At 41.9% G+C, this 72,089-nt stretch overlaps 1 protein-coding gene across 2 annotated transcripts; it reads right to left on the bottom strand.

Annotated features, from left to right (window-relative positions):
- Positions 1 to 32,201: 32,201 nt before the first annotated feature.
- On the bottom strand, positions 32,202 to 71,244 carry FECH (ferrochelatase). Of its 2 annotated transcripts, none has more exons than XM_060761314.2 (11): positions 70,962 to 71,244; positions 64,106 to 64,223; positions 62,439 to 62,558; positions 60,017 to 60,165; positions 54,399 to 54,533; positions 54,092 to 54,198; positions 52,380 to 52,478; positions 45,257 to 45,364; positions 43,035 to 43,199; positions 40,898 to 40,957; positions 32,202 to 35,723 (listed from the first exon to the last, which is right to left on the bottom strand). In XM_060761314.2, exons 1-11 carry the CDS (start codon positions 71,023 to 71,025, stop codon positions 35,589 to 35,591), a joined length of 1,260 nt encoding a protein of 419 aa, XP_060617297.1. In that variant the 5' UTR covers positions 71,026 to 71,244; the 3' UTR covers positions 32,202 to 35,588. The 2 variants fall into 2 exon arrangements, with proteins under 2 accessions (XP_060617297.1, XP_060617299.1); XM_060761316.2 differs by lacking the exon at positions 70,962 to 71,244 and adding an exon at positions 70,481 to 70,564.
- Between the last annotated feature and the right edge of the window lie 845 nt (positions 71,245 to 72,089).

Below are 72,089 nucleotides of genomic sequence, written 5' to 3'. Positions count from 1 at the left end.
ACTGGAGTTGAAGACAATGGCCAAATGCCCTTGCAATCTAAGGTATAATTTTATTTATTTATCGTGTCAGGAGCAAATTGAGAATACAGTTATAATGCATTTAAAAAACCACAAACAAAGTTTAAAACTTGGCATTATACTACATTTCCTTTGACCAGAAGCTGGCCATTTGGAGTGCCTCTGGTGTCACTATGAGAAGGTCACTCCATTGTGCATGTGCTGGGGCTCAGACTGCAATGTAGTAGGTAGTCTGTGGTTTGCTCTTCTCCACACTCGTATGTCGCGGACTCCACTTTGTAGCCCCTTTTCTTAAAGTTGGCTCTGCATCTCGTGGTCCCAGAATCCAGTCTGTTCAGTGCCTTCCAAGTCACCCAGTCTTCTGTGTGCCCAGGAGAGAGTCTCTCATCTGGTATCAGTAAGACATCTCACCATGCTAAAACAGTAGATTTGGCTCTTAATGAGACATGCCGCATTATCATGGAGTGTCTGTGCCCTACACCACTGGAGAAATTACACTGTTTAGCCGGTATTGCACCACTTGACATCTGCCAGGAAGTAGCAACCAATAGTGAAAGGACCAAGGCAGTGACATATCCAGCTCATCCCTTGTTTGGATATCAGCCAGCACGTCAATGACTTAAATCAAAAAATAGTTTTCTAAGGTCTACAGAGACACTCGCTGGAACACGTCAGCAAGCAGGAGTCCAAAAGTGGCAGGCTCAAACCCAGAACCTCAACCAATGGCTGATACCAAATGAGAGACTCCCCCCTGGGCACACAGAAGACTGGGCGACTTGGAAGGCACTGAACAGACTGCACTCTGGCACCATGCAGAGCAAGTCTTAAGAAATGGGGCCACAAAGTGGAATCCATGACATGCGAGTGTGGAGAATAGCAAACTACTGACCACCTACTGCATTGCAACCTGAGCCCTGCCACATGCACAGTGGAGGACCTTCTCACAGCAACACCAGAGGCACTCCAAGTGGCCAGATACTGGTCAAAGGACATTTAATCAACTACCAAGCTTGCAAATTTTGTGTTTTGTCTGTTTGTTTGTTTGTTTTGTTCTGTTAGAAATGTAATACAATTGTCTGGTTGTCCCTGACACAATAAATAAATAAATCTGGTATCAGTCACTGATTGAGGTTCTGGGTTTTAGCCTGCCACTTTTGGACTCTCGCTTGCTGAGAGGTTCCTGCAAGTATCTCTGCAGATCTTAGGAAGCTATTTCTTGATTTAAGATGTTGGCGTGCTGGCTGATATTCAAACAGAGGATGGGCCGCAGATGTCAATGTCTTGGTCCTTTCATTATTGGTTGCTACTTCCCGGCGATGTCAGGTGGTGTGATATTGCCTAAACAGTGTAATTTCTCCAGTGGTGTAGGCCATAGACATCCTGTGATAATGGCTCTTAATATCTCATTAAGAGCCACTCCACTGTTTTAACATGGGGAGATATTTTCCACACTGGGCATCCATATTCAGCAGCAGAGTAGCACCGCACAAGGGCAGATGTCTTCACTGTGTCTGGTTGTGATCCCCAGGTTGTGTCAGTCAGCTTTTGTATGATATTATTTCTAGCACCCACTTTTTGCTTGATATTTAAGAAGTGCTTCTTATAATTTAGAGCACGGTCCAGAGTAACTTCCAGGTACTTTGGTGTGCTGCAATGCTCCAGCGATATAATAGCTAAGGTATAATGAATTCAGTAAGTATAGCTTCATATTTCTCATACCCCCTCATCTTTCCTTGTTCTGGAGGAAAAATATGGGAATTCTTTGATCAATGTTTTCTGTGGATTTTCATTTTTATAGAATTAAAAGCAGTTTTCAGTGGGAAAGATTTTTTTTCAGTTTAGAAACAAGCCTAAAATGCAGAAGTCAGCATATAGCAGATTGCCACTCTGGAGAGACTAGGATTCGATTCTCCACTCAACTATGGAAATCCATTCAGTGATCTTTCGTGAGTCACAAACTCTCAGCTTCACAAGTCAGAAACTGCATGAAGGTATACGACAATAGTCAAACCCTAGTAAAGTATTTATTTATTTATTTCCTTCACTTGTATACTGCTTTTCTCACCCCAGGGGGGACTTAAATGGATTTCCAACATATTTATGGTAAAATCAAATGCCTCAGATTCATATGAAATCTAACATAAAACGACAATATCATATAACTATCGATTAGATCATAAAGCGTAACAACATTAAAACATTAAAATGTGTAGTTAAAAACATATTAATATAAACGTTAATCCATAATCCAAAATCATAGTCCAAGGCCATCCCAAATATCAAATATCAATTGCACATAATTCCTGATCATTCCTTGTATTGCTTACTGCCCAAAGGCTTGGTCCCATAGCCAAGTTTTTACTTTTTCTCTAAAGGCCAGGATGGAGAGCACTGATCTAATTTCGTTGGGGAAGGAGGAACCACCACTGAGAAGGCCCTGTCTCTCGTCCCCACCAGTCGCACCTACAAGGGAGGTGGGACCAAGAGCAGGGTCTCCCCAGATGATCTTAACCTCCAAGATGGTTCATAGAGAGATATATGTTCTGACAGGTTAGCTGGGCCAGAACAGTTTAAGGCTTTGTAAGCTACAGCCAGCACTTTGAATTATGCTCATAAACAGACTGGCAGAGAGTGAAGCTAGTGTAACAGGGAGGTTGTGTGCTCCCTGTACCCCACTCCAGTGAACAGTCTGGCTGCTGCCCGTTGGACCACTTGAAGCTTCCAAACAGTCTTCACAGGCAACCCCACGTAGAGCGCGTTGCAGTAGTCTATTCAGGATGTAACCAGAGCATGGACTACTATGACCAAATCTGACTTCCCTAGGTATGGCCACAACTTGCACCCAAACTTTAATTGTGCAAAAGCTTGCACCCAAGCTTTAACTGTGCAAAAGCAGGTTTCGGCCACCACCGAAACCTGGGGTTTCAGTCTCAGCAATGAATCCAAGAGAACTCCCAAGCTGTGAGCCTGTGTTGCAGCTTGAGAGGTTATATCCCAGTTATAGTTTCTATGATTTATTTATGCAAAAGATGAAAGTGAGAGAGGAATAACAGGGAGGCAGGGGGAGAAGATTATTGCAGCAAGAAGATAGAGCATATAAGGAAACAGAACGAAAGCAAGAAAAAGGTGGGAAGGGGGCAAGGAAGGGGAGAAGACAGATGTGCCTAGAATAATTCAAGCTTATTTATTTATTTATTTATTTATTATTTTATCCCACCTTTTTCCAGATATAAGAACTCAAGGCAGCTAACAATAAATATAAAACCATGCTAATAAACATTTTAAAAACAATTTATGATATTAAGACCATTAAACATTAAAAATATAAAAATATATAAAAAGGCTATACTCACCTTAATATCCCAATCACACCATGTTCTCCATTTATAAATGCCTGATGGCTGTGAACATGGATGGGCCACCTTGGCCTCTCCAGGGAGGGAGAGGCAGAGTGTGGAAGCAGCTCATTTATTAGCATCTAATGATGTAGGGAAAATGGGAGACGAGCCAAGAGTTGCAGAAGGGGGAGAAATAGAAATAGGATAAGATGGAGAAAGGGCAAGGGAGGATGTGGTGGGTGGGTGATTGAGAAAGCAGAAAAGGGAAGAGAAGAATTAGAATCAAGAGTTTGGAATTGGGTACCTAAGCAAAGGTGAAAAGGTGGGGTGCCCCATGCTTTTAGCTCAGCTTACTGCAAACCATGTTTTCCTTCGATCAAGGAGGGAGATTGAACTGTGACCTCAACTATTCAGGAAGAGGGAATATTCAACCATTTAGGTCATGGTGAGAAGGGTGGGAACAGGACTGGGGAAGTTAATAAGATAGGAAAGACCACAAAACAGCAATCCTATAATGCCTCATTCAATTATGCCTGAGCCCTGGTGCTGACCAGGATTTTAGAAACACAGAGAGGGAAAGGAGCAAGGGGAAGAGGTGACCAAGAGGAGTCCCGGGGGGGTTACTGCAGCCACACTGAGGCAGCTGGTCGCAGGCAAGGTCAACATCACAGAGTTAGAAACAAGCATCTTTCCTTTTCAAGGCTGTTTCTCTGAGATTTTAGAGGAGAGGGGCCAGGCCCCAAGATCTCAGGGCTTTATATATGCAGAACAACAGAAGCATCTTCAAGAAATGAGAATTTCTGAGGCACAACATTCATCTAGCTCTGGTTTCCTACTGCAAAAGATTTTCAGAGTCACAACTGGCTCTTAATGAAACATGCCACATTATCACAGGATGTCTACATCCTACACCACTGGAGAAATTATACTATTTAGCCAGTATTGCACCACCTGACATCCACCGGGAAGTAGCAGCCAATAATGAAAGGACCAAGGCAGTGATATATCCGGCCCATCTTCTGTTCGGATATCAGCCAGCATGCGAACACCTCAAATCAAGAAATAATTTTCTAAGATCTACAGAGATACTCACAGGAACACCTCAGCAAGCAAGAGTCCAAAAGTGGCAGGCTCAAACCCAGAACCTCAATCAATGGATGATACCAAATGAGAGCCCCCCCCCCCCTCCTGGGCACACAGAAAACTGGGTGACTTGGAAGGCGCTGAACAGACTGCGCTCTGGCACCACGAGATGCAGAGCCAACCTTAAGAAATGGGGCTACAAAGTGGAGTCCATGACATGCGAGTGTGGAGAAGAGCAAACCACAGACCACCTATTACAATGCAGTCTGAGCCCTGACACAGGCACAATGGAGTACCTTCTTATAGCAACACCAGAGGCACTCCAAGTTGCCAGCTTCTAGTCAAAGGACGTTTAATATAATGCCACAATTTAAAAACTTTGTGTTCTTTAAATACATTACAACTGTACCCTCAGTTTACTTCTGATACGATCAATAAATTACAATATATGTTAATTGGAACAAGAATGTTACATGCACAAAACTGGAAAAACACAAGAATACCAACAGCAGAAGAGTGGGTTACAAAAGTTTTTTGTCTGGTAGGAATGTACAACAGTTTGCTTTTGTCTATGATAACTGGGAAGGATTTTCTCCCCTCCTTCCTTTGAACTCAGTAAAGTCAGGATGAAGAGTGAAAGTGAAAGGCGGAGGAGAAGGAGAGAGAAACTGGGATGTTTTAAAAGCAGCTCAAGACATGGAATGACAGAAGATTAACCAGAACTGTCCTTACCAAATCAGGACACTTAACTTGGAGGCTATGCAAGAGTACTTATATTACATTGGCACATGAAGCAGAAATCCCATAAGCATCTCCCCCCAGTTCTGGCAGTAAAAGTATAGAAATAGCAAAGTATATTCACAAGAATTTGCTGCCCTTTCCTAGCCCCCAAAATCTAGTGCCAGAGGAAACCATCTTTCTGTCCCTAAAGATAGAACAAGCCTACTTGAGGTGATTACTCGGGTCTATGCTTTGGGGACATAACACACTATATTTATTTATTTTTTCTGTATAATTTTGGCACCCTACTCTCCTGCCAATGTTTCAATATTTCTTATGAAAGAAATAAAATGGATTTATAATCTCTTTCCAGCTGTTCTTTCACAAACATATAGGAAGTACAAATTGACCAGCTCTGGGGATGGCAAATATAATTTTCACTAACACCAACAGGAATCATGAGGCAAAAAGCCTCCATCCATCATACAGAAAACGCCTTTTCCTCTTGGCTGGCAAACATCAATTTTGAAAAAGCCTTCTCCAGACAAAAATTACATTTCTGTCATACTGTTGTTTCTATCAGTTTAAGGTCATGACATTTATACTCCATTCCCCATTAACATTTTACATTCAGTACCAGCCAGATTAACTTCACTTTGTGCAATCAGTCTATTCCTATGACCTTGCCCTGGTCTTTCTGCTTCTTGACCCAACAAGATCTTGCATGATTATTTCAAGTTTAACTGCACAGAGGAAGAGAGAGAAAGAGAGAGAGGGATGCAAACAAAGAACAACTTTGACCTTGAAGGAAAAAGAAACAACCACACCTGCCATAAACACCTAGACTGAAATATGTATTCCAAAGTGTGATCAGCTCTTTCAAAGTGCTAGGATATTGTTTTTATTGATTTATTTACCACACAATTCTTCAAAAGGTAAGGATGTGTATTCCATGCAAATGCAGGAAAATGCAGAATATTGTATCCAGAATCTTAGAGATAGGGTGATTTTTTAAAAGAAAATATCTAGTCCATATTGTCAAGTATGTTGGAAACTAGGCTTCCCAACCAACTAGTACTTTATTTATTTATTTACTGTATTTATATCCCACCCTTCTCACCTCAAAGGGGACTCAGAGTGGCCTTACAAGTGGCAGTAATTTGATGCAATGTCAACAGACATATAACAAAATACACATATACATGAAAACAAAAATTAAAAAGCAATATAAACATTAAAATGCTGTATTAAAATCACACAATTTGAAGGCATAGTTAAAAGCCATTTCAGTCGTTATTGCACACAATTTCACTTCACTTATTGCACTGCACTATTGGCCAAAGGCTTGGTCCCAGAGCCATGTTTTTACTTTCTTTCTGAAGGTAAGAAGGGAGAGGGCTGACCTGATTTTTCTTGGGAGGGAGTTCCATAGCTGAGGGGCCACTACTGAGAAGGCCTTGTCTCTTATCCCTACCAACCATACCTGTGAAGGAGGTGGGACTGAGAGCAGGGCCTCCCCAGATTATCTTAACCTCCAAGATGGTTCATAGAGTGAGGTGCGTTTGGACAGATAAGCTGGGCCAGAACTGTTTAGAGCTTTATGGGATAAAGCCAGCACTTTGAATTTTTCAGTAGCAGATGGACAACCAGTGGAGCTGATGTTATAGGAGAGTTGTATGCTTCCTGTACACTGCTCCAGTGAGCAATCTGGCTGCCGCCTGTTGGACCACTTTAAGCTTTCGAACAGTTTTCAAAGACAACCCCATGTAGAGTGTGTTGCAGTAGTCTATTTTGAATGTAACAAGAGCTTGGACCACCGTGGCCAAGTCTGGCTTGGGGTTCCAGTCTCAGTGATGAACCCAGGAGAACTCCCAAGCTGTGAACCTGTGTCTTCAGGGGGAGTGTAACCCTGTCCAGCATAGGCTGTAACCCTATGCCCTGTTCAGCCTTGCAACTGACCAGGAGTACCTCTGTCTTGTCTGGATTCAATTTCAATTTGTTCACCCTCATCCAGATTGTCACAGCTGCCAAGCACTGGTTCAGGACCTGAACAACCTCCTTAGCAGTAGGTGGAAAGGAGTGATAGAGTTGAATGTCATCTGCACACGGATGACATCAAAATCCAGAACTCTGGAGATCTCTCCCAGCAGCTTCATTTTACGAATTGGAGCAGTAGAAAGTAAACATGTTCTGCCAAATCTTTTATCTGATATGGAGTATTTTCAAATTTATTAATTATTTCATTTAATTGTGTTTCATTGGTATGGTGGCAGGAGAGGTGTCTTGTAAGTGTGTCTACTTTGTAGAAAATGTGCAAAGCAAGAAAATGGCCAAGCAGAAGTGAATGGCAGATTCACTATAAGCTAAGGAGTCTTTGATGTGTGAATAGAATAAATGCTAGAATCCTATCTGGGCAAAGTCTGCAGAAGAATTTTCAACACCAAGCAATGATGCCTCCATTGGGGTAGTTGCCTTCTGGTCTAATGCCAGTAGCCATAATGCATTATATAATTTGTGTCAGGCCCTTTGATTCTCATATCCCATTACAAGAACCTACCTCTCTCTCCTCCATCTCCTCTTCGGCATAAAAGCTACAAGAAAACCAGAGTACGTGGTACGTAGCAATCTGAGGAAAAGAGGCGGATGGCCTTGGTGTTTTGGTCTATATAAAGCCCTCCCAAATGACTCCCGGGTCCATCTCTTGTCAAGGCATTAATGGCAGGAAGCCATAATATATTAAAATAGTAGATTAAAACAAACAAGAGCCGTTTGGATCAGATTACACATCACTTTCCTCACATCTGACAACAGCCCGAAATCCGAGGCAGTAAAAGACAATCGTCGGCCGTAATGGCCTAATAACTCTGTGCTAAAAGTACTTGTGGGATTAAACCGCTACCAGCTCAGCATAGCCTTCAGGATACATCGGGAGCCTTAAAATCCACAGCGGTATACTCAAGAGCATTACCGCGTAAGTGCTCATTTCAGACTTCCTGCACAGTGCAAGCATGCACACTTAAGAGACGTAATTAGGCCTCAATTGCGGGTGATGTTCACACATTGTGGATCATCCTTAAAAATGACAAGGGAGGGACCGGGAGGGAAGGGGGATGAATGACCTACAGGGCCCCAAAAGGCACATTAGGCATCTCCTTCCATTATGTTTCCACAGTGGGAAAATTGCCACTTTAGCACAAGAGCTCCTTTTGCTTGTGCTAAGGCAACCGATGAGCAGGAACAGGGCACTTCTCACACATCCGTGTATATTACCTCACTACATAGAACATTTTAAAAGGTGGTATCCTTAGGCATTTTTTTCCTGCTTCACATAAACTGGGTGGGTTTTCTCTGCTGGAAACAGAGAAAAATAGATTGGCCGTCCTTTGTTTGGGAGGGTCCGTGGCTCAATGAGACAAGGCAGCCCCATGCGCTTTCAGGGAAAAGGCTCCCAACCAAAGCTGCAAGGAGAGTCAAGCAAATAATGGCTGACTCTGCCACTGCTTCATTTCCTATTTTGACCTCATCTACCAGATTTTTTTTTTATAAATCTTTTTATATAGTACTTCTACACATATTTCAGGCATACTTGTACACCATTTGATGTTGTACATATACTTTTGCAAACAATTCCTCCAAATGTAAATGGTTTTACTTGATTTTATTTGTGTTGATATTTATTTATTTATTTCATTGTTTGTTTATTGGACTTCTTCGCATTTCTCCCAGACTAGGATTTTCTTCCAAACCAAGGTTCTGTGACAGGGCAGGATATAGTATAATATTTACCCTATTATAATGAATTTCTGTGCTTGATTTGCCATGATTTTCATTTTCAATTTTATGAGAACTCTCCCTTTATATGCATTTCAAAGGAATGGAAATTGTATCACAATACTAGAAACAGGGTAAATATTGATATCATTAGTTGAAAGTGGAATAGGGGTTAAATGATAGCTTCCAGCATCCCCTGGCCAGCATAGTCCCTGCCTGAGATGTAAACCAAAAATGAAAGGTTCCTGCCTCATACCGATGCATATGTTGGACTGCAACAATTTATTTATTTACTGTATTTGTACCCTGCCCTTCCCACCCCAAAGGGGACACAGAGTGACCTTACAATAAGCAACAATTAGATACCTTATCAAACAAGCAATAATAGAAATAAACATATACATTAAAAGCATACAATTAAAAAGCAATATAAACATTAAAATGAATTATTAAAACCACACAATTGGTAATTGTAATCAAGGTCGTTCCAGTCATGATTGCACATATTCCCTCTTCTCTTATTGCACTGCACTTCTACCCAAAGGCTTGGTCCCAGAGCCATGTCTTCAATTCCTTTCTAAAGGTCAGGTGGGAGGGGGCTGACCTGATTTCACTTGGGAGGGAGTTCCCTAGCCAAGGGGTTACTGCTGAGAAGGCCCTGTCTCTCATCCTCACTAACCACACCTGCAAAGGAGGTGGGATGGAAAGCAGGGCTTTCCTAGACAATCTTATTGGGAAATACGTTCAGACAGATAAGCTGGGCCAGAACCATTTAGGGCTTTATAGGTGAAAGACAGCACTTGAAATTGTGCTCGGTAGCAGACGGGCAGCCAGTAACCCAACGGGGGGGGGGGGGGGGTGGTTGTATGCTCCCTGTACGCCGCTCCAGTGAGCAACCTGGCTGTCACCAGTTGGACCACGTGGAGCTTCCGAACAGTCTTAAATGACAACTCCATTTAGAGCATGTTGCAATAGTCTATTTGGTATGTAACATGAGTGTGTACCACTCTGTCCAAGTCTGGCTTTTCAAGGTATGGCGCAACTAGCACACACGTTTTAATTGTGCAAAAGCTCCCCTGGCCACCACCAAAACCTGAGGTTCCAGTCTCAGTGATGAATCCAGGATAACTTCCAAGAAGTGAACCTGTGTCTTCAGGGGGAGTGTAACTCCATCCAGCACAGGCTGCAACCTTGTCTGGCCTTATGACTTACCAGGAGTACCTTCGTCTTCTCTGGATTCAATTTCTATTTGTTCACCCTCATCCAGATTGTTACAGCTGCCAAGCACTGGTTAAGGACCTGATCTGCCTCCTTAGCGGTAGGTGGAAAGGAGTGATAGAGTTGAACATCATCTGCATACAGATGGCATAATGTTAAACAACATGGGGGACAGTACTGAACCTTGTGAGACCCCACAGTTCAAAGATGGGGACAGACATCTATTCTTCTTCTTTCTAAGCTATTGTCCCAATGGAGGAATTAGCATTGTGACTGTCATTTCCACAGGCCTTTGTTTTGGGCATCCTCAGGTCTCAGGTTGGCAGCATGCATGTCTTCATTGATAGTGTTCATCCACCTTTTCTTTGGCTGGCCACGTGGTCGTCGCCCTGCAATCTCCAAATGTAGTGCTGTTTGTGCTGCTGAGGTTGGTTCTCTTCTCATGACATGACTGTACCCCCCTTAGTCTTGATTCCTGCATTTTCTTGCTAATTGCTTTCATTCCTAGTCTTTGATGGATGTCATCATTTGGCACATGGTCAAGAAGTGTCAAGCCAAGTGCTCACCTCAGCATTTTCATTTCCATTGTGTTAAGGGCTTGGCCATGTTTCTTTGTCGCTGGCCAGCACTCTGCTCCGTAGAGGGCTACTGGCAAACAACTGTAGTGTAGATCTTAGCCTTGAGTTGTTCAAGCATTTTTGAGTCACACAGAACCACACAGAGGACAAACTTCTAATATTGGTGGAATTTTTATTAGAAGAGTGTCATTTTATGGAGAAAGAGTGTATAAATTATTGAGCATGAAAAATTGAGAAAATAAAAATCAACAGGCAGACAGTTTGGTACTGTAGATATCGTAGATTTGCTGTGTAGTCAGCATTTAGTGATGGGGGGATTCTAGTGGATGTAGAAATAGTATTTTTAGTAAGAAAATTTATTTTTACTGTTCTTGTTTTTGTATTTCTTCTTATAGTTTATATTCTTCTTTTTGTATTTTTGTAGGTTTGATCTTAGTTTTTCTGAATGACAATTATCTATTTTTAAAAACCCAAATACTGTGCTCCAAAGCTGCCCCACTGCAGTATAGGAGTATTCTCTGAGCATTTTGGTGTCCAGGCTGCTGCTAGGGGTAATGCCACCACCTCCATTGTTTTGCCAAGTAAAAGCAACTCTCTTAAAGAGGCTTTCTTGTGATGTTGCTTGTGGTAAGATGATGATGATGATGATGATGATGATGATGATGATGATGATAACAACAACAATAATAATCAACAACAATAATAATCAACAACAACAACAATAATAAACTTGTACGCCAGATGCATCTGTACCTTGTGAAGTCTGATCTGACCACGGTGGTCCACGCCTTAGTTACTTCTAGACTGGCCACTGCAGTGCACTCCATTTGGGGCTGCCCTTGAAGATGGCCCAGAAACTTCAGTAGGTCCAACGATCAGCAGCCAGACTGCTAACAGGAGGAAATTACAGGAAGCGGTCTACCCCCTGGTTAAGGAACTCCATTGGTAGCCATTCATTTTCCGGTCCCAATTCAAGGTGCAGGTTATCACCTACAAAGCCCCGAACAGTTTGGGACCTGCCTACCCTTGTGACTGCATTTCCTTTTATAATCCTGCATGATCTCTTCGATCCTTGGGGGAGACCATCCTCTCGCTCCCACCTCTATCACAAGTGCAACTTATGGGGATGAGGGAAAGAGCCTTCTCCATTGTGGCCCCTCAGCTTAGGAACTGTAGCTTCCTGAAGTAAATTCCAGTTCCTTGTGTGCCAGATTAACAGCTGAAAGCAACACTTTTGCTGCATACATCATGTGGACTCCTCACAGAACTCACAATATGAGTCTACTTTATTTGACCCATATAAACATGACCTTGGTTAACATGTTGGTTTGGAAATGTAAAAACCACAATTTCATATTTTTTAAAAGAACTAAACAAAATTTCCCCATCACTGCTATTGATCTGGAGCAGGCTCCATTAAATAAAATAGGGCTTTCATGTGAACCAAGCAGATATTCTAGGCATAGAGCCTGCACTCATAAGGGAAGAGCCTTCAGACTCAAGTGTTTGTTCTGAGTATCACTTTACGGGTGGAGAATGTAAGAAATACAAATTATGGTCCTTCCCTTAGCAGTAGGAGAATCAACAGTAGGGCTTGCAATATAGTACCCGCTTTCATTTAGATGAACACCCAGTATGACTTTCAAAAAAAGAGAAATATAAGATTAGAGAGACAGCAATAATTACAATCAACATTAGAGTCTTACCAGCCTATATCAAAATAGATATTGATCGAAATTCTATTATGTAGTAGAGAAGAGCCTCCGGTAGCACAATGGGTTAAACCTTTGTGTTGGCAGGACTGCTGACCAAAAAGGTCGGCTGTTGGAATCCGGGGAGTGAGCTCCCGTCTGTCAGCTCCAGCTTCTCATGTGAGGACATGAGAAAGACCTCCCACAGGATGGTAAAACATCCAGCGTCCCCTTGCAGACAGACAATTCTCTCACACCAGAAGCAACTTGCAGTTTCTCAAGTCACTCCTGACATGAAAAAAATGTAGTCAAGAGTAGATCCATTCAATCAATTGTTGAATGATGAATCAATATACAGGCAAATTTGGTTGATTCAGTGAGCATACTCTAGTTGGGACTAACAGGTCACTGATTTATTATTATTATTATTATTATTATTATTTTAAAACAAGAGGAACATAGAGCATTTCCCCAATGAAGCTTTGGTACCATCACTGAGAAAGCTGTGTCTCTTGTATTTGCTTAACCACTTGCACTGGCAGCATAAAGAGTATCAGAGACTCTACAGCGCAAATTAAAGTTTAGAAGCCTGGTGTATGAGCAGGCAGTCCCTGAAGTAACGAAGCCCTGCAGATTTCAAGGCCAAGACTGGAGCTTTCAAGTGGGTCTTGAAACAAAGAGATATCCAGTGAAGTGTGCACAATTGCAAAACAATAGGCACCCATTATCAAGCAAAAGCCCGCCTGTCTTATTTTGAGAAGTGGTAGATTTTGAGCTATTTTTAAAGGCATACAAAATGTACTTCCATCTGATGATACAAAAAGTTCTGAATTGTTGCATTTTTCGCTTTCTGAAAGGAACTCCTAAATCCAGTTGTCATTCTCTACCAAAACAAGCCCACTTGAACACCAGGGAACGTGCTAATTCAACACTTGATTGAATGGGCTTGCTCTAGTTGGATTTCTATCTGACTTGGGAACCATGTGGCTACCCATATGGTATTGGAAAAGTCCCTTCATTCTAAGCTGCAACTCCCATTGGTTGTGCTGTCTAGGGCTGCTGGGAGTTGCAGTCCAATAGCATCTTAAATGTCACATGATTATCACCCCTGGTTTCGGTCTTACCTTCCTTTCTATGCGCCAACTCCACTGGCTACCGATTTGCTACCGGGCTCAATTCAAAGTGCTGGCGTTGGCCTTTAAAGCCCTAAACGGTTCCGGCCCAAGCTACCTATCCGACCGCATCTCTGCCTATGAACCCACCAGGACTTTGAGATCTTCCGGGGAGGCCCTGCTCTCGATCCCGCCTGCTTCTCAAGCACGGCTGGCGGGGACGAGAGATAGGGCCTTCTCGGTAGTGGCTCCTCGGCTGTGGAATGCCCTTCCTACGGACATTAGACTAGCACCATCTCTAATGGTATTCCACAGGAAAGTGAAGACCTGGCTATTTGAGCAGGCGTTCGAATAATTAGTGCAATGATTGGTTAATGAACATTGGAACGGAATAATGGATGATGAATCTGGATCATGTTTTTGATGATGAGATGATAGTGAATAGTGAATGGTTATTGTAGTAATTGTTTATATTAATTATGTAATATGGTAGGTTGTTAACTGTAGCATTGAATTTTTGCTGTTCTTATTTGTTGTGAACCGCTGTGAGTCGCCTTCGGGCTGAGAACGGCGGTAAATAAGTAAAGTAAAGTAAATAAATAAATAAATAAATATGCTACAAAGAACTAGTCCACTCAGCATTCATGGAACATTTTCATATTGAGAAGCAACTCAGAGCCACCTCTGTGCAAAAAATGTTGTTTGGCTCCATTGTTGGAGGCAGCAGTGTATTGGTTAATGCAAACATTAGTCATGGGAGATCCCCTAAGTCATGCCCTCAGGGAGAATGTACAAATGCACGTAGCTGTGCTGTTCCATGAGCCCTTTCACATCATCATCATCATCATCATCATCATCATCATCATCATCATTATTTGAAACACAACAAGATGAGTCCACAGCAAACAAGATCACTCTGCTGGCTGTTGCATTGGATCACACGTCAGACACTTCCCAAGTGTCTAGGACTGTGTGATGTATCAGCGAATAATGCGTGCAGATCCCAGTAAGGTGGCCTTTTGTAGATGGTAATTTTGTCAGCGCTGATTGTGTTTAAGTGCAGGCCAAGGTCTTTAGGCACTGCACTCAGTGTGCTGATCACCATTGGGACCACCTTGACTGGCTTGTGCCAGAGTCTTTGCAGTTCGATCTTTAAATCCTCATATCGTGTCAGATTTTCCAGTTGTTTCTCTTCAATCCTGCTGTCACCTGGGATTGCAACATCGATAATCCATACTTTGTTTTTTAACACGATTGTGAAGTCAGGAGTATTATGCTCCAGAACTCTGTCTGAATTCGGAAGTCCCAGAGGAGTTTGACGTGTTCATTTTCTGTAACTTTTTCAGGCTTGTGATCCCACCAGTTCTTTGTCACAAGCAGATGGTTTTTGTGTCACAGGTTCCAATGAATCATCTGAGCAATGATGTTGTGCCTCTGCTTGTAGTCTGTGCAATCTTCTTGCAGCAGCTGAGGATGTGATATATTGTTTCATCTGCTTCCTTGCAGAATCTACATTTGGGGTCCATTGTCGACTTTTCAATTTTGGCTTTGATGGCATTTATTCTAATGGCTTGTTCTTGGGCTGTCTATTATTATTATTATTATTAAAAGGTAAAGGTTTTCCCCTGACATGAAGTCTAGTCGTGTCCAACTCGGGTGATTGGTGCTCATCTCCATTTCTAAGGCAAAGAGCCGGCAAAGAGTCATTGTCCTCCCTGGCATCTCTTATAAGCACACCAGTGGGAATTTACACTCTATCAAGGTGATGTAGGAACTCAATGTATTAAGGAATCTCCGTTGGTGCAATGGGTTAAACCCTTGTGATGGTAGGACTGAAGACCGACTGATCACAGATTTGAATTAGGTAAGAGCGTGGATGAGCTCCCTCTGTCAGCTCCAGCTCCCCATGCGGTGACATTAGAGAAGCTTTCAACAAGGATGGAGAAACATCGAAATATCCGGGCAATGTCCCCTGGGCAACATCCTTGCAGATGGCCAATTCTCTCACACTAGAAGCGACTTGCAGTTTCTCAAGTCGCTCCTGACACACAAAAAGTCAATGTATTTCATTTTTAAAGAATAGTACCATTTGATCTTCTAGGAGTTGATGAATGTTCATGTTTATCACTCCATCACTGATGCCATTAGCTATGTTCAAATGAAAATTTCCCTCAGTTTCCCTCATTTATCAATGGCACTTGATGCTTAGTCAAACTTGTCAATTTTGGTTGAGGGGTGGAGTGGGGAGGAGAGTCAGCTAATCAATGCATTTCTCTCTATGTGTATTTATGCATGTATACACACATCTGTCTCCTCACCTTTTTTGTTATAAGGACAAATCACTCTGAAGTATCAATTCAGTGCTGAGTGTTGACATGCCAGTTTCAGAAAAGAGTCAAAGGCAATTGCAGTGGAGAAAATTATTATAATAACAGCCAAGACCTTCTCCCAACATAGCTTCCTCCATGTGTTGATCTACACTCCAATTACGCCCAATCAGTCCATCAATGGTTATGCTAATGAGGGTGATGCCCATTGTAGTCTAACACATTTGGGCCTGCTGAACTGAAGAAGTTGCCATACAGCACACCACAAAAAGAAATGGCTGGACAATAAAACAAAATCCACAAAAAACTTTATCAGTCAACTTAAATGCACAAAATCCACCCTGGACAAGTATCTGTAAGCTCTACAAATGCAGGCAACACTCCATCCACCTCTCATTTTCTCTTCCAGCTGTGACACATTGGGAGTGCATATGCTCATCAAGCAATGGTGTGTATATGTGTGTATCTTCCAAAGCCCTTCTGGCAGAGCATTTTGTGCACTATCATGACTGTCAGGGGATATTGTTTGAGGAGAGATTTCTATTTATAATGGCTCTTTTCAGACACGGCTGTGCACTTGCTGCTCTTAAGCTTTCCGCTCCACTCGAGTATTTTGCTTTTCTGCTGTTGTATAAGGTTTTTCGGACCTCTGGGAAGTGTAAATGTGTCTCCTCACTCATCTCTGAAGTCTTGGCATAAATCAACAGAAGTGAAATTTTTGTAACATAGATGTTTTTTTGTTGTTATTATTTAATAGGAAAATAACAAGACACTTCCACTTGTATTCTATTGGAGGGCTTCCTTGTTTCCATAAATGGCTCTGGGAGCAAAAGGATGTACGGCCCTTCAAAGCATCCTCTCCATTAAATGTTTTCTGAGAACCCGGCTCTCTTCACTTTTTGGGAGTTATTTGTTTTGCTGTGCCTCCAGTTGCCACAACCAACCAGCTGGAAAATATAAGTATCCCCTTTCTCCAAACAGACTTTCTTACATCTTAGGCAGTGTTTCTCAACCTTCCTAATGCTGCGACCCCTCGACACAGTTCCTCATGTTGTGGTGACCCCCAACCATAACATTATTTTTGTTGCTACTTTAGAACTGCAATTTTGCTACTGTTATGAATCGTAATGTAAATACCTGATATGCAGGATGGATTTTCATTCACTGAGCCAAATTTGGCACAAATACCCGATATGCCCAAATTTGAATACTGGTGGGGTTTGCAGGCAGAATTGATTTTGTCATTTGGGAGTTGTAGTGCTGGGATTTATAGCTACCCTACAATCAAAGAGCATTCTGAACCCCTTAATACAGTTCCTCATATTGTGGTGAACCTGAACCATAAAATTATTTTCGTTAGATTCATATTTTTGTTAGATGGAACTGAACCAACCTTGGCACATAGAACTCCCATGACCAACAGAAAATACTGGAAGGATTTAGTGGGCATTGACCTTGAATTTTGGAGTTGTAGTTCACCTACATCCAGAGAGCACTGTGGATTCAAACAATGATGGATCTGGACCAAACTTGTCATGAATACTTAATATGCCCAAACTCCAAATACTGTTGGAGTTTGGGGGAAATAGACCTTGGCATTTGGGATTGTAGTTGCTGGGATTTATAGTTCACCTACAATCATTCTGAATTCTGAACCCCACCAAGAATAGAATTGGGCCAAACTTCCCACACAGAAACCCTATGAGCAATTGAAAATACTGTGTTTTCTGATGGTCTTTGGTGACCCCTCTGACACCCCCTCATGACCACACTAGGGGTCCTGACCCCTAGGTTGATAAATGCTGATCTAAGGTGATCTAACTGTGGTGATCAATATTACTATTGCCAACATCTTCTTTTGACAGCTATGAAAAACACACTGTTATTACTAATTCAGTATTTTTCAAATATCCGTTTTAAGCCCATTACAAGTCTAACTTCTCTTTGCTCCTATTCCCCTTTCTTCTTTTTCTTCCTTTGTCACAACTCTGTAAATTTTGCTGCCTGAGGCTGACCAGAATGTAGCCAAGTGAAGTTGCAGTTTGACAGCAAAGTCAAATTATTTTGACACATGAGGCAGAAAATCCCACAAGGAAAATCCACATCCAAGGTAGCAAAGCTATAATAAAAACATAGTAAATGACTAACAATTTGTCGGCTTTTCAAGCCATCTCAAAATTTCTACTAAAAGTATTTGCTTCACTCTGTCAAATGTTACTTCTGGCCCTGTTCTTCAACCTATTTTCTCTTCTATCTATTTTCTTTTCTCCTTCTTTTTCATTTCTGCATTATTAGTAAAGCAAGTAAGTCTTAAAAGAGCAGTCAGACATGTCTAACTATTAAATACCATAATATCTTGCATCAGGAAGGGATTATATATATGGGTTAACTGCCTAAAGATAGAAAGAAAAAAAGGACCTAAAGGACCAGTTGGTTACCTGGGAGAACCAAGAGAAAAAATGGCCAGATTGCAAAGTGTTTCTTTGCTAATAAACTCAACAAACACAGAAGTGTCCAGAGGTTGCCATGAGTAGGACATATCAAGTCAGTGTTAAATTAAGAAATACCTAGTTGGCATTTTACTTCTGTCCCCATGCACAAAAGGCTTTAGTTAATTCACTTTCTTTCAGACCACTTCCTATTGCAATAAAGACATAGTGCTCACCTACCTTACAGGTTCGTCATTCAGATCACTGAGATCCAGATCTAAATGTTATATTGTTTGTACATATTCATGAACAATTGTGCAGTTTTGCCACATTTTATCTCGTATAGGGCTGCTGTTATGTTCTTGTGTAGCTGAGTAGCCAAACTATATGTTAAATATGGGGGGGGGGGGGAATCCTCCTACACCACCTTCTGAGTTCACCCCTAGAAGAAGTGATGAAGCCATTGTAAAACAGTGTCTCCAAGTTCCATCCCAGCAAGGCAATTGTATTAAAAGCCATTACAAGATTTAATACAACCCAAAGGGACACACTCCACCTGTCTAGTTCCAGGTGTAGGTCATCTACCAAGGTGACCAAAGCCATCTCCATCCCATAACCAGGCATGAAATGTATCTTGATTGTCCACTTCATCCAGAAGCCCCTGGAGCTGAAAGGTTATCACATACTCCAGAACTTTGCCTAAAATGGAAAGTTAGAGACTGACCAATTATTTTCTGGAATGGTGGGATCTAAGAATGGCTTTTAAAGTGATGGATTTATAACAGCCTCCCTTGAGCAAGCTGATTCTCTGTCATTAATATGTCCAACTATAGTGAGGATCCAAAGTGGAAATTGGGTTTGTTTACATCTGTAGTTCATTCATACTAATAATCCTTGAGCTGGGCTTCCTAGCAGATGGTACATCAGTTCTGAAGGAGCTCTACTGGCTGCCTACTATCATCCAAGCCCAACTAAATTTGCTTTAATCTTTCAAAGCCTTAACTACCTTGGGATCTAAATATCTGCCAAATCTCTGGTCTCTATACTAGCTGTCCATGTCTCAGGGCATGTACTTCAGGCATCTCAAATATAGTTTTGGTTCTACTTTTCCCCAAGTCAGGAGAGATTTGAAAAAGTCACTTCTGGTGTGAGAGAATTGGCTGTCTGGACATTGCCCAGGAGACACCCGGATGTTTTCCTATCAGAAGCTGGAGCTATCAGATGGGAGCTTACCCCAATCCCTGGATTTGTACTGCTGACCTTTCAGTCAGCAGTTCAGCCAGCACAAAGGTTGAACCCATTGCGCCACCAAGGGCTCCTACAACAGTGATATTGACACTGTCATTGTCTGCATTTTGACACCAGCTCAAGCTTTTTGTTTTGTTTACTCAGATTGCCTCATTTTCATCTGATCTCTTGGAGCCCTGGTGGTGCAGTGCATTAAACCCCTGTGCCGGCAAGACTGAAGACCGACAGGTCACAGGTTCAAATCCGGGGAGAGGTGGATGAGCTCCCTCTATCAGCTCCAGCTCCTCATTCGGGGACATGAGAGAAGCCTCCCACAAGGATGATAAAAACATCAAAATTCATCTGGGCGTCCCCTGGGCAACATCCTTGCAGAAAGCCAATTCTCTCCTACCAGAAATGACTTGCAGTTTCTCAAGTCGCTCCTGACACTACAAAAAAAATAAATCTGATATCTTTGTTGCCTTTTCTGGTTTGATGATGATTAGGTGCTTTTCAAGCTTTTCACACAGTATTTTATTTTCACAATATTTGTATATCATCCTAATATCTAAAGAAGGGTCACTTAAGTACATTAAATGCATTTGTATCATGTGAGTATATGTTGCTTGCATGTAGGAAAGCTGAACAGTGTGCGGATTTCAAACACAACTTGGGCGAGGCGTAGAAACAGCACACGATTCTGCAAAAGTTCATTATTGCAGAAAAATCACCAAAGCACTCTGGCACCTGAAAGATTAATAAATTTAACGTGGCTAAGACCAACCAATTTATTAGGCACCTGCCAAAGTGCTCTCTGGCCTGCAAATTTATATGTCACAATGCATTTGTTAGATGTGACTGTCCTACAGGGTTCATTTAGGTTTTTATGTTGTGGGAGTTAAATTTCTTCTCTCTTTCCTATGCTTGTCTTAGAACAAAAATTCAACGCTGGTACAGAGACCCATGTCCCTTTACTTCTGATCACATCCTGAATTTCCAGATGCTCCTGAATGTACAAACCCCGAGTAAATTATTTTTAGAAGTGTGAACCATACCAAAATGTTGTACTGTCGGCTATAAAGATATAAAGAGCATGCTAGGGAGGAAGTGAACCTTTGGGCTTCCCAAACATATGAGCCGGGGCCCAAGGCCCAGGAGCCATTCTTAATTACAATGCTCTTGTGGGCACGGCTTCCCCTCATACATTATCCTTTTCTTCCACCTCGTGCAAATCACATGATCCAGCCTTAAACTCTTCTCCTCTGAGAACAATGGGAATGACACCCTCGGTGCCTTTGCCTTCTTCAGTGGCCTCATGACCTCTTGGCCTCGGCGGTTCAAAGGTCAGCTCAGGCAGCAGGCAGGCAGTTTTTGATGTAACCTCTGAACTCTGGAGGATAAAAGACTGCGGAGCCCGGAGAGACGATCCATCTCTGCGCGGCCACAATGAAGAATGTCATTCAATCAGAGCCCAGCGCACACAAATTAAATGACACTTTCCCGGCACTCTGTCCTGAATCTAAATTCACCCTGTGTGTTAGGGACACAGAGGGGGAATATGAAGGGAAGGAAAAACCATAACGGAAACAATCCTGCAAAGCAAACAAACAAACAGTTGTGTCTGCAACAGCAGCGGCTATTTTTGTAACTGACAGATCTAATGGATGCATGACCAATGGCTTGTTGCAATCCCAGGGAAAAGAGAAGCTATCTGTTTTGCCTGTTTGATCCATCCTGTCAAATGATTGAACATCGATGGTGTTTTAAGTCAGCAGATGAATCCAACTGTTCACAAAGATCTTACAAAAACTTTTGGAACAAAAAGATTTTCCTCAAGATGATTTCAAAAGGATACGCAAGTAGCCCCTTTGTTCCAGCAAAACCACAAAGGACCTCTAAGACTAACAGGTTTATTTTCACACACATTTCCATGGACTGCAGATTCAGTTTTGGGAAGTCAGACTTGGCCACAGTGTTCCACGCTCTGGTTACATCCTGTATAGACTACTGCAACGCACTCTACGTGGGTTTGCCTTTGAAGACTGCTTGGAAGCTTCAAATAGTCCAACGAGAGGCAGCCAGGTTAATAACTGGGGCAGCATACAGGGAGCACACAACTCCCATGTTACGCCAGCTCCACTGGCTGCCAGTTTGCTACCAGACACAATTCAAAGTGCTGGCTTTGGCCTATAAAATCCTAAACAGCCCTGGCCTGATTTACCTGTCCGAATGCATCTCCCCCTATGAACCATCATGGAGATTAAGATCCTCCAGGGAGGCCCTGCTCTCCATCCCACCATTGCTACAGGCGAAACTGGTGGGGTCGAGAGACAGGGCCTTCTCAGTGATTGCCCACCGCCTATGGAACTCCCTTCCTGGTGAGATCAAATCAGCCCCCTCCCTCCTGTCCTTCAGAAGGATGATAAAAAACTTGGCTGTGGGACCAAACAAGTGCAATAAGGCAGCAATAGGAAACTTTACCAGGCCAATTTAGATTTGACACAGATCACCAAGATCATTTTAAACAGTGTATTTTAATATTGATATAAATGTTTTAAATGTTTATATATATTCATATGAATTCTTGTCCCGGCATTGAATGTTTGCCGTATATATGCTGTGCTCCACCCTGAGTCCCCTTCATAGTGAGAAAGGCAGAATATAAATGTTTAAAATAAATAAATAAATTTGGTTCCTCAGAAAGGGGAAAATTCAAGATGCTGAAGAAAGGATAGCAGGGTGAAGATGCCTGTCTGGTTTGAACCAATGAGACCTTCACTTTCTGGTAGGAAATTCAGTTACATGGCTTATCTTTTTATTTTCAGCACCACGGAGAGGTGCCATCAAGAATCAGGAGGCATCAGGGTCTTTATAGCTTGTGGGTCTGTGGGATATCTTAAGTCACGGACAAATCCACAGCCAATTCACCTTTGGTGTCAAAGAAGGAGTGGAAAGAATTACTGCTCAGAACAGTCAGGCCTTCAATGTCCAGAAGGGTCCAACAATTCACCCATCCCTGCAAGGAAAGGCTAACGCTTTGTGGCATTTTGATTTAGCAAAAAAAAAAGACAACCAAAGGGAAACGTGCCTCCTTAATTGGCATGACAGAAGGGCAGTGAAAGAGCCATGACACAGTGAAGCCTCTCTGCTGAAGCTGGTTGACAGGACTGACTGCCTCCTCCTCCTCCTCCTCCCCAATGTGGCGGATGGCTTTTTTGTGAGTATGGTGGAGAGACAGCAAGCCAACAGCACAATCTAGTGTATGCTTATATCTTTAAAGCATGTACATGCCCTCTAACTGTCTGTTTTTGATGGTACGGCCTCAATTAATCCATAGTCATCCTACTTTTTCACTTGCTTTTTAAACAATCCCAATTTCTCTCCCCGCCTCTCACTTTTTCCCTTTGTCCTCTGTTTGCATCAGTTCCTACAAACCAAACTTAAAATACAAAGGTTGCTTACACCCTGTTAAATCAGCAGAGAAAAGAGAAGGGGAGCAGGCAAAAAATGGCCCTTTACTATAGGCCATTATGTTTTATATTTTTTAATATATTTAATGTTGGTTTAAACTTTAATTTAAGTGTATTTTAATTGTATATTGTGGTTAAGGCATTGAATTTTTGCCTATCTGTAAGCTGCCTTGAGTCCCCTTTGGGGTAGAAAAAGGCAGGATATAAATATAGTAAATAAATAAATAAATAAATAAATAATAAATAAGATTCAAGAAAAAGCAACCTGCTGTGGCATCTCCTAGTTTGCATGTCATATTACAGGTATGCCTCAGTTAAAATATAAATGTGTTCTTGGGCATTACATCGACAAAGAATTTGATACCAGAGATCAAAATAATATGGAATAATATGGAATAAATATAGATAGGTTTCAACACCATGGAAACAGATTTCAGCAAATTTATATTCAAAACCAAGATTATGCAAATGTGAAATGAAACAATCAGGTTAGATAAGCCTGTCTGTGCATCCTTCTCTAAAGGATACCAACAACCATCACACTGGTCTCCTGCAGAGGGAAATGGCAAGAGTCCACCTTTCTCACAAAACCTTTCAAGGCTTCATCCATGCTATCTGAAGGCTTTGATTGCTGTATCTCTTCCTGAAACTTTCCAAGGGAAAGATTTGGAATCAACTATGTAACTCAAGAGGCACAACGTATTTCCTGTTGTTTCTGTTTCTGGCAGCCTTATTCTTCCAACCATTTTCCTTCCACATTTGGTCATCTTTCTTATTCCAAGAAGTTTCCCTTTTCTGTTGATCCTTCAGGAAAGTCTGCTCTTCTCCATGCAGAAAGTATTCGTCCTCATCAATGAATCAAAGTGTAGACAAGGACGCCTCATACAATTTTACATTTTCATAGAATCATAGAGCTGAAAGAGACCTCATGGGCCATCCAGTCCAACCAGGGGCGGCTCAACCTATTACGCAAAGTAAGCATTTGCAGTATAGTTGATTTTGCCCAGGGGCGCTCTTGAGGAGTAGCATGACTTCCCTGGATCTAGATACTATACTCCTATTTATGTAGGCCAAAATCCCATTGGCTTTTATATCTGCAGCATCACATTGTTGGCTCTTCCAGTAGGGCAGCAAGTTCACCTTTGTTGAAAGAGCAGACTTCTGTGTCCTTCATCAATCAAACAGACAGTGCATAAGTGTTGCAGGTCACTACAGAATCTCCTTCATTGTCTATAGAGTATTCTCACTTTGGATCTCCTGAAATTCTCCTATTAAACACCTATGCAAAATTTCAATTTACTCACTCCTGCTTTGTAGGCTCTCTACTCATGAACTCCACCTGTCGGCTGCTAGCTCCATCTGTGGTCAAGTTATTGACATACTTCCTTCATGAAGCAACCTCTCCCTACTTCACCAGATGTTGTAATAGGTATCATATATCCAAATATGCAGCTTGAAATATGCTTCCAAACAACTCTGCCAAGAGAGCTCATGCCTAAACAAACAAAGGTCTACAAGTGAACTTCCAAACAGTATATCCAAGCAGAATTCAGAAGCAGTTGCCCATGAGCATATCTGAATGGCATTTTGCAACAACTATTCTATAGCTTAGCTACAGCAATGTTTTCCCTTTTCAGTGGAAAATGATTAGTGTCTTTAGCATGAGGGCATCCTATAGGACATTTAATTGATAATAATAACAGTAGAATAACTCAGCCAAAAACCTAAATACTCCTGATGAACAATTTGATGTGATCTGAAGTGCAGGAAGTGGTTCCCTACTGCATTTCCAAAATAGCACTCAAAAATCTTGGAAGATAAAGAGCATATACCACACAACCAACTAGCTATTGTATTAGCAGACTTGAAGAAACCTTTGGAAAGACCTCTATGTAATGATTCAACTGAATGGACACAAACCAAGGGCAGCAAGAGGCAAAGCTGACACAATCATGCATCTCCCTCCTGCCTAGAAAATAACAGAGTCAGCTACATCACATTGATATGACTTATGGTTGCCAACAAGCCTGAAAAATGCCTGGCCCCTTCTTACGTCTTTCGATAGCAATGTTGCTGTGCAGGAATTATCAGACATTTTTGACAGCACTACTTAATCCCTGTGCACCATCCTGTTCTGAAATATACAGAAAGCAAGAGCTGATGAAAAGTCTGGCAGTTGTAGTCACAGTCTCTTGAACACTGACCTCAGATTTAGTCTGCATGTAAGTTTATTAAAAGGGTTTATACACCCCTTCGTTGCTGGGGTGTTAAAACAGGTCTGGCACATTTTTCTCAGAAGCCAGCATTTCTCTACCTGGGGAGTCGGGACCCTAAGGGGATCACAGGTGGGTGTCACAGAGGTCACCAAAGACCATCAGAAAACACAGTATTTGCTGTTGGTCTTGGAGGTTCTGTGTGGGACGTTTGGCCCAGTTCTATCATTGGTGGGGTTCAGAATGCTCTTTGATTGTAAGTGAACTATAAATCCCAGCAACCACAACTCCCAAATGCCAAGGTCTATTTTTCCCAAACTCCACCAGTGTTCACATTTGGACATATTGAGTATTCACGCCAAGTTTGGTCCAGATCCATCATTATTTGAGTCCACAGTACTCTCTGGAGGTAGATGAACTACAACTCCAAAACTCAAGGCCAAACCCTTCGAGTCCACAGTGCTCTCTAGATGTAGGTGAACTACAACTCCAAAACTCAAGGTCAATGCTCACCAAACCCTTCCAGTATTTCTGTTGGTCATGGGAGTTCTGTGTGCCAAATTTGGTTCAGAATGTTCTTTGATTGTAGGTGACCTATAAATCCCAGCAACTTCAACTCCCAAATTAGAAAATCAATCTCCCCAAACCCCACCAGCATTCAGATTTGGACATATTGGGTATTTGTGCCAAATCTGATTCAGTGAATGAAAATACATCCTGCATATCAGATATTTACATTATGATTCATAACAGTAGCAGAATTGCAGTTATGAAGCAGCAACAAAAATAATTTTACGGGTGGGGGTCACCACAACATGAAGAACTGCATTAAGGGTTTGCGGTATTAGGAAGGTTGAGAAACACTGTCATAAACCAAAATAAGAAAGAGAGAAGGACTGGGTTGCCTTCAAGAGAATAGTTAATTGGACAAACCCAACTATAACAGCACAGATACTCTGAGTACAAATTAGCATGGCTTTCTATGTGCATGTAGAAAGACACATAACCATTCTGGCAGGACTAGGATCAGGAATGGTATCTTTGCAGCCCACCATAACATTGGATTCCCTGTTAGTCGGTGAACGTGGCTATTAAGAAATTATCACCCATAACGTCTTGAACTCATCCTCAATCCCAATGCCTTTCTTTTCTACATAAATAAGCGCACACAGGCACGCACACATACACACCACAGATCAGTAATGAGAGCTCACTAATGGATTGGCTTAAGTATAGAACAACATCCCATCACTGTTCCAGAAAATAATCAATCAAGCACTTAATTTTAAACGTAAAAACTAAGCTGCCTAGAGACTGTTAATAGATAACCAAATAAATTAACAGTTGTGGGTGGGTTTTCATTTGAGACAAGGTCAAATTGCTTGCTCTCACTTCCCGCCTGCCCCCTCCCTCCGTTCTCCTCTTTTAAAAGCTCTCTGTTAATGTTGTCCTTGGGCCTGAGCAGATTTTTGATAAGAGGATGAGAAATTGTGTAAGGCAATCGTGTTCAAAGGGTTCCGCACAAGCTAGCCAGGGGTTCCTAAACAAGAAATGATCAGACTGGCTCCGCTGGAAACAGCTTTTCTGTCCCTCACCATGAAAACTCTTCTGAGTAGCTATTGATGATTCGGAAGGCCTTGTCTTCTTTGCTTCTGCACACGGCTTTTACAATGGAGATAAAAATATGAGGGTTACCCAAATGTTTGATTGCAATTTCTATCTTTCCTTGCCACTGACTATGCTGCTTAACTACTATGATAGTGCTGATTGGTGGCAAGTATTTTGAATTAACTGTAAAGCCTAAAATATACCCTGTACTCTTCTGCAAAGAAGTTGCTCCCAACACATAAGAAGCAGAATAGAAAAATGTCAAACATGTTAAATAGTAGAAATTTATTTATCGTATCAGAAGCGAATTGGGGATACAGTTGTAGTGTACTTAAAAACACAAACAAAGGTAAAAACTTGGCATTATACGAAATGTCCTTTGACCAGTAGTTGGCCACTTGAAATGCCTCTGATGTTGCTGTAAGAAGGTTCTACATTGTGCATGTGGTAGGGCTCAGACTGCATTGTATTAGGTAGTCTGTGGTTTGCTGTTCTCCACACTCGCATGTCATGGACTTCACTTTGTAGCCTCATTTCTTAAGGTACCAGAGTCTGTTCAGCACCTTCCAAGTTGCCCAGTCTTCTGTGTGCCCAGGAGAGAGTCTCTCATTCAGTATCAGTCATGGATTGACGTTCTGGGTTTTAACCTGCCACTTTTGGACTCTTGCTTGCTGAGGTGTTCCTGTAAGTATCTTTGTAGATCTCAGAAAGCTATTGATTGGTTTAAAGCATTGGTGTGCTGGTTGATCCAGAGGATGAGCAAGAGATGTCACTGCCATTATTGGCTGCTACTTGCCAGCATATGTCAGGTGGTACGATACCAGCTAAACAATATAATTTCTCCAGTGGTGTAGGATGTAGACATCCTGTAATAATGTGGCATGCATTATGGAAATGAGTATCATGATAAAAGTTTTATGATGATTATTATGCATATCTGCTGAGGAACTGCTGAATAATAAAATAATAACAATTGTTATTGTTGTTGTTGTTGTTGTTGTTGTTGTTAACCTTTGCAGTTCACTCTTCCCCCAAAAAGGTCAAGGTGATATGAATATTACGATTACTCTTACAGTCCACTTTTCCTTCAAGGCCAGGGTGATAGGAATATTTCTGTCTCCCCGATTCATTTTTTTAAATATATCTGCATTGTAACATTTTTAAGAAAGAAAAACACTACATTGTACCAACACATAACACATACAATATACACAAAATATCCTAGAAAAAACAATAACAAAAGGGAAAAAACATCAATAGGTTCCCCAAATTGTCTGAAGACTTCTCTAGTGATCAGAACAGATAATTTGTCAATTTCTGCCATTTTAAATATTGTTAATATATAATGTTCCATTGCTGATGTCTCCACTTTTTTCCATTCCTGGGCATGTAACCATTTTGCTGCCCAAATAATATAACACTATAATTCAGGCCCATAATGTGTTCATTGATCAACCCTAATAAAAACAGCTTAGGTATTTACTGTAACCTAATTTTGAAGATTTCTTGGACCAACAACTATATCTGTCTCCAATATTTCTTTGCTTTTATCTGTTCATCTTTATAATAAACTTCTGATCATACTGAGCGTTAACTAGCCCATTTGCAGAACGAAATATTTCAACCTGGGATGCTGTAGCATCAATACAGGCAATATCCATGTTACGAGCATCATAGGTTCTGTAGGCTTGTTCTTAAGTTGAATGTGTATGTAAGTTGGAACAGGTGTGTGTGTACACACACACACACATACACACAAGAGCTTTGGATAGTATAAGGAAGAGTTAACACCCCTGTGGTGTTTGTTTTGCTGTCTGTGTTCTTGTTCAGAAGATTTCACCTCACTTTCTGCCCCTGTGATAATTGGATTTTGAAAAAACTGGCTTGTTGTGAAAACAAAGATCAGTGATAAAGCTTCAGTGGAGACACTTTTTCCCCATAACTCTTTCAGGATGAATTTCCCTTCCGAGTAGTAGATTTCTCTCACTTCCTGTCACACATTCGTTCTTAATTATGAGTTAGTTGTAACTCAGGGACTGACTGTACAAGACTATTAATATAAACCTCCTTCAATCACATTCATTCCAGATATGCTATGCTTTTTTGCTAGTTCAGACAAACTGGAGTTAGAAATTTAATGCCTTGGAGAGCCCAATTTTGGCAAAATGAAGAACTAAAGGAACAAAAGTTTACCTATATATTGGGAAGAGATTCCTGATGGTATGAAATGTTTGCTCATGGAATAATCTGCTCTGTAAACTGGATGGCCATCTGTCATGATTTCTCTAGTTCTAACTCAGCAAAGGATGGGCTGGATGTCTTCAGAGGTCCACTGTAATTGTATGATTACAATTGTATGATTCAATGTAGGATGTGGTTCAGTGTTATCAGATACAGGGCCTTTTAAGTAGCAGCACACCATTTGCAGAGCACTCTCCCCAGAATGTTACCAATTTTGTAGTGCCAGCTAAAGACCTTTTATTCACCCAAGAATTCAAAGAACTTCAGTGCATCTTTGCACCTTTTAACCAAGTTGTATATGCTAGAATGTTTATTTTTCTACTCTTACTTATATCTTGATCTTATATTCTGCTTCAACAGCCATTGTTTTGATCTTTTTTCTTCTTTCAATTTATTTTTAAATGTTTACTTTGCACACACTTCAAATGTGCCTGAATTAAGAGAATTGATAAATGATCCAACATCAGACTCCTACCTACCTCCTTTGACTGATGTATTTGGAATAAAATTCAGAGAAGCATTAAGGAAATCTGGTCAGTAAAACTGGGGACACAAACTAAATTCCCCAGCCATCCCTTCCTAAGAGAGGAAGGATGTTGAGCTAAGCTGAGATCAAATTGCATCACCTCCTACCACCTTATCTCCTTGCATGGAAATATTCTGCAAAGACAAAAATGATTTGGGCAGGAAAATTTATACTGAGCCCCTTGCCTTTCCCATCTCTTTCAAATGCAAATAGAAACAATTAATGTTGTTATACCAATGCTGTTGAAAGGATGCCAGCTAAAAGCCGCAGAAGAAAGTCTGCAAACGAATTGTATGCTCCCGGCTAATCTAAAACCACCAGCTCGGCTAGAAGCTAGAAAATTAATTGTTATCTGCATTATGGACTAATAGCAAAAAGTAAACCAAACAGGTTGGAGTAATTATCTCACTTGAGGTTAAGGATACATAAACATTGAATTTTAAATACCCCCTGCTACCATGGGATAAAACAAGATGCCTCATAATTAATGCCGGCTAATTCTGCCTCCTTTCTTTGGAACAAAGATAAAAAGCCAATCAATTTTTATAGCCATTATAACATTCCCACAAAACTCAGACATCAATTTTCAAGTCTAAACTGATTCACCAGCCAAGCAGGGTGTTTGCAACGTCTTTGGGAGATTGTGATTTTGTGTTCTGCCAATGGTCAACGCCTCCTTTTATGTCACTGTCTTGTTATACAAGTACAGAAGTTTGATTCCACTGCCATGGCGGTACCCTAGGGCATATTTGGATTGGTAATTTGAGGGGTCAGCAGAGTTCTCTGGAAAAGAGATCTACTTATCTCACCAACCTACAAAACCAATAATTCTACAGATGGAATCAGTTCAAGTCATATCATTCCACTTTAATTGTGCAATAATATACTTTATTTATATTCCGCTTTATCTCCCCGAGGGGGCTCTGCATGGATTAGAGTACACACATATATAAGCAAACATTTAATGCCTTTTATACAGTGAACAATGGCATATAATACATAAACACAGGCAAAGGTTTCCCTTTCTATCTCCGGCATCTGGAGGTGATGGTCAACTCTGGCCACGGGGAGGTGCTCTTGTTCCATTTTTCCATGCCTAGGAGCCTGATGTCCAGACCAGTAGTTTCCAACCTTTGGACCTCCAGGTGTTTTGGATAACAGCTCCCATGATTCCTAACAGCTAGCTGGTAAGCTGACTGGGATTTCTGGAAGTTGAAGTCCAAAACACCTGGAGGCCCAAAGGCTGAGAATCACTGCCGTAGACCCTCCTGGTTGTGTTTTGTCAGCATGGCTGCATGGGCACCTCTTCCCTTCCCACCAAGGTGTTACCTACAGATCCACTCACATTGCATGTTTTTTAACTGCTAGGTTGGCAGAAGCTAGGGTTAACAGCGGGAGCTCATCCCAAACCATGGCTTTGAATTACTAACCTTCTGGTCAGCAAGTTTTTCTGCAGTTAGCGGTTTAACTCGCTGTGCTACTGCATGTAATGTGAGAGATCTTTGTGGCATTCATGGATTCATTTTAAGGAATGAGATCTCAGCACCTGTCTCTCAAAAATGGCACTTATCATTATCTGCTTTGTGTCCTATGCTAGGGAAAAAAGGAAGATCTATTCTGCACATATTCTGGGGTCTCCTGACATGGTCTACATTCTCCATCTGCTGATCCTGTTTGACATCCTAGTCTATTCACCTATCTTCTCCAGTAACAGACAAAAGTGAGGAGTAGAAGGCATAGCTTCCATCACTTGGCTTACACCATATAGTCGAGGTTCCAGATAAAGAAAAGGATAGGGATGAGTGAACAGGTAATGAAAAGAGAAAGTGATGAACTTCTTCAGGAATGAAGGGCTCCTAAGAACATTTTGGCCAAGTTCCATCTCTCATCACTCCCTACAATCTAAAATTAGAACTCATGGGAACTCAGCAATCATTAAATATCTATGGGGACCAGCATTAGTAGTTGTATGAAGTCACCCTTGTCACAGACAATACAACTTTGGAAAGGAGTTGGTTGGGTATTACTGGACAGAATCCATTTGCCAAAATGAAAGTATCACAATGATGTTTATAATTTTTATATAGCACTTGAAACATCTAAATCTCTTTGCAGACATGATACTCAGTAATGTGTATAAGTCCGGGCCAGATGAACTGCATCCAAAAGTACTAAAAGCACTTTGTACTAAAATGTAATCTCTGATAGTATTTAAAAATTCTTTGGAGGACAAAAGATGTTCAAGCAGAGTGGAGGAGTGCGAATGTTGTCCCCGTCTTCAAGAAGAGCAAAAAAGAGGGTCTAAAAACTACCAATTTTATTTATTTCTTTAGTGTGACTCGCCCAAAGCCGCCCAAATTTCGAGTGACCTGAGGATTTGAACCTTGAGCCTTCAGAGTCCTATTCCAACACTCAAACTATGCTGGCTGTTCTAAAGCAAACTGCATTTGACCAAAGAACAGAAAGGCTGCATAAAACTCCTACCCATCCTCCTCCCCTACCCTCCACCCCCCCCCCCCGAATTTAAGAGATTTGCAATTTACTTGCTGCCAATGACAAGAGGTACAAGCTTGCCAGAAACCGTCTCATGCATTCAGTATGAGTTTAAAACATACACACACGAGAAGAATCTAATAGATCATTTGGGGTTTTAATTGACAACATGAATTAAATCCAGATCAATTTGCATTCATAGAAATCCCACAAAAACCACAGTAGCTTGACAGCTGGAAAGAGATAAGCAGATCTATAAAGCAGCTCTGAAGTACAACCTTGTATCTCACTTGTTCAAAGAGAAGGAAGCCCTTAGCAAGATGGTTAAGGATCTATGCAGAAGCCCCATGCTGCATCGAAGTGACAAATGTCAGTTACAGCCGCAGTTGACATCAAGGGTTCAATTTCTTTAGGAACTTCAATCGGTGTACAAACTGTACATGTGGTTGTTCATGCTGGAATGTCAAATGAATACAGAGTGCCCTCCAGATTCGCTGAGTCTTTGAATCTCTAGGTCAGTGGTTCTCAACCTGTGGGTCTCCAGATGTTTTGGTCTTCAACTCTCAGAAATCTTAACAGCTGGTAAATTGGTTGGGATTTCTGGGAGTTGTAGGCCAAAACACCTGGGGACCCACAGGTTGAGAACCACTGCTCTAGTTACTCCAGTGGGACTCCATGGTCAACCTGTTCCTGAAGATGATCACAGACTCTTCCCACATTAGGCATTTGTAGGTGTTCTCTCCAGGAATCTCTAGGTCACCACTGGTGGAAGAGGTCTATAGAGCCACCTCCGAAGAACTAGAGATGGCTATAGAGTCACACTGGAAAAGCTACAGATTCCAAGATAGAACCTATTCATTACATCAATGCATGATCAAATCCACAAAAGTCTGGAGGGCCAAAAGTATTTTTAATTCTTTCAGTCACAAAAGCTCTTAAAGAATTGCAGAAAATATCCACATTCACCAGCAAATCTTGAAGCTGAATGTTGGAATGGCAAGCTAGCTCCTTCCTATTAATCCAACAATGAAACAAGCTCTCATAACCAACAATATCCCTCACTGGATTTTCTAAAAAACACAAGAACCAATGGACAGGAAAGATTCCTAGTTTAACAACTGTCTGTAAATGATTTTTGAAAATTGGAATAGTCATGACAATCTCTTAAGTGAAGCCTGAATTTCCCAGCTCCAGTTGCAAAGAGATGAAACCCATCCTTATGAGATACATAAATACTTTCAGGTTAATGCTAGTTCAAGTAGTAGAAGCGGTGTGTAAACACCAATGGTTGTAAACACAATAATGGAGAATGTGGATTTGCCACAATCTCCAAACTCTATGCATCATCTTCAAGTAAAGCTGGAGAAAGTGCACAAATGAATAATTGCATATCACACTTGGCACAAACTCTACACATTTCCCCCCTGGAGACAATGGATATTTTCTGGGCAACATACCATTACAGAGACTACACACATTAAACAGGCAATATAAAACATGTATTTTACTGATTTGCACTCTTCAAATATCCATACAGATTGGGCAATGGGAAGATTACCAATCAATGTTGTTGATTTGCACATCCATCTATACTCTTGTGTATGAAAGAGAACAACCATTAGGATGAATTTAAGTATATGTGTGTATGTGTGTTTTGGATTGTGCTGTGACCTGCCTTGAGCCATGGGGAGTGGCAGGTAAGAAATAAAAGTATTATTATTATTATTTGATACACAAGATTAGTACACAGCAAACAAGATCACTATGCTGGCTTTTATATTCGATCTGTGTGATGTATCAGCAAATAAGGTGTGCAGATCTGAATAGGGTGGCTTTTTGCAACTGACAGATGGTAATTTTGTCAGCGCTGATTGTTTTTAAGTGCAGGCCTAGGACTTTAGGCACTGCACCCAGTGTGCTGGTCACCACTGGGACCACCTTTATTGGCTTGTGTCAGTCTTTGCAGTTTTATTATTATCATCATCAACAACAACAACCAGTTAATTTATATGGGCTAAAACAGATGCACATGGAAGTTTCCTATGAAGAGATCACCAATAGAACTTCACTCTCAGAAGACTCTCATTAGAATGTCAACTGAAACTAGTCTCAGCATCAGATACAATATGGATGGAAACACTGATCCTTCAGATGCTTTGGACTACAATGACCATGATGCTTTATTGGTTGGAGTTTCTCAACATAGAAGCTGACCCATCAAGATGCACACTAACAAGGTTCTCAATGGCGGACAGACTTCCATGTTGGTGGGACGAGTCTCTTCTGGGCTTTAGTCCAAGGTGCTGGATTTATCTTGAAGATAGATATTTACAAATCAAATTTAAAAACCAGCCAAATTAGATTCACCACCCTACCACAGCCATAGAGCAGTGGTTCCCAAACTGTGTTCTGGGGAACCTTAGAGTTCCACAAAAACACTTAAAATACTTCACAGATTATTTTTAAATAACAGCGTAGATTCACCAGCCTACCACAACCAACACTCCAGACCTCATATAATAACTGGCATTGAGACATAAAATTGAAATTTCTAGGAGAAAATTAAATTCAGGCCAAGTAATAAATGTAGTTTGGAGTCTATTGCCCAAGTGGTAACGTTCTGCTAAACTCACATATATTCTGCACTGGGGGAAAGAAAAGGACCCAACAAAAAGAAATCTAAATGTAAAATGGGTTATGTTTCTTGCTTTCTTTTAATGGCATCGGTTGATCATTAACCCCCCATTTGAAAACAAAACAACAACAGCAGAAGCACTCTGGTCAGTGCACCAACTACAGAGCCCAGGGTGTTTAAACAATATGGAACAACAAGAATAGTAGTCTCGCACTTGGAACAACTGACATGAATTTTTTTAATGGCAAGTGCATATTAAAGAGAGGTTGGGGGGGGGGGGGGAGAACATTTTTTGGACTATAGCTCCCCAAATGTGGGTGCTGATGTCCAAAAAAGCATCCCCTCCCCACAGTTTCGATATTAAGATCTCTCTGCAAAGACATCTGGATTACGATCCTCAGATCAAAACCTCTGGAGTTATCCTTTTAGAAATACATCAAACCAGTCCAAAGGAGGCATCAATTCCTGCAAGCCAAAACCCTCTAGCCGGTTATTTGGCTCAGCGATATTTCCAGAACTTACATCTTCACATGCAGTTCACGGTAAACAATCTGGATCAGGTGCATTATAATATTTGAGCACCTGTTGCTTCTTTGATGCCAGGGAGAACCAGTTTGGTAGGAAGACAAGTTTTGTCAGCAACTCAAAGAAAGAAGCCCTTGAAATGTTACTTCCCTTCCAATGCAATATCCACCAATAAGGGGAAGGAAGAAGAAAATTGAAAATGTTTCATATCCACCCCTCTTTCACCCTGGCAAACCCATCCCTCTTTTGCCAAGCTTGGGACCCACTCCACAAAGGAAGCAACATGTCTTATGTGAAGAGCAAAAGAAAAAAGAAAGGGAGACTTTGCAGAATCTCTGGCAAATTATCCCTCTCCAAATGGCCCTTCACAACTCTTGACTGGTAAAGAACGACTTTGTCTTTCGGCAGGTGGGATTGACACAAAGCGGGCAACTCAGGGTCAGCTGTTTGGAACATAGTTCGTTTGACTGGAGATGCGAGAAGACCAACTCTGCCAAGGCCTGAAAAACCAACAGATGTTCAAATTAAAGATACTTGGAATAAAGAGCTGCAAAAGCATAATTCAGATGTGAAGCTATGTCAAAGTGTAGCCCTGGCATGGATTTTTTCAACTACTAATGAGATGAATCTACCCTAGCTGGTGCTACCCAAAAGGCATGTACACACACAGCCCTGTGCCTTATCTATCAGATCTATATATATGTGTGTATACACAAACATGCACACACACAATGAATGTAAAAAATAGTTCAGCACAAGTTTTTATGGATGTAAACCCACTTCTTCAGATGCTGTGTAACGGAAAACAAAAAAGGTTTAAGTTAAGCTAAGTTTATCACTACTCAAACAAGGAAGTACTCACAAAAAAAAACTTTGAAACTCTTGTACAAGTTCTTTTATAGGATGTGAATTTTGGGTCAATCTTTGCTTGAGAATTCGGAATCTTTAACATCAGAAAACCCAGTGGGAGAAAACTCAAAGCAAATAATCAAAGAAGTGTGAATAGGATATTGGTTGCTACAAGTTGTTTCTGATTTATTTACTTACTTACTTACTTAATTTGTATACCACCCATCTCACCCCAAAGGGGACTCAGAGCAGACTCAAAGGCAGGCAAAAATTCAATGCCATAAAATATACATACAGTAAAATAAATGTATACATTAAAACAAGAAATTAAAAATACATATACACATTAAACATTAAAGCAATTATTTAAAACCATGAGGTCCAAACTCTTAATTCCAGTCATCATTGAATGGATCTGTATTTACTTATTGCACGGAATGATTATTGGTCCCATTAGTTTTTTCCTGAAGGTCAGGAGGGAGGGAGCCAATCTAATTTCTATGGGGAGAGAGTTACATAGCCGAGGGGCCACCACTAAGAAGGCCCTGTCGCTCATTCCCACCAGTCCCACCTGCGAAGGAGGTGGGACTGAGAGCAGGGCCTCTCCAGACAATAAAGGGTTCAATCTCCAAGGTGGTTCGTAGAGGGAGATGTGTTCTGATAGGCAAGCTGGATTGGAACTCACTACCTCTGAGGATGCTTCCCATAGATGCAGGCAAAACGTCAGGAGAGAATGCCTCTAGACCATGGCCATATAGCCCAAAAAAACCTACAACAACCCACTGGATTGGAACTGTTTAGGGCTTTATAGGCTAAAGCCAGTACTTTGCAGACTGGTAGCCAGTGGAGCAGATGTAACGGGGGGGGGGGGGGGGGGTGCTCCCTGTGCCCCGTTCCAATGAGTAACCTGGTTGCCACTCACTGGACTATTTGAAGCTTCTGAACAGTCTTCAAAGGCAACTCCACATAGAACACGTTGCAGTAATCTATTCTCGATGTAACAAGAGCATGGATCACTGTGGCCAAGTCGGACTTTTCAAGGTACAGGCGCAACTGGCACACAAGTTTTAATTGTGCGAAACTTCTCCTGTCCACCATCAAAATCTGGGGCTCCGGGTTCAGTAATTGGGTCCAGGATCACTCCCAAGCTCCTAACTTGTGTCTTCAGAGGAAGTGTAGCCCCATCCAGCACAGGCTGTAACCCTATACCCTGTTTGGCCTTCTGACTGACCAGGAGTACCTCTGACTTGTCTGGATTCAATTTCAATTTGTTTGCCCTCATCCAGACCATCACAGCTGCCAAGCACCAGTTCAGGACCTGGACAGCCTCCTTAGCAGCAGGTGGAAAGGAGTGACAGAGTGATAGCTTTGCCTTATGGTGACCCTAAGGCAAAGCTATATGCAATATAATGCAATAGAGCAGTGATTCTCAACCTGGGGGTCGGGGCCCCGGGGGGGGGGGTGTCACCAGAGAGTGTCAGAGGGGTCGCCAAAGACCATCAGAAAACATAGTATTATGTTAGTCATGGGGGTTCTGTGTGGGAATTTTGGTCCAATTTAATTGTTGGTGGGGTTCAGAATGCTCTTTGAGTGTAGGTGAACTATAAACCCCAGCAACTAAAACTCACAAATGTCAAGGTCTATTTTCCCCAAACTCCACCAATATTCACATTTGGGCATACTGAGTATTCATGTCAAGTTTGGTCCAGATCCATCATTGTTTGAGTCCACAGTGATCTCTGGATGTAAGTGAACTACAACTCCAAACTCAAGGTCAATACCCACCAAACCCTTCCTGTATTTTCTGTAGGTCATGGTAGTTTTGTGTGCCAAGTTTGGTTCAATTCTGTCATTGCTGGAGTTCAGAATGCTCTTTGATTGTAGGTGAACTCTAAATCCCAGCAACTACAACTCCCAAATGACAAAATCAATACCCCCCCCCCCCCCCCCCCAATCCTACTACTATTCAAATTTGGACATATCGGGTATTTGTGCCAAATTTGGTTGAGTGAATGGAAATACATCCTACTTGTCAGATAATTGCATTACAATTAATAACAGGGGCAAAATTACAGTTATGAAGTAGCAAAATAATGTTATGATTGGGGGTCACCACAACATGAGGAAATGTATTAAGGGGTCACGGCATTGGGAAGGTTGAGAAACACTGCAATAGAGTATCGCTACAATGCCTTATGCAAGTAAATATGTATGGGAGATACTTCCTCCTTAGATTTTCTGCTGCTGCTTTGCTTGTTTGGAGGCCCGCCCTTGTTCCTGTTTGGCAATCTTTTAACCAAGCCAGCATGTTCAGAACTTGGCTGCAGAATGCCAGTTCAATAGCAGAATAAAAAACAGGGAAATAACTTCTGTGCATCCTCTCAGAGGTACAGCTTTCATTTTAAGTATTGTTATTTCATTGCATTTTATCCTTTTAAAAAATCATCTCTGTAACATAATTGCTGAGGGACATGCTGCCGTAATTCTAAAAGCCGGATGATTGACCGACTGGCTTAAATCCAGCTGCTAGCCTCAATATGGATAGGCCCCCACTGCATCAATTGCTACATGGTTAAGTTAACACTTATGTAAATAGCCATGATTCAGTAAGTCTACTCTGAAGGAATAAAGGCCCCTGAATCAGCTGATATTCAACATAAAAGAAGCTGCAGAAAAAGCAGCTCCTTTGAATCAAGGAGGAGAAATTAGGTACAGGAAATGTAAAAGAAAGTGGTGGCAAAAAAAATACATAATTGTAATTCGAAATATATTTTTAAATTGTTTACTCAAAAATTAATGCTCTCCTCAGCTGGAACCACAGATACAGATACTGTTGTGACTCAGATGGGGTCTCAGAGTGACTCTGACGAGGATGATGGGATTCAGGTTCACAATCAGGTTCAAAATATTCCTGTTGTAGACAATGAGGAACAGGGTGTGCAAGTTCCGTTTCCCACAGGAGGGAATGATGTTTTTGATACTGAAATGAGTCAGGCACAAATTGACTCAGAAAAGGAAGACAGTTCTCAGCCTGATAGTAGGCAGGAAGGCAACCAGGCTGGCACTAATGAGCAGCCTGACCTTGATGAAAGGGGAATCTTAGATCGGGCTGACTGTTTGGAATTCAGAGTTCGAAGGAGTGTGAGAATAACCAACAAGAAGGAGGTCAGAGGCCAAAGAAATGCTTTCATGTATTGCAAAGAGTATTGAGCAGTGTGTTTGAAAACCAACCTTTGTTAGAGCAATGTCTTGGTCAACCAAGCAGCTTGTGCTCATTTTCCTGTGTCCATGTCCTTGGGATTTTGTCATGTTCTCGTGGGACTTTGTTTCGTTGGTGCCATTTGGAATTCTGCTTTACAGTGCTATGTTTTATTGATCTTTGGAACATTATTTGCTTTTTAAACTTTTCATCTTTACTTTTTAATAAACTACAAAAACTTCAGTCAGTGTGCAGTTCTAGTGATTTCAGCAAAGTGAATCTATTCTGAGGTGCAACACCTCCACCCCCCACCCATGATTTTTGTCAGTCCTCAATTTTCTAGCGTTGCAGTAACCTAATATTTCAGTTCAAAATATAGAAATACTGTTCAGACCTCCAAAGGAAGAGGCAGGGGAAGTTTTCAAGGGAATGCAAATCAAGTAATGACCCTCACATCTATATGGAATATATTCCTGGACTTTGTATGGATTTATTAACCTGCACAAAAATTAAACCCTATCGAAATGAAAGACTTCTGACACAAGAATAATATGGTGTCGCACTGGAGGACTTACAAAATGCCTAGAAAAGGTACATTTTGTCAAACGTGAATAAATGAAACCATGGACACATGGATCCATGGTTTCATTTATTCATTATTTTACATTCATTGTGTGTGTGTGTGTGTGTGTGTGTGTATTTTAGAACTATATTTTTATATAGATTTAACTGTTCAGTACAATCAATGATGCCTGACTGACTGATTGATAACCTTTTAGCCAAAGTCGTGTTCTCTGTTTTAATTGTATGTGTAAATGTTATTGTTTTGTTTCTATTTTTACGACATTGAATGTTTGCCATGTTTTTGTTTATATTTGGAAGCCGCCCTGAGTCCTTTCGGGGAGAGAGGTGTGGGTTAGAAGTAGATGATGAATGATTATTATTATTATTTTATACACAACAAGATTAGTACATAGCAAACAAGATCACTATGATCGCTTTTATATTTGATCACACATCGGACACTTCCCAAGTGTCTAAGCCTGTGTGATGTATTGGCGAATAATGCATGCAGATCCAAGTAGTGTGGCCTTTTGCAGCTGACAGGTGGTAATTTGGTCAGTGCTGATTGTTTTTTAGTGCAGGCCAAGGTCTTTAGGCACTGCACCCAGTGTGCTGATCATCACTGGAGACACCTTTACTGGTTTGTATCAGAGTCTTTGCAGTTCTATCTTTAAATCCTATTATTATTATTATTATTATTTTATCCAATATCCATGGTTATTATTATTTTATTATTTACTTTATTTATATACCGCTTTTCTCAGGCCTCAGGCGACTCAAAGCGGTGATATCCATGGTTGTACGGTGCAACCAAATAAGAGCTTGCCATATTGTACAACCAAACAACAGCTTTTAGGTGTGAATGGTTTCCAATTTCTCATACTCTGTATTGGTAGAAATTTGGGGATTAAAGGGGGGAAAAAATCTATTTTCAGGCAGACAGAATTCTTTTGGGGGGAGCAATGCCCTTATTTTACCACCACCACCCCTTCCTTGTTTTTCTGGCCCACCAACAACAGCTTCCTTGGGGAACCTGGATTCTCTCTCATGGAGTACAATTACCTTGGCAAACAATGGATTTCCATTAAGGGATTCTGCTCTTCTGATGTTTTCAACTCCACACTGAAGAAAGAGAGGAGAAGGAAACCAGTTAAGACATGTCAATTCTGAACATGGCTTTGGCTGGGCCTGACACTTCTGCTTCAAGGTCAATACAGAGAGTAAGAAAAAAATGAAGGAGTTTGGACTGGGTTTCCTTTATCTACATGAAAGCGGCCTTTTCCACTTCCGTGCTGCTTTGATGAGGCAACTAAACTACATGGTTATTTTTTGCAAACAATGTCATGAGACTGAACTTAGGGAGATGCGTTCTTTTCACTCCACACTGTAGCATCAGCTTTATGCCCACCTGTCATGCCATCTCTGCAAACGTGATGAAGTGTTTCTAATTCTTATGTTAAAGCTCTCAATGAGACATGCCACATTATCACAGGATGTCTACGCTCAACACCGCTGGAGAAATTATACTGTTTACCAGGTTTTGCACCACCTGATATCTGTCGGGAAGTAGCAGCCAGCAATGAAAGGAGCAAGGCATTGACATCTGTTTGGATATCAGCCAGCATGCCAACAACTTAAATCAATAAACAGCTTTCTAAGATCTACAGAGATACTTGCAGTAACAGCTCAGCAAGTGAGAGTTCAAAAGTGGCAGGCTAAAACCCAGAACCTCTATAAGGGGCTGAGATCAGATGAGAAACTCTCTCCTGGGCACACAGAAGACTGAGCGACTTGGAAGGTGCTGAACAGACTGCACTCTGGCAACACGAGATGCCGAGCTAACCTTAAGAAATGGAGCTACAAAGTGGAGTCCACGACATGTGAGTGTGGAGAAGAGCAAACTACAGACCACTTACTACAATGCAGTCTGAGCCCTGCCACATGCACAATGGAGGACCTCCTTACAGCGACACCAGAGGCACTTGAAGTGGCCAGCTTCTGGTCTAAGGAAATTCGGCATAATGCCACGTTTTTAACTTTGAGGTTTTTTTCATGCATTGTAACTGTATTCTCAATTCACTTCTGACACAAATACATAATAAAATCCTGGGTTTGTAGTCAGGTGCATTGAATTCCTCACTGCACAGCTCTAGTCCCTTTCTACAGAAAATGTCAGAAATGCTTTTACTGTGTAGTATTGACACCCAGAGGAATATGTCATTAACGGCTAGGCACCAGAAGACATCTTTCTTCTTAAATATATTATTGCAGTGGATTTTAGCTACTGCAAATTGCTTTAGAAGTCAGCCTTGGATGAAATGCTAGTTATGACTATACTAAATAGAGTGGAAGGAAAAAGGAAGAGGGGTCAACCAAGGGCAAGTTGGATGGATGGTATCCTTGAAGTGACTGGATTGACCTTGAAGGAGCTGGGGGTGGTGACGATCGACAGGGAGCTCTGGCGTGGACTGGTCCATGAAGTCACGAAGAGTTGGAAATGACTGAACGAATGAACAACAACAACAAATAGAGTGGGCCCTATGTTATCCACTGGTGTTTGATTCCATGCCCTTCATGGATATCAATATCCTTGGATAGGAACTGCAGTGGCGCAATAGGTTAAACTTTGTGCCGACTGAACTGCTGACATGAAGGTCAGCGGTTTGAATCTGAGAGACAGGGTGAGCTCCCATCTGCCAGCTCTAGCTTCCCATGCACGGACATGAGAAAAGCCTCCCACAGGATGGTAAAATATCCAGGCATCCCTTAGGCAACGTCCCTGCAGACGGCCAATTCTCTCACACCAGAAGTGACTTGCAGTTTCTCAAGTCGCTTCTGACATGATCAAAAAATAGCATTGAATGCTCAAGTCTTCTTATATAGAATAGCACAGTAACGTAGTGTTTCTAATATAAAATGGCAAAATCAGGATTTTTCAAGCTGTGGATGTGTGAATCTTTGGATGGGGGTGGGGGGGTGGGGACGGGGACAAAGCTGATTCAAAAATAAAGTAATCAAGAAGTAATCAAGATCACCTTACTTCCTTCCATATCTTGATGGCTAGGGACAATGGCAATTACAAGATTAAGACCCAAAATATCTGAAAGGCAATAGAGAAAAAAGGCTGAAGCCTTCGCTCTCTGATTCATGTGATCCTGTTCTCAAAATGTTACTGGATGGGAACAGTGAATAATATTACCTCATTGGCTAAAACTTGTGCATATTCGATGTCCAGTTCATAGAGGGTTTCAATGTGGTCGCTAGTGAACGCTATCGGAACCAACAATATGTTCTTCTTTCCCCTCTGGCAAAGCCCTTTGATGGTCACATCTGTTTGAGGACCCAACCAGGGCATAGGACCAACCTAGAACAAAGAGGCAATGAGAATGGCAGGCATCAACCTGTTCTTTGCTGCTATTTAAGCAGGGCCAACATATACAGTGTTTTACAGTGGAAAGGAAGGTTTTATAAGATAGATAAGCAGAGACAACTAGAAGGAAGAGATAATGGACTCACTCCAACATAAAGTTCCCCTGCCCAAGACATGCCAAACCAAACAAAGGCAGCACAAGACTGGGCTACTCCACTCTGTGGTGTAAGTATACAATGCCTGCAAGCTCACAAAGGAAATGAACTCCCTTTCATACAGAAAGCTAGCATAATAATAATAATAATAATAATAACAACAACAACAACAACAACAACAACAACAACAACAACAACAACAACTTTGGGTTGTTGTAGGTTTTTTCGGGCTATATGGCCATGGTCTAGAGGCATTCTCTCCTGACATTTCGCCTGCATCTATGCCAAGCATCCTCAGAGGTAGTGAGATGCTTGCCATAGATGCAGGCGAAACGTCAGGAGAGAGCAGTGAGCAGTGGGCAGCGAGAATGAAAATCCTGTCCGTGAACCTCCTTCCTCTTTATTTATTTCTACTCCTTTCTGCAGAGCTGACCAACGCCACACCTTTTGCTACTAATCTTGGAGAGTGATTTCTGATCAAAGTGGTCCCTGGTCAAAGTGATCCCTGGTCAAAAAAAGGTTGGGAACTACTATTTTATTTACTGTACTTATACCCCACCCTTCTCACGCCTGATGGGGGACTCAGGGTGGCTTACAAACTATGGCAATAATTCAATGCCTGATGATGCAAAGTATGGAGAGATTCATTTCCTATTTCATCCCATACCTATATGGTGCATTGCAGTGGTTCCCAACCTGTGGTCCGCAAACCACCAGTGGTCCGCAAGAACTAAAATATGGTCTGCGGCCTCACTGTTACTACACAATTGCAATGGAAGCAACTCTTCTTGCAAAGCCCTCTTATAGTGAAGAATAATAACATAGCCCAATCCAAAAAAATATATGGTTTTTTTGGGGTGTTTTTGTTTTTAGGCCTGTTCCTGAGGTTATTTGGGGTACTGATTAAGAAAATAGCATTAGATAGATAATTTCGGCTCTAGCTTATTCAATATTGTTTTCTCTGGGCGAGCAGATAGCAACTACTGGATGGCATATGTTCTGCTATCAGAAACTAGAGCTGCTTTGGTCTATTCAATGTAATTTTCTGAATCAGCACCCAATAAGCAAACCAAATCTAAAGTTGACCACACCTGGAATATTGTGTCCAATTCTGGGCACCATATTTGAAGAGAGATATTGACAAGCTGGAATGTGTCCAGAGGAGGGTGACTAAAATGATCAAGGTTCTGGAGAACAAGCCCTATGAGGAGCAGCTAAAAGAGCTGGGCATGTTTAGCCTAAGGAAGAGGAGGCTGAGAGGAGATATGATAGCCATGTATAAATATGTGAGAGGAAGTCACAGGGATGAGGGAGCAAGCTTGTTCTCTGCTTCCCTGGAAACTAGGACAAGGAACAATGGCTTCAAACTACAAGAAAGGAGATTCCATCTGAACATGAGGAAGAACTTCTTGACTGTGAGAGCTGTTCAGCAGTGGAACTCTCTGCCCTGGAGTGTGGTGGAGGCTCCCTCTTTGGAAGCTTTTAAACAGAGGCTGGATGGCCATCTGTGTGCTTTGAATGCAATATTCCTGCTTCTTGGCAGGGGGTTGGACTGGATGGCCCATGAGGTCTCTTCCAACTCTATGATTCTATAAAAACTTATTCATAACCCTTTTGGTACTAATGTTGGAGAGTGGTCCCTGGTCAAGTGGCCCCTAGTCAAAAAAAGGTTGGGAACCACTGATTTATTGGTACCATGCCAGAACTGTATAGTGTGGTCTTTCAGTACATTTGAATTAGATTTTAAAATGAGATTTAAGCAAGCATAATTTTGATTTGCGCATGAGGCAGATGACTAGTGCAAGTTTCATTAACAGTTGCAGGTAACAAGGTGAATGAACCGAACAGATGCAGAGTTGCAGGAAACAGCTGTGAAACTTCCACCCAATCACATACCTTGGACTGCCAAACAAGCCTGTAAGGATTGGAATACTTGAGTTTCTCCATAACCCTTTGAACAGTGGCTCCCACCTCTTGTGGATACGGATCGCCGCGATTTACTACCTGTAGAAAAATAATGCAAGTCCTAACTTTGAATCTTTCTTTAAAGCCTCTTTGGGATTGATGTAAACATCACATAACATTTCCTGCTCCACTGCACACGTAAGATGAGTCTGCACTCACAAGGGAGGATGCAATCCCTCTTATCTGCTTTAATAATTTAAGTTAAAATATTTTGAAGCTGCTTTTCAACATAAAGCTTTAAGGCAAACCGTAACATACAGTTGTCCGACATGGCAACATAAAGATTTAAAACGAGTTTTTGAAAAATACCTTTTTATAATATAATCATCTATTCTTTCAAAGTAGAGAAGAACATCCAAGTTGTTAAGGCCAGTTTAACCATCTTGCTTAAGGGTGTTTAGATAATAACTTGCACTGGGTATTTCCCCATTTAATTAGAGTAAAAACAAATGAACAAGAATAAACAAACAGGCATTAGGGTATTTTCTGAACCCAAGTAGATCTCCCCTATGTTGAGGGATACATTTAGATTATAGTTAGCTCTTGTGACTGGGATTAGAGAAAATATAAAATTTCAACTTCCTGATCCCAAAGAAAGATATTTTAATTTCCCTTGAAGGAGGCTAATCTATTGATAATCAGAGCACGTCATTTCTGGTTTGCTGCATCACAGTTTGCCAAAAAGCCCAGCACAGTAGTGTCTCAAAATGTTGATCTGGCTGAGACAAAATGAGTGCTGGTAAAAGGGAAAAGGATATTTGGGGAATTTTTAATTTTTAATCATACAGTCATAGAGCTAGAAGGGACTCAATTTCGCCCTCAAACTGCTCTTGTGGTAAAGACATTGTTCCTAATACTTAGATGGAATCACTGTTCTTGTAATTTGAATCCATCGGAGCAGCAGAAAACAGACTCACCATCGCTTTAGTTTGCAAAAAAAACAACATCTGCTCATGGAAAGTGGCTCAGGTTTGGGGGAACTATTTACAAGTGACAATGCAGCAGAATTTCTCCATTATAAGTCTAGGTCTGTGCAGATTCAAGATGTGACTCGGGAAGGCAAAAATGAAGTATATACTGGTGAATGAGGGAATGGAGTATACTGGTGAATGAGGGACTGATGAACAGAGTGTGTGGCATTTCTGTGGTGTTCCCATCGTTACAAAATATACCATCCTGTGTTCCTAACAGACATGTTGATTTCATATGTTATTTCAAGATAAAGATGCTGTTGTCTGAATCTAAGGACTCAGGGAATCCTTAATCAGTCACCTCATATGTATTTACAGTGAGTGCATTTTCCAAAGCACATACTGCCCAATAATCTCATGCATTTGTATAGGATACCTATCCATTTCTGTTTGTTTAATTTGTATGGTTCCATTTTTGATTTTGAATGCTGGTTGCCAGGGTTTGACCTCCACCATTCAGCAACAGTGCAGGCCCTGGTAGGCTTGCATGCTTTGGGTCTATATGCGCGGGCCTGCCAGGGCCTACAGCCAAGCGCTGAGTAAGGAGTGCTCCTTAGGGGTTGCTGGGGCTTGCCCTCCACCGCTCAGCAACCGTGCAGGCCCAGAAAGGCCCTGGCAGGTACTAGCGCTTTGCACCTACACATGTGGGACTGCCAGGGACTGCAGCCGAGCGCATAGGTCCAAAGCGTGGGGCTGCCCGGGCCTTTCTGGACCTGCACGATTGCCAAGCGGTGGAGGGCAAGCCCTGGCAAGTCACCAGCTCCAAACCAAGGATCTCCAATGAAGACTTCAGTGCAATCCCTCTTCTCTCTATAACTATGTCAAAAAGCAAGCTTGGAGCCGATACCTGCTCCCACCTGCCTTTTGTATTGAATTTATTTTTGTTCAGGGAGGGGGTCTTTCGTACCGTGCCATCTGAATGGATGGAATGAAACGGAAACACGAATTAAACAGATTATACAGATACTGGGTTCATGACTACTGCCCAATGGCTACAACTCACTTGGCACTTAACAAAACAGTGGTTAAAATCATAAAATGCAATAAATCATGACGTAAAACAGACTATAACAAAATCAACACCAGAGGACACCAGCACTGCAAGAATCTAGAAAATTATCAACACATTGTTAATGTTCCAGTGTGCTAGTGCAACACTCAAACCTCTATTCTACACTGGCACTCACATTGTCTCTTAGTGCTTTTTAAAAATTTTGTCAATTGTAAGCAATAAGCCACTTTTCATGGATTTCGAAAAAAGGTATTTTGTTGTGTATCTGGAGCTGTCTACAACCAAACATTTGAGAAGCCCAATGAATAGTCAAGAAACAAGTGGGATTTCTTATACTGTAGACCAGTGGTTCTCAACTTGTGGGTCCCCAGATGTTTTGGCCTTCAACTCCCAGAAATCCTAATAGCTGGTAAACTGACTGGAATTTCTGGGAGTTGTAGGCCAAAACACCTGGGGACCCACAGGTTGAGAACCACTGCTGTAGACAGTATTTGTTTCAAGCTGACTGACATACACGCACACGCACGCACATATATACACTGTGTGTGTGTATGCACATATATATATAGAGAGGGAGAGACACACAGAAAGAGAGAGAGTCCAGTATTCTCTTTTCTATTTCTTGCTTTTGACTATAGGACTTTTTACTGTGTTTCCTCCCTCTTAATTTTTTCTAAGTCTTCCTCTGCATTGGTATTTCTGAAAACCTTGGGGTTTTCCAAGTTTCCTTATGATGCTCTCTTGTCCACAGCTGGTCAGCGTTCAGAAAATAAATAAACTTGTAAGTAATATTAGGGAAATTTTCCAGAAGGCATTTTAAGCCAATGTTATTCTTATTGGGGATTAGTAAGAACAATATTAACTTGGATGCTCATCAGATAAAGTGTCCATCACACTTTTGAACTGCAGGCTCAACCGCTATGTAATCACTTAGGTATGTCAAAAAGATGGCACCTTGAAGACAAACCAATTTATTTTTGTGGACTACAGATGACTTCTTCGGTTGTATTTGGGCTGAAGTCCACAAAGCCTGTGCTGAAATGATACAATCGCAGAGGCCATCCAGGCCACTCCTATTCTGCAATCCAGTTCACTCCTAGTCTTCCACAATCAAAGCACTCCAAAAAGATGGCCACCCAATCTCTGTTTAAAAACTTCCAGAGAAGGAGATTCCATTACACTCCCATTGCCAAACAGCCTTGATTATTAAAAAGCTATTTCTAATGTTTAGGTGGAATCTCTTTTTCTCTAGTTTGAATCCATTGCTCTGTGTCCTAATCTCTAAAGCAGGGGTCCTCAAACTAAGGCCTGAGGGCCGGATATGGCCCTCCAAGGTCATTTACCCAGCCGTCGCTCAGGGTCAACCTAAGTCTGAAATGAGTTGAAAGCACACAACAACAACAACAACATCTCATCATCAACAACAACAACATCTCATCAGCCAATAGCAGGCCCACATTTCCCATTGAAATACTAATAAGAGTATATTTGTTAAAATTGTTCTTCATTTTAATTATTGTATCATTTTGAAGTGTTTTTTGGACTACAAATAAGATGTGTTCGTAGGAATTCATTCATGTTTTTTTTTTCCAAATTATAATCCGGTCCCCCAAAAGTTTGAAGGACTGTTGCCTGGCCCTCTGTTTAAAAAGTTTGAGGACCCCTGCTCTAAAGGATCAGAAAAGAAAGCCTGCTCCATTTTCAATACAGCAAATATTTAAACATGGCTATCACATCCTAAAGATACTTCAGGCCTCCTTTTCCTTTCCTCTTTCCATATCTAGACAAACACAGCTATCTCTTTTGAAAATTAGCTTTGTGAAACATTGCAGCTTCTTTTGCTGCTACTGAAAACCACTAGATGGCACCAAATGTACACAAATCACCAAAAGAAAACAAACAAACTAACCATGGTGTTAAATAGAGAAGAGGAAAAGGTGAGGGTATCCTATAGCAACTTGATGCCATACAGATTTTAGGAAACAGCAGGGGAGGGATAAGTTTACCTGTGGTGTTCAGACCGGCTGTTCTACTGGGGAGAAAATCCTACTGGAAAACATCTTTATAGGTTTTTCTTTTCCAAATCCCATGCTTACCCAAGGTGAATCATACCACATTCATTCAGGGGAGTAATGATCTTTTCTCTGTGGAGTGGCACCTTATTGAGAGAGCTCACACAGAGCTCCCATTGTGCTGCATGAGCTCCATCGCTGCCAGGCAATTTAGTTCAAGCAGACACCTTTTTTAAACCTTGCAGAGAACAGTCCGATCCACCTTATGCCTGCAGGCAGCCTAACTCCTCTCTGTGTCATGAGACGCCTCCATGCAAGTTACTAAATTGCCATGCCATGGGAAATGGGATGTTTCTGGCAGAAAGGTAGGCAGGGAGGTAGAACCCAAAATGCTGCAATATCAGACTAGTTCTGGGGGTGGAGCGGGGGCAGAGTTATATTTTTTGGACACCATCTCCAGGTTTCCCCAGCCTGCAAGGGATTCTAAGAGCTGCAATGTTAACCAGAGAAGTCCAAGTAACCTCTATGAAATTCTGGGAGATGAAGAATATTGTCAAGCTGGAAAATGCCCAAAGAAGGGAAATCAAGATGGCAAAAGGGCCGGAAACCAAGCCTTATGAGGAATACTTCAGGGCAGTGGTTCCCAGCCTGTGGTCCATGGACCATCCATGGTCCACAAGAACTAAAATATGGTCCATGGCCTCACCGTTACTACACCGTTGCAACGAGAGCGATTGGCCTTGTGAAACCCTTTTATAGTGCAGAGGCAACAGGGATGTTGGGAGGAAATGGGCTGACTACTCATGAAAGGCATGACAGAAAGCCTCTTGACTACTTCTCCTCCTCCTCCCTCCCCCTGAGCAGAGCCGTTCCATGTGGCATCTGGAAGCGGTGGCACCTTGGTGTCTTCGTTTTCAGGCCTGTTCCTGGAGTTATTGGGGTGCTGATTCAGAAAATTGCACTGGAGAGACCACATCAGCATTAGATTCTTAAATATGGTTTTCTGTGGGCAAGCAGATGACTACTGGATGGCATATGTTCTGTATCAGAAATTAGATCTGATGTGGTCTATCCAATGCAATTTTCTGAACCAGCACCCCAAACAACCAAGCCAAATCTAAAGTTGACCAAAATCTGATTTGTAACCCTTTTGGTACTAATGTTGGAGAATGGTCCCTGGTCAAAGTGGTCCCTGTTTAAAAAAGTGTTGGAAACCACTGCTTTTGGGAGTTGGGTATTTTATCCTGGAGAAGAGAACATAGGCATCTTTAAATATCTGAAGAGATGTTGGGCTTATCTTGGGTGGAGAAGGCTTGTTTTATGCTGATCCAGAGAATAGAATGTGAACCAGTTCATTCACTTTACAAGACAAAACATTAGGAAGAACTTTTTGACAGTAAAACCTGTTAAGACTCCTTCACTCTGACAGTGGTGGACTCTCCATCTTTAGAGGTCTTGAAACAGAATTGGTTAGCCCTCTCCCAGGAGTGAATGAATTGAGCATTTCTGTATAGTAGGGCATTGGAATGGATGGTCTTTGGGGTCCTTTCCAGCTCTATGATTCTATTAAAACATCTCATGAATTTAACTCCCTTTTAAAGGTGTCCATATTGGTGGCCAGAGTTCCAGAGTTAAACTACGAGTCATGTTAATATTGCCAGAGTATAATGAAGTTTTGTAATATGTTTTAAATGTAATTCATGTATTACCAATATAGATGCCACATAGAGTGTAATGCTGTGCTGAATTGTTTATCTTTGAGGCTGTGATTGAGTAGTCATGAGATAAGCTCTCTACTGAGTTGTGTGAGAAATTTAGGGAGTTACCCAATTGCAGCAGAAGAATCAAGCAGCTGCAAGGTCTGTTTTGACTATTAGTTTCCTGTGTGTTTCTTCCTTGCTTAGACGCTCGCTGTAATGGACGTGCTTTTGCTTTGTGCTTAGTAAACTTGAATTTGCTTGTAACCTGACGCCACCAGAGTCCATGATTTTCAGAGCTGTATCTGGTGAACCTGGCAGAGCTTCTGTGGAAAGGCATTTAAGCCTGACAAATATGACCAGAAGGTTGGTGGTTTGAATCTGCATGACATGGTGAGCTCCCACTGTTAGCCCCAACTTCTGCCAACCTGGCAGTTCGAAAACATGCAAATCTGAGTAGATCAATAGGTACTGTCTCGATGGGAAGGTAAACGGCGCTCTATACGGTCATGCCGGCCACATGGCCTAGGAGGTGTCTACAGACAAAGCTGGCTCTTCAGCTTAGATATGGAGATGAGCACTACCCCCAGAACCAGAGATGAAGGCGAAGCATTTACATTTATCTGTGTATTTGTGTTTCATTGTTTCGAGGCATTGAATGTTTGTCTTGTGTCTTTATATGCAGGAATCCGCACTGAGTCCCCTTGGGGAGATAGGGCAGAATACAAATAAAGTGTTGTTGTTGTTGTTGTTATAAATATGTGCTCCCTTTTTATCCATCCTAAATCCCCCACCATTCAAATCTAGTGGGTAACTTTATAGTCTAGTATTACGATAGGAGAAAACTCTGGAGAGCTATCCAAGGTACTGAACCTTCTGCCCAAAAGGAATTTCAGCTCCTTGGATACTTACTTCAAATGTTCTGACAGTTGAAAGCCACCACCCACTATTGACCATACTCTCCTTTTTATTATTTTACTGCTATTTTTTTGTTTTTTCTAAACATTGTGTCATGTCTCTTTTCTGAAGAAGCAACCATTGTCAATGGTCTAGATCCAAAAACATTCCTTGCATGGAAGAAAAACCAAGGGTAGCTTACTGCTTTCGTGCTTAGCAGAACAAAATGGCAAATGGATCAAACTTGAGCTATATTCTATGACACTATCAAAAACCTGAAGAAGAGCGGGAGATTTCGTAATATCACAAGCATAATACCTTTTTTTTTTTACTTTATATGCTTATTCCTGTAATATTCAGACTTCTATGGCTTCAAATGTATACAATATAAACCAATTTACTGCTCAGTCTATATGCTCCTGTAAAAAGAAAACAAACAGTTTCAGAAATGGATTGATTACTCACAGACATCGGTAGAGAGTGAGCGGAAAAAAGGATGACAACGTCTTTCCTCTTGTCGGGTGGAAACAAGGTTAGCTCCTTCTCTATGTGGTCTGCAAAGCACTAAAAAACAAAGGTAAAGAAAACAAAGGTAAAATAGCATGAGCTAAATTCAAGGTTAGCTCTACCTAAAACAGACCCATGAATGTTCCTGGACATCCTGGAAAGCATGTCCAAACGTATCTCCCTTTATGCGCTAACTACAGCTTTAAGATCTGCTGGCGAGGCCCTGCTCTCTGTCCCACCCCTATCACGAACACGATTGGTGGGAACACAGGGCCTTTTTAGTGATAGCTTCTCAGCTATAGAGTTCCCTTCTCAGGGACATCAGGCTAGCCCCATCCCTCCTGGTCTTCAGGAAAAAGCAGATATGGAATTCGACCTTAGCAGCTTGAACAATGACTATAAACTATCAATAAGTATGGAAATGAAGACTAGGCGCTTTATATGTTTACATGTTTTTAATCTATTTTATTGCTTTAGGTGCAGCAGGTTAAACAGATGAGCTGCTGAACTTGCTGACTGAAAGGTGAAAGGTCGGCGGTTTGAATCTGGAGAGCGGAGTGAGCTCCCACTATTAGCCCCAGCTTCTGCCAACCTAGTAGTTCGAAAACATGCAAATGTGAGTAGATCAATAGATACCGTTCCGGCGGGAAGGTAATGGCTCTCCATGCCATCATGCTGGCCACATGACCTTGGACGCATCTATGGACAACGCCGACTCTTCAGCTTAGAAATGGATATGCACACTAACCCTCAGAATCGGACACGACTAGACTTAATGTCAGAGGAAAACCTTTACCTATATGTTTAACTGCTTATATGTTTTTAACTGTTTTATAGTTTGATAGAGTATGTATTATTGTTATGTCTATGATACAGCATTGAATTTTTACCGGAACCTGTAAGCCGCCTTCAGTTTCCTTCGGGGTGAGAAAGGCGGGGTATAAACAAAATAAATAGATATTTGCTAGGTCTTCCAGCATGACTCAATGGTAACTTACAGGGGAAGAAAGCATAGTAGAGCCATGCTAAGGGAACTAACAAATGTCTATAGAAAGTAAACGAAACAGGCAATATGAGTTCTACAGGTGCTGGAATTTTACTGTAACTTATATTCCTTTGATTTTGCCGATCTGATCGAGACATGAACGTCCTGTCCTTTCCAATTCAAATCAGGAATATGAAAATGAAGATATGTTATTCATATAGAAAGTATACACAGACATGATGCACACTAGGTAAACTGAAGTCAGATAAACATCTCTTAGCATGGCATACAGCAAGAAAGATACCAGAACATACATCTTCTTTCTCTAATTTGGCGCTTTTCAGATGTGCTATAACACAATTGTCACCATCCACAGCTAGCATGACCACTCAAGATAGTGGTGCCAGGAATTGCAGTCCAATTGAATAACACCTCAAGTGTTGTGGGTTGTGTATGAAAGAGTAATCAAGTCAACATTAGCCATCCTTGGGTCTTCTGCAAATTCAGGATCAATGAAGAAAAATACTGGCATGTCTACTTCTTCATGAGGATTAAGTCGTTGTTCTTCAAAACAAAAGCATTGTATCTTATTGAAATATTGCCCAGCTTTTGACAAGTCTGGGTGTTTTGTCAATTAGGTTCTTTTATTTTTAAAGATGTAATTTCACTCAAGAATTTCATATACCTGAATGAGAAGGGGATGTGTCGGCCACCTGTCGATTGTGCTCCACTTCATCTTTGGTTTCTCCCCCTTTGCATTATAGTAGCGATAAATAGCATTTAAACTGCTCCCTAAGGTAAACAAAACAACAATAATATAAACTTTAACTACTGAACCAATGAGAAAAAAACCCCAAATAAAACTGCTTTTTTAAAAAAAACATAGATCGGAACTCAATTAACCACATATCACAGCCTATCAGATTGTAGAATTCTGGGTCACACCCCAGCTGCGGAGCCTGACACCTTCTATCTTGTAGAGATGAACTCACCTGTGGTGGAGCAGCTGTACTGTGGATACTGCGTGAAAGCAATAGCTCTTTGGATGCCATCTTTCTCCATCTCTTCAATGGCTTCTTCCGTCAAAGGATGGACGTAGCGAAAACCAATGTAGTACTTGTGAGGGGCTGAAAACAGAAGTAAATCCACGAAAGTAAGGGAAACAGCCCTTCCAAATGACGAACTAGAACATGCATTCTAGTGATCAAGATGAGAGATGCTGTGCCACCAAGATTAAGAGGTAAGAAGTTAGGAATATAAACCTATACCATGTATCAGGCCAGACTATCAGACAAGTAGAAAACCTGGGGCTGGCCTTACTATTAGATTGCTTTTATCTCAATGGCAAGAAGCATGTTCCAGAAGGCTTGCCTGTCCTGACATCAACATTCAAATAAGTTTCAGCTGTCAGTTGAGACGAATTTTGCAGATATCACAGAAAGGAACCACATTCCTCAGGCATCAAGAGATCTGCCTGCCAACTGACCAGAAGCACACCTGCCTTTTCTGGATTGATATTCACAGTCTATAGACCCTCACAGTCTATTACTGACAATAGATTGTGGCTTAATGCAGAAAGAGTCTTGTTATGATGATTTTTACAAGTTGACTAGCCTAATAGATGACCAGGAACCAACATACTACATACACACACAGATGTACACATGTAGATGTGCTAAGTGAAGCAGTGAGGACTTTTCCCCCTGTCATAATAAACAAAGTTAAACAAAGATGAAGGAAAAAACTCTCAAGATCTGATAAAAGCCCAACTTTCCAACTCATTCTTTGTTAACCACTGACAAACAACCAATCTGGTTCACAACATGTGCCAAGGTAATTGTTTGCTAGGCTTTCCCTTCTGCAATACTACTCGTACCAATAATATAAGTGATACACCATGGAGAGGAAGTGAAAGTGCTGGCCTGGGACTTAGCAATGAAACTCACTGGGTTAATTTGGGCCAGTTATTTGTTCTCATTCTGATCTCATAAAATGATACTTCATCTTGTTGATGGGAAGCTTCCCAACCTCAAAAACTGTGACATAGACACAAAGAACTGGAAAACCCTGACCCTTGAGCGCTCTAACTGGAGGTCAGCCGTGACCAGCAGTGCTGCAAAATTCAAAGAGGCACGAATGAAGGGGAAAAAGCCAACCTCAAAAACTGTGGCATAGATACCAAGAACTGGGAAGCCCTGGCCCTTGAGCGCTCTAACTGAAGGTCAGCTGTGACCAGCAGTGCTGCAGAATTCGAAAGGAGAAACATGCCAAGAGGAAGGCGCGTCAAGCCAACCCTGACTGGGACCATCTTCCGTCTGGAAACCGATGTCCTCACTGCGAGAGAACATGCAGGTCAAGAATAGGGCTCCACAGCCACCTACGGACACACTGCCAAGACATCACATCTGGAAGACAATCATCCTCGAGCTACGAGGGATTGACTAAGTAAAGTAATTAAGTAAGTAAAGTAAAGAATAAGAGGTACAGGAATATTTGAAACAGAAGCAAAGAATAGCTAAACATTTCCAGTGACTCACTCTAAGAATGATGCCAGTAAGACAACTTCTTTTGATTTTAATCACAGGGAAAGGAAAACTGAGACAAGCCATCCATTCTTAAACAGATCTCAAAAGCGAAAAGGGTCCAAGCTCGTCTCTCTTCAGTAGCAAAACACATTAGCATGCAGCCACAGTAGAAGATGCCTCTGTGCCGTAATGGGAGACCAAGTTAAGATGCAAAGGATGTACAAATAGATAGAGACAGGGCGGCTTTCGCTTGGGAAACCACATTGTGAAATAAGAGGGAGTGATGAGGTCTGACAAGAGCAGATAACACTCCCTAAAACCATTAACTTAGTGCTCCGGAGTCCTCAGCCCCTTAACAAGCTTCATTTTATTTTATTTTAAAGAGAGAGATACTGATGTGCCTGCCAATGTAAGGGAACATTTGAAACCTTTCTTTCAGGGCCGTCACAGTTTGCTCCCATACACATGCCAGTCCCATCCTTATGGTTCTACACACCAAAGGGCACAATGAAATTAAAACAAGGGTGGTGTTCAGGATATTTTCAACATACGGATTGTGGTTTTAAACCAGCCCAGGCTCATTACAAAAGGCAATAATGGTTTTTAAGGTGGAAGAGAGTAGAAAAAGACAAAGACTGCATTCCAGGTCGATAGATTCAATCCAGGAAGCCACAGCCCAGAGTTTGCAAAAAGGCAAAAAGGCGTCTTGGTGATTTCTCAATTAACAACAAAATAATGAGAAAATGCATATGGGTTGTCGAAGGCTTTCGTGGCCAGAATCACTGGGATGCACTGGAGTTTTCTGGGCTGAATAGCCATGTTCCAAAAGCATTCTCCTCTGACGTTTCACCCACAACTATGGCAGTCATCCTCAGAGGTTGAGGGGTCTGTTGGAAACTAGGCAACTGCTAGGTTGACTATTGCTAACTTATGCAACTTGCATTGGAAAGGTTTCCATTTGGATGGGACACTCCTTTGCTTCTTGCAGAGAAACAGCTGCCAGCTACACCCATCAGTTAACGGGTTCCTCCCTGGAATTTATGGCAGATAAGGAAGGAGTAACGGCTTGCTAGATAATTACCCCAAGCCACTGCATGTGTGTGTGTGTGTGTGCTTGTGCTTGTGCATGGTCATTTTGTAGCTTCTTCAACCTGCAGCCCTCCAGGTGTTTTGGACTCAGTTCTCAGAATTCCCCTGACCATTGAACAAGTTGGCTAGGACTTGGAGGTCCAAGCACCTGAAGCGCCACGGGTTGAAGAGGCCTGGTCTCAAGCATTTCAGGTGGCAAAGCGTGGAAAATGTCACTGACAGAGCAGAAATTCAAAATTTACTTTGAAGCTGAAAAAAATATGAAGCACTGGAAACTAGACTAATCTAATTTCCCAGATATTCTCAGTTATGGATGGCTTTCATTAGAAAGAAGTGAAATGTCTTTGCCCCATCCAAATAGTTTTCATTTTATCAGCAACAATCCTCCTTTCCATGGAGCCAAACAAATGAAGAGCTGACTAACCCACATGCATTTGGGTGGCTGTGAGTTTTCCGGGCTGTATGGCCATGTTCCAGAAGCATTCTCTCCTGACATTTCACCCACATCTATGGCAGGCATCCTCAGAGGTTGAGGGGTCTGTTGGAAACTAGGCAAGTGAAGTTTATATATCTGTGGAAGGTCCAGGGTGGGAGAAAGAACTATCTGCTTGAGGCAGGTGTGAATGTTGCAAATGGCCACATTGATTAGCATGCAATGACCTTGCAACCAACGAAGGACTTCCCCCAGTTAGCAACCAGCCAGGCTTTGAAGCTGCAAGTCTATTAAATGCCAATCAAAGTGGCCAATTGCAACATTCACACTTGCCTCAAGAAGACAAGAGTTCTTTCTCCCACCCTGGACCTTCCACAGATATATAAACTTCACTTGCCTAGTTTCCAACAGACCCCTCAACCTCTGAGGATGCCTGCCATAGATGTGGGTGAAATGTCAGGAGAGAATGCTTCTGGAACATGGCCATACAGCCCGGAAAACTCACAGCAACCTGATCCTTGTGTCGTTTGCCTCGACTCCTTAGCAGATGCAAGACACTGCAGGTAGTGAAATGTCTGACATGAGTGATAATCACTCCACAGGTTACATTTTGTATTGCTGGTTTCTCTGTTAGATGACACTTAAAAGTGTGAACGAGGGCAAGAGAGGCTTCCCTTTTGGACACAACGTTCTTTGTGCATAAATGGAGGAGATACTCAAAATCATATTCCAGCAATCATCTCTTTCCCACAGAAACAAACATAGATAGATTGCACTAATTAAGTTGGACACCTATACTTAATACTAGTGTTAGTAATATTAATACTTATTTATTTATTATTTATTCCCAGCATTTCTACCCCGTCCTTCTCAACCCCCAAAGGGACACTCAGGATGGCTTATATTTGGCACAATTTGATGCCATTAAATATAACTAAGCAATATATCAACAATTAAAATAATAAATATAACATTAATTAAAACAATAAAAACAGTATTAACCGCCATATCACCATTCCAGTCAAATTCCATATCCAAAGCACTATTTATGCCTGCTGTCCAAAAGCCTGGTCCCAGAACCACGACTTCAATTTCTTCCTAAAAGACAGGAGGGATGAAACCAGTCTTACCTTGTTGGAAAGCGAGTTCCACAGGCAGGGGGCTACAGCCGAGAAGGCCCTGTCTCTCATCCCCACCAGACATATTTGCGATGTTGGCGGGAGCAAGAGCAGGGTCTCCCCGGATTATCTTAAACTGCAAGGTGAGACGTAGAGGGAGATGCATTCGGACAAGTAAGCTGGGCCAGAACCGTTTAGAGCAGCGGTCCTCAAACTTTTTAAACAGAGGGCCAGGTCACAGTCCCTCAAACTGTTGGAGGGCCGGATTATAATTTGAAAAAAACTTGAATGAATTCCTATGCACACTGCACATATCTTATTTGTAGTGCAAAAAACACTTTAAAACAATACAATAATTAAAATGAAGAACAATTTTAACAAATATAAGGATATTAGTATTACAATGAGAAGTGTGGGCCTGATGAGAAAGGATTGTTGTTGTTGTTTTGCTTTCAAGTCATTTCAGACTTAGATTGACCCTGAGCAAGGGCCGGGTAAATGACCTTGGAGGGTCGTATCCAGCCCCCGGGCCTTAGTTTGAGGACCCCTGGTTTAGAGCTTTATAGGTCAAAACCAGCACTTTGAATTGAGTTCGGAAGTGGATTGGCAGCCAGTGGAGCCGACACAACAAGGGGGTGGTGTGCTCCCTGTATGTCGCTCCAGTTAGTAATCTGGCTGCAGCCCGTTGGACTAGTTGAAGCTTCTGAACAGTCTTCAATGGCAGCCCCACGTAGAGTGTGTTGCAGTAATCTATTCAGGATGTAACAAGAGCGTGGACCACTGTTGCCAGATCAGACTACCCAAGGTACGGGCACAGCTGCTGCACAAGTTTTAACTGTGCAAATGCTCCCCTGGCCACCACCAAAACCTGGGATTCCAGGCTCAGCGATGAATCCAGGATCACTCCCTTAGTAGTGAAGGGAGGACAATCTAGGTGCAAAGTGTTTTTCCCCATCCTGTAGGAACATAGCTGTGCAATGAATCAAAGGGAAAAAAATCTATGAAATGTTAAAACGTGTAGCCAGAGTCTCCTACAGTGTGTATTTTGGAAGCCCCTGATAATGATTGTGTGTTTTAAATGATTGCCCCCAAACACCTGAAACTGAAATCAAGCTCAGTCTGAAAAACCTGCAACACATAACACAGTGTCTTCTATTCAAATTAGGGCACAACTACGCTGTAGAATCAACGCCGTTTGATAACACTTTAACTGCCATGGGCCAAGCAAGTGGAATAATGGGAATTGTAGTTTTATAAGGTCTTTTACATTATCTGCCGAACAGTGCTGTTACTTCAACAAATTATAAATCCCGTGTAGTTGTCACCAAGAAGGTGGTAACATCAGTGAATCTCTTCCCCAAGAAAAGGTCACTCAAACACAATAAAAACAGCAACATAACACAAATGAAAGAACTAGAACAACAAAGGAGAAAATGACAAAATACCAGAATGAGGAGACATTTCGTCCAACAGCTTCACCATGCCTTCTCCCTGAGTAGCTGTCCACTTCTTAATTGGTGATCCTCCACCAATTTGACTATATTGTTCCTGGATTTTTGGAGTCCGCCGCTTTGCAATAAAAGGCGCCAGCTTACTGAAATATTGAGTGACATCAGTTAGTAAAGGCAATACAGTCTTACATTTCCTTCCTTTGCCAGCTTAAAAAAGCCTAAATAACTGTAAACAGAACTCTCTGTTGCTGGGCATGTAGCCTTTCTAAATTCAACTGCTAGCCCCAACACATCAATTGTCAAATGGTTAAGTGACATTTACAACAGTCTCGTTGCTTTAGTAATTCTTCTCCAATTGGGATCATCAGATTGATTTAGGCCACTGTTCATGAAGAGATGGATCAGCTACAATTGTCATATTACAGTGCCACAAATCCTGACAGCTAATTAGCATATTATATAAATTATTATAATTATTCACAATATGTGTTGCACATTGTTTTTTGTCAGGGACATGAGAGAAGCCTCCCACAAGGATGATAAAACATCAAGACATCCGGGCGTCCCCTGGGCAATGTCCTTGCAGACGGCCAATTCTCTCACACCAGAAGCGACTTGCAATTTCTCAAGTCGCTCTTGACACGACAAAAAAAAAAAGTTTTTTGTTACCACTGTGTTTCATCCTTGCTCTTATTTCCTATTTTCCTAACTAGTCTTCTGAGAGAACAAGTACAATAATGTTCACAGAGCTGGACTTGAAACAGAAATGTACGTTCAAATTCTTATTTGAACTTGAAAGTTATCATATGCCCTTGGACTACCATTATATCACAGCAAACATACCTTATAGGGCAGTGGTTCCCAACCTGTGGTCCACGGACCACCAGTGGTCTGCAAGAACTAAAATATGGTCTGCAGCCTTACCATTACTACACCGTTGCAACAAGAGTGACTGGTCTCGCGAAACCCTCTTATAGTGTCAAGTCTTTTTAAATATGGTTTTCTGAGGGTGAGCAGATGGTGACGACTGGATGGCATATGTTCTGTATCAGAAACTAGAGCTGATGTGGTCTATCTAATGCAATTTTCTGAATCAGCACCCCAAATAACCAAATCAAATCTAAAGTTGGCCAAAAACTGATTCGTAACCCCTTGGGTACTTATGTTGGAGAGTGGTCCCTGGTCAAAGTAGTCTTTGGTCAAATGGTCCATGGTAAAGTGGTCCCTGGTCAAAAAAAGGTTGGGAACTACTGTTCTAGGGCTTCTCTTTTTCCACTCATCCTCAACCAAATCCAAAAAGAAAGTCATCTCTGCATGATACCACTCCACCTTGAATAAAGTGTGTATTCATGTGACCCTCTGATACTAAAGAAGGAAACAAGGAGCTCAGCTGGGATATTTATCCCACTTCAATTTGCTATTTTCTTGGTTTTCTGGGATGATTGCAATCCCTAGGATTACTCAAAGGCATTGGCCGACTGGAACAAGACACCAAAGGTCTTACACCAGAAAACTAAATTCATAATACCCAAAGATAGCTAAGTTCCTAATTGCTGGGGTAACTGCATTAGCAGAGAAAGCATTACTATGCTGATATTTGGCATCCATAACCGAAAATCCCACATGAAAAGTAAAAATACACTGAAACTAATTTGTTGCCCTATCCCAGCACCCTAGATCTTGGTGTCCATCTAACCTTGGCCTGCTTCATTATTCCAAAAGTGTTAGCCTCATCCTGGGACTAACAGGATACCAACTTGCTGTGTTTATAACAAAAGCATTTAATACAACAGACAATTCACTAGAGGTTGTGTATCCTGTCACATTCATAACGTTGAGATTGTAAAGTCACACATCATATCCTTCTCAGTGGTGGCCCCTCTGCTATGGAACGCCCTCCCTAGGGATATCAGATCGGCCCCCCACCTTCCTAACATTTCGAAAAAAAGTTAAAACCTGGCTTTTTGAGCAAGCTTTACCAAATGCAGTGTATCAGATAAACTCTGATCTTCAGTACAACTGGACAATGCTATTGGGTAATGATTTTAGTAATGAGACGCTGAGGATTTGTACTTCTATTAGTTTTATTTTATTTTATCAAATGTTATTTATGCTAAATGTTTTAATTGTTTTATGTTATTGTAGGCATCAAATTGTGCCATTTGCAAACTACCCTGAGTCACCCTCGGGCTGAGAAAGGCGGTATATTAATATGGTTAATAAATAATAATAAATAAATATCCTTCTATCCAAGATCTCAGCCTGTTGTTTCTAAGTCAGCCCGGCTTCACATTTGGGACTAAATGGGTGCCAGCTCACAGTTTTTAAAACAGAAGCATTTAATGCAAAAGACAAAGAGCAAGCAATTACAGCATATCTTCTGCTAAAAATAAAATATACAGCAATCATTCCTTACTTCTGGATGGGAAGCGTCATTAGGTCTCTATCGAGAAAAAGTCTTAGCAGGAAGTCATGGACATCTCCTAAAGTCTCTGGCCCTCCCATGTTTAACATCAAGATCCCTGTTTTAGGTTTCCTATAGAAAGGAGAGAAAGATTAGTATTATTCAGCCCAAATACCCTGAAGGCACCAGAGCCCATCTGTTCTTGGAAGCTAAGCAGGATTATTGAAAACCAGGTGTGGGAGGCTATATTTCAGAAGAAGGAAACAGCAAAACTACTTCTCATTACTCCTTGGCTAAAAAAAAATCTTATGAAATGTCTGACATTGCCATTTCAACAGGTGAATTGAATGCACAAGGACACATACGCACAATAACAAAGAGCGTTTGTGTTCTCTGCGCTTAATATCATGTGAGCAGCCATCTCTATGTCTGAGATCAAATACTGAGGCAAAGGATGTGAGTTGGATTACCACCAGTCCATCCCCTCTTATTTTTTATTAGAAACTTCCTAACAGCTAAAGATATCAGAAGCTAACGAGTCTACAATGACTCCTTGGAAAAGCCTTTTCAATTATATCTGGTGGAATATCAGATTGCTAATATGCCCATCAGAAACTGTACCACTGTATAATGCCTGCTAGCTGTGCCTATCAAACTCACTTAGGAACTATTCAGGACTGACCTCACTCTTAGCTTCCCTAGATTCAGAGTTTCTGAATTCTAAGTTTGTGTTTTCTTTACCACGTTCTATTCAGTGGATCAAAAATTTGGTTCATGGGCTTGATATAAATAAAATGGCACCTGCATACAAAAAAAAAGGGGTTAAACCAGAACTGAAGACTGACAGATCACAGGTTCGAATCCGGGGAGAGCGAAGATGAGCTCCCTCTATCAGCTCCAGCTCCCCTTGCGGGGACATGAGAGAAGCTTCCCATAAGGATGGTAAAACATCAAAAAACATCCGGGTGTCCCCTGGGCAACGTCCTTGCAGACAGCCAATTCTCTCACACCAGAAGCAATTTGCAGTTTCTCACTCCTGACATGAAAAAAAAGCTTACAATAGAATTGTGTTGTTGGAAGACTTTCATAGCTGGGATCATGGAGTTGTTTTGAGTTTTTCAAGCTATATAGCCATGTTTCAGTGGCATTCTCTCCTGGTGCTTCACCTGCATCTGTGGCTGGCATCTATATATACACTCCACTTGCTTCACTGTCAACAGAACCTCTGAAGATGCAGGCAAAATATCAGGAGAGAATGTCGCTGGAAAAATGGCCATACAGCCTGAAAAACTCACAGCAACCTTCTAACCATAGAATTGTTTGGAGGACCTAGCAAATTCCTAGAGAAAACATCCCCCTCACCCCAAAGCCATGGATGTGGGTACCAAAGTTTTGGGTGTCTTACGGTACTTACTTAATCTATGCAGGCTAAGAAGTATAAGAATGGTAACCCATGGAAATGAAAGCTAGAAGCCTTGTCAGCAGGCTAACTGCCCTCCCTGCAGACTCCAAAGCCACCTATCAAACAAGGAACAGACTCCGTAGCCATCCCAATTGGAAGATTTGGATGTTGTTGTCCCCTCCAATAGTATATTTTCCAAGTTCTGGCTAGAGTATGCCCATACATATACATGCTGTGATTTGTGCACAGTTGAACATCCACTGAGGGATAATCCCACCTCTTTTCAGGTTGGACCTGAGGCTTTGTTGTTTCGGCCCGGACTGCTGTTGCTGCCGTCGACTGACATCTCCAAATGAGCTGAACTCTCGCCCGACTGCAGCTCCTGCCTTTTGCAACTGAACAGCAAAAAGAAAACACAGAAAATCACAGGTAATTCATTACCTGACTATGGACTTTATATTTGATTTTAGGAAAATAAATGGCCTAAATACTATAACAACACCAAATCCTCTTTTCTGATCCGGCAAGCTAAGCAGGAATCAGCTTTGGATGGGAGAAGTGTTCTCTCAGGTAAAAAAACAATAGCAATTTCTTTATTCACATTTTTCACTTTCACAGGAGTCCTGTGCTCCTAGGTCCAGTGAATGTTGAGAATTGAGTGTATTATTATTATTATTATTATTATTATTATTTGATAAACAACAAGATTACTACATAGCAAACAAGATCACTATGCTGGATTTTGGATTCGATCCCAAGTGTCTAGGACTGTGTGATGTATCGGCAAATAATGCGTGCAGATTCGGGTAGAGTGGCCTTATGCTGGATTTCATATCACAAAATCACAAGTTGAACAGTTCCCAAGTGTTTACGTCTGTGTGATATTATTATTATTGTTGTTGTTGTTGTTGTTTGAAACACAACAAGATGAGTGCATAGCAGACAAGATCACTCTGCTGGCTGTTGTACTGGATCACACATCAGACACATTCCAAGTGTCTAGGACTGTGTGATGTATTGGCGAATAATGTGTGCAGATCCCAGTAAGGTGGCCTTCTGCAGCTGGCAGATGGTAATTTTGTCAGTGCCGATTGTGTTTAAATGTAGGCCAAGGTCTTTAGGCACTGCACCCAGTGTGCCGATCACCACTGGGACCACCTTTACTGGCTTGTGCCAGAGTCTTTGCAGTTCGGTCTTTAAATTCTCATATTGTGTTGGCTTTTCCAGTTGTTTCTCTTCAATCCTGTTGTCACCCGGGATTGCAACATCGACAATCCATACTTCGTTTTTAACACGATTGTGAGGTCAGGAGTATTGTGCTCCAAAATTCTGTCTGTCTGAATTTGGAATTATTATTATTATTATTATTATTATTATTATTATTATATCCCACTGGGCTCCCAGTACTGTGATTCAAGACTGCTAATGACATATTAGAACAATGTTAAGTTAAAAACCATACAAATAAAAGTATAAATATAAGAATTAAAAATAACTGAACACTGTATATAAGCAGTAGACATTAAAAGGCATTAAAATTAGTTGTATGCAACCCCTTTAAAATCTAATACCAGAACAGCATTAAAAGCCCAACCTTTGTCAATATGCAAAAGCCATGGGTAAAAAAAGTTTTGACCTTCTGCCAGAAAGAGAGAAAAGACAGAGCCACTCTGATCTCTCCAGGGCCAGAGTTCAAATATCTGGGAGCAGATTCCCAAATTCCTACCAATGAGCCTGAGAAAGTGGCAAAACAGAGAGAAAGTCTTCTTCAGGTGATCTTAAGAGTTCTACTAGGCTTGTACAAAGAAATATGATCTTTCAAATAACCTTTATAGGTCAAAACTAGCACTCCGGTTTGGGCTTGGAAATAAGACAGGCAGCCAAAGTAGCTGTTGCAACAGGGTTGCATGCTCCATATAACCAGAACTAGTTAACAGGCTGAGGGCACTTCTTTGGGTCAACTGAAGTTCCTCGGCACTTTTCATAGAGCACATTGAAGTTATCCAAATGGGATTTAACCAAGCATTGTATCACTGTGGGCAAATCCAATTTCTCCAAGGAATGGCACAGTTGGCACACAGCACTCCCAGTCACTGCTGAAGCTCGAGCTTCCAGGCTCAAAGCTGATTCCAGAAGTATCCCCAAAATTGAGAACCTATTTACTTATTTATTTCATTTATATACCGCTTTTTTCTACCCCAAGGGGGACTCAAAGCAGTTCACAACAAAATTAATGGCAAAATTCAAAGCCTCGCAAAGTATAAAACACAACATATAACTAAAATAGCATATAATAATAGTTTAAATTCAGTGAACTACAAAATATCCAACATAAACATAAACATGATGACAAAAGTTTGCTAGCAGATTACTTGAATGATTAGGAATAGTTATGCAAATTATGTTATTTGGCAGACTTTTTTGAAAATGAACAAAATCTGCACATCTATACTAGGGAAACTAAGGAAAATATTGGTTACTAATGGCAAAATTACTACACTGAAAAAAGTGTTCTAGGGAAAGCGTTAAGAATAAGGATCTGACATGTTTCCCATTGACTTCAAACTTTTCATAATAATAATAATAATAATAATAATAATATAAGACTCTGGTACAAGCCAGTAAAGGTAGTCCCAGTAGTGATCGGCACACTGGGTGCAGTGCCTGAAGACCTTGGCCTGCACTTAAACACAATCGGCACTGACAAAATTACCATCTGCCAGCTGCAAAAGGCCACCTTACTGGGATCTGCACGCATTATTCGCCAATACATCACACAGTCCTAGACATTTGGGAAGTGTCCGACATGCGATCCAATACAACAGCCAGCAAAGTGACCTTGTTTACTATGGACTCATCTTGTTGTGTTTCAAATAATAATAATATAATAATATTGGGAAGTGTTCGACTTGTGATTTTGTGATATGAAATCCAACATATATATCTCGTTTGGTGTGTCATACTGTGTTTTTGTGTCAGTAAAATAATAATAATAATAAATAACCTACATTTTCAGGGGGAGCATAGCCCCATCCGACACAGACCAAATCTCTCTACTTCTGTCATATCTGGACTAAGTTTCAGTTGGTCATCCAGGTCAATAAAACTGCCAGGCACCAGTTCAGCACAAGAACAGCTTCCTTGTAACTGGGTGGAAAGGCAGTAACAGAGTGGGATAAGATCAGCAAATTGGTGACACTTGACCCGAAAACTCCGGACAACCTCCCCGGACATGAGAAGGTGTCATTTCAGATGGTAATCATGGGACATTTCAGACTGTAATCTTGTATTGTGAAAAGAGCTGTGACTGAGTTATTGCTATTATAAAATGCAGATTGAGCATCCATTATTCAGGAAACTAAAATCCCAAACATTGCAAAATTCAAAACTGATCACATAGGTGCCTGGGAGAGTGACAACTTTGCACAAACTTTGTTTCATGCATGGAAGTTTTTAAAATATTGTGTAGAATCGACTTTCAGGATATGTGAAGAAAGTGTACAAGGAACATGAAATAATTTTGTGTTTAGACTTGGGTCCCATCTTCAATATATTCTATTATGTATGTGCATGTAATACAAAATGTTTTAAAAAATGAAATATGGAACATTTCTGGCCCCAAGCATTTTGGATAATGGATACTTAAGCTGTAATAATATTTAGATGAACATATTAACCCTAAAATTGGAGCTCCCAGTGGCGCAATGGGTTCAAATCCAGGGAGCAGCGTGAGCTCCCATCTGTCAGCTCCAGCTTCTCATGCGGGGACATGAGAGAAGCCTCCCACAGGATGGTAAAACATCTGGTCGTCCCTGGGCAACGTCCTTGCAGACAGCCAATTCTCTCACACCAGAAGCGACTTGCAGTCTCTCAAGTCGCTCCTGACATGAAGAAGAAAAAAAACTAAAATTGTGGAATAGTACTAAATTTACTATTTTTAATACTGTAAAACACATAGCTACTTATTTGAAATAGAGGAAAAGGCACCCAAGATATGACAATAAGAAAATTCAAAACGTTGCCTGCTATTATGCAACAGCAGGTGGTCCCAATGAAGTTGATGCCAATCTCGTTTGAAACAAACTTTGCAAACTGTTTTAACCAGTAGGCTGTTAGGAATTGTGGGAGTTGAAGTCCAAAACACCTGGAGGGCCCAAGTTAGAATCACAGAGTTGGAAGGCCTTGTGGGCCATTCAGTCCAACTCTATTCAGTCCAACCACATTCAAAGCACCCCTGATAGATGGCCATCCAGCCTCTGCTTAAAACCCTCCACAGAAGGCGCCTCCACCACACTCTGGGGCAGAGAGTTCCACTGCTGAACAGCTCTCACAGTCAGGAAGTTCTTCCTAATGTTCAGGTGGAATCTCCTTTCCTGTAATTTGAAGCCATTATTCTGTGTCCTAGTCTTCAGGGAAGCAGAAAACACAACCGCTCCCTCCTTCCTATGACTTTCCCTCATATATTTATACATGGCCCTCATCATGTCTCCTCTCAACCTTTGTCAGGTGAAACATGCCCAGCTCTTTAAGTCACTCCTCATAGGGTTTGTTCTCCAGTCCCTTGATCTTTGCCCATTTCTGCTAAAAAGCCATGGCTCAACATTGTCACGCCACAGCATTGAGGCATGGCTTTAGAGGGGTGTCAAGCTGCATTCATTCTACAAGATCGTGGCAGCAACATGAGTGGGAAGCTACCTCCTCCTCCTCCTCCTTATCCCAAACTGCAGGGGCAGTTAGTGGATCTCATGGAGAGGAAATGATATATTATGAAGATCATAGTGGCAATTCTTCCTTGGTTAGAATAAAGCCTGGAATATTGTGTCCAATTCTGGGCACCACAACTGAAGAGAGATATTGACAAGCTGGAATGTGTCCAGAGGAGGGCGACTCAAATGATCAAGGGTCTGGAGAACAAGCCCTATGAGGAGCGGCTTAAGGAGCTGGGCATGTTTAGCATGAAGAAGAGAAGGCTGAGAGGAGACATGATAGCCACGTATAAATACGTGAGAGGAAGTCATAGGGAGGAGGGAGCAAGCTTGTTTTCTGCTGCCCTGGAGACTGTGAGAAAGATCTTGGTGTCTTCATGGGGAACAAGTTAAACATGAGCCAACAATGTCATGTGGCGGCAAAAAAAAAAGCCAGTGTCTTGATCCTTGTTTTCTGCTTCCCTGGAGACTAGGACCCGGAGCAATGGCTTCAAACTACAGAAAAGGATATTCCACCTGAACCTTAGAACTTCCTGACTGTGAGAGCCGTTCAGCTGTGGAACTATCTGCCCTGGAGTTTGGTGGTGGCTCCTCCTTTGGAGAGGCTGGGTGGCCATCTGTCGAACGCTTGAGTTGTAAGGGACCCCAATGGCCATCCAGTCCAACCTGACTCCTGCCAGGCAGGAAGACACAATGCAAGCCCTCCAAACAGGTGGCCACACAACTCTGCTTGATGATGGTAATAATAACAATAATAATAATGGAACCCTGGAGTTGGAAGGGACCCCAATGGCCATCCAGTCTGCCCCGGAGTGTGGTGGAGGCTCCTCCTTTGGAGGCCTTTAAGCAGAGGCTGGGTGGCCATCTGTCGAACCCTTGAGTTGTAAGTGACCCCAATGGCCATTCAGTCCAACCCGACTTCTTCCAGGAAGTAAGACACAATACAACCCCTCCCAACAGGTGGCCACACAACTCTGCTTGATGATGATAATAATAACAATAATAATAATGGAACCCTGGAGTTGTAAGGGACCCCAATGGCCATCCAGTCTGGCCCGGAGTGTAGTGGAGGCTCCTTCTTTGGAGGATTTTAAGCAGAGGCTGGGTGGCCATCTGTTGAACCCTTGAGTTGTAAGGGACCCCAATGGCCATCCAGTCCAACCCCACTCCTCCCAGGCAGGAAGACACAATGTAAGTCCTCCCAACAGGTGGCCACACAACTCTGCTTGATGATGATAATAACAATAGTAATAATGGAACCCTTGAGTTGGAAGGGTCCCCGATGGCCATCCAGTCTGTCCCGGAGTGTGGTGGAGGCTCCTCCTTTGGAGGCTTTTAAACAGAGGCTGGGTGGCCATCTCTTGAGGGTGCTTTGAATGCAATTTTCCTACTTCTTGGCAGGGAGTTGGACTGGATGGCCCACGAGGTCTCTTCCAACTTTTCTATGATTCTGCCCCGGAGTATGATGGAGGCTCCTTCTTTGGAAGCTTTTAAGCAGAGGCTGGGTGGCCATCTGTCGAGGGTGCTTTGAATGCAATTTTCCTGCTTTTTGGCAGGGGGTTGGACTGGATGGCACATGAGGTCTCTTCCAACTCTTTGATTCTATGATTTATAGTGCTGCCTTGCATTCAATACAACCAGACTCCTTTTTCCTTGTCATGGAATCATAGAATCAAAGAGACATGCACTAGAAGTGGAAAAGGGAGATATCACCAAAGACGAATTCAAACAAATAACCAACACCTTGTCCAAGGCTTTCAGGGCCGGAATCACTGGGTTGTTGTGAGTTTTCCGGGCTGTATGGCCATGTTTGGGAAGCATTCTCTCCTGACGTTTCGCAGGCATCCTCAGAGGCGAATGCTTCTGGAACTTGGCCGCACAGCCCGGAATATTCATAGCAGCCTTCACCAAATAGTTGAGAAGTTTGACAAAAGCCACCCACCCACCTTTTGCAAAGTCTTTGATTTCTATTTTTTTCCGATTTTGGAGTTATATAAAACTGGGGGAACCAGTTCCTTCCCAGGGCTGTTTTCGAACCAAGGCAGGCTGCCAGAAAGCCCTTATGTAACACAAACTGGGTGCAAGGGTTTGCACAAAAATAAGGTTTGCATAACGCTGGCTTCCGGCTCCTCTGGCCCTCCCACCTCCCGGGAAGGAAACCCCACGACAGAGGAGATGTCAAGCCCCCTGCCTCCCCCCCCCCCCCCCACCATTGCAAAAGCATCCTCCCCCTCCTTTTGCAAACACAAACCCTGGTCTGGCTCCCATGCCCAGCTAGGAAAGGATCTGGAGGGGGTTTAAAGGGATGCATCCCTTCCTGCCCCGCTTCTTCTCCAAGGAGGGGTGTCCACAAAGCGAACCCCCCAAGATCTGACCCTGGGTATTGATTGCAACAGCCCCCCCAGCCTCCCACCCTGATCCACTTACATGGGCTCCAGGCACGGTTTGCAGCTCGGAAGGCAGCAGCCATGTTTGTGCAAACTAAATGCATTCCCTTACTTTGCAGCAACCCGCGTGGCACGGTTCCTTCCTCCCTCCTCGCATCCCTTGCCTTCCCACGCCTCTTTCTTTCTGCAAGGAGGAGGAGGAATCGCCACTCGCAACGTGTGACCTTGCCTGCAACCAGCCAAGAAAGGGGCGGGGAGGGGGCAGGAGGAAAACCCGGAGCTGGGAGTGCAACCGGGCAGGATGGGAGGGACCGCCCCCTTGGTGCTCTTCCAGAAGACAAAGGAAAGGGGCGTCACGTCTGGATGTGTTGGCTCGTGTTGCCCGCCGGAGGAGGGGCTCAATGCCTTTCAGCATGACAAGTGAACGAAAGACTTGCACTTTCAGTTACAGTAGCATTTGTTGTTATTGCTATGTGCCTGCAAAGGTGTGCAATTTGACCCCACTTTAACTGGCATGGTTCCATGCAGAAGAATTCAGGAATCTGTAGCTCTGTAGCAGGCATGGGCCAACTTGGGCCCTCTAAGAAGGTTGAAGATCACCCCGCCTGTGCTTGTCTTCCTTTTTGGTGTCGGTGAACTACAGCTCCCAGAATTACAACAAAAAACCCACCACCACCCCCCCCCCCCCAACCCCAGCAGTATTCAATGTGGGCCATGTAGGTAGTGTGCCAAGTTTGGTGCAGATCCATTGTGGGCTGGGTTCAGAGTGCTCTTTGGTTGTTGGTGAACTATATGGAACATTTGTGTCAGATCCATCAATGTTTGAGTCTGCAGTGCTCTTTAGGTGTAGGTGAACTTTGTTGTTCATTCGTTCAGTCGTCTCCGACTCTTCGTGACCTCATGGACCAGCCCACGCCAGAGCTCCCTGTCGGCCATCACCACCCCCAGCTCCTTCAAGGTCAGTCCAGTCACGTCAAGGATGCCATCCATCCATCTTGCCCTTGGTCGGCCCCTCTTTTGCCTTCCACTTTCCCCAGCATCATTGTCTTCTCTAGGCTTTCCTGTCTCCTCATGATGTGGCCAAAGTACTTCAACTTTGTCTCTAGTATCCTTCCCTCCAATGAGCAGTCGGGCTTTATTTCCTGGAGGATGGACTGGTTGGATCTTC

The sequence above is a fragment of the Anolis sagrei genome, chromosome 2 (genome assembly GCF_037176765.1).
Source record: "Anolis sagrei isolate rAnoSag1 chromosome 2, rAnoSag1.mat, whole genome shotgun sequence".
Lineage (NCBI taxonomy): Eukaryota > Metazoa > Chordata > Lepidosauria > Squamata > Dactyloidae > Anolis > Anolis sagrei.
The sequence above is the reverse complement of the archived record's forward strand: the minus strand, read 5'-3'. Positions and strand labels throughout refer to the sequence as shown.

Excerpts from the sequence above, each read along its gene's own strand:
- FECH (XM_060761314.2), bottom strand. The coding sequence starts at position 71,025 with ATGCATTTAGTTTGCACAAACATGGCTGCTGCCTTCCGAGCTGCAAAC. Across the intron at positions 54,199-54,398 it reads GTACAGCTGCTCCACCACAG|GGAGCAGTTTAAATGCTATT; the intron begins GTGAGTTCATCT and ends TGTTTACCTTAG. Across the intron at positions 52,479-54,091 it reads CACATCCCCTTCTCATTCAG|TGCTTTGCAGACCACATAGA; the intron begins GTATATGAAATT and ends TTTGTTTTTTAG.